Raw genomic sequence first — 67,029 nt, 5'->3', positions numbered from 1 at the left:
AGACAGACAGACAGACAGACAGACAGACAGACAGACAGACAGACAGACAGACAGACAGACAGACAGACAGACAGACAGACAGACAGACAGACAGAGAAATGTGATACTGCGTTGAGAGGAGTGTAGGTGTTAATATGGGTACAGTGGGTCCATCAGACAGCTGTGTAGCTGGAGTGGTGAGGGCTAGTGGTGTGAGACTAAGAAAGCATGAGGAGCTCACAGGGAGGGAGAGGTGGAAGCAGGGTGGTGGCCATGGCAGCAGGCCGAGTGTATGCAAATGCCGAGTGTATTCAATGCCGAGTGTATTCAATGCCGAGTGTATTCAATGCCGAGTGTATTCAATGCCGAGTGTATTCAATGCCGAGTGTATTCAAGTGTGAAAATGTGTGGACGTGTTTCCATGCGTGCACCTGTGAGCAAATCTGTGTGTGTGTATGTGTGTCTGTGTCTGTGTGTGTGTGTGTGTGTCTGTGTCTGTGTGTGTGTGTGTGTGTGTGTTCATGTGGGTCTGTGCGCTCCTAGCAGGTGCAGTGCGGTGAACTCACAGTGTAGCAGTGAAACAACATGCCATTGCCCTGTCTGGAAAGGTCATGACCTTTGTGATGGTCTGTCAGTAGAGTAGAGAGAGCAGGCCGGGCTGAAGGAAGCGCAGCGGACCAGGTACAGTCTGACACATAGAGAAAGAGAGTTCATTAACATGCAGACAGACACACAGGCCATTGTCAGAGAGAGTGGCCGTATAATTCCCCACTCTGTCCCCGATGCCTCGACCCATTATCTGATGAATGTTCAAAAGCAAACGACTGTGCCTTTATAATAGTGTATGATTGAACTCTTTTTCCGGGAAGCTCAGTATTACTAACGTTTAATTTAGAACCCTTATATCATCTAGTTCAATTAAATATATTGTGCATGGATAGCTCCCTTGGGGATAATTCTTTTCACTGAGTGCTAATTGTGCTCACTCAGAGAGGACGGGGGCTGTGTCCTCAGGACAGCAGGTTGGCTCTGTTCTCAAAGGCAGTGGAGGATTCTATTGAGTGAGTAAAGTAAAGGGTCTATGCTCCCTATAGAGGGCATACTACATGGACATAATCATGGGGTTAGTTGGGGCTGGATTGTCTGTATGTCTGTGTCTCTCTCTCGGGCTGTTTTAGTGTTTAATAGTGGCGTGTCAGACTGTGGTCTCACAGAACTACAGTATGGGGAACTGTCTGTCACATAGATTCGTTCCTGGGGGAAGAGGACATGTTTTTGTCCTTCTCTCTGTGTAACGGTCTGTCTAACTGTCCTGTGTGAAGGTCAAGCCAGTCAACACACATTTGTGGTCTTCATCTTGCTCTTTTCCTCATATACTATGTATGTAAAGTCGCACACAGTCCTTGAACTGAAGCTGAGTATTACCTTTAGTAAAATCCAGAATGTCTGCTGCTGTAATTAGCTATAATAGGTGGAATACGTGATGTAGTTACATGAAAGGATTCTCTACACGTTCATTTTATACACGGCTTCTGACACGTTCTATGCTTGGTCTCCTCTATGCAAAAGGACTTGTAAGAGAAAAATGGGTACAATTGTAAACCTTAACTATGGAACTCAGAGTGCTGACATAGAAAATATTCAGGTGGGTGTAACAGGCCTAGAATTACAGCAGCCCCTAGTCAGTATTCAGAGAGAAATGTGAGTCTGAGGCAAAGCTCAGTCACTGGTGAGAACTGCCTGGAGCTCTGTGGTCTTTACTGCTCACGTCTAATAAATGCTGCAAGTTATGGCTGAGGTGGCTGTTCCCCAGTAAAACTAGACCTAGTTTGCAGTGAGGAAAGAGGAAGAAATGTGTGTTCATGTGTTTTCAGGCAACGGGCACCCACACATAAACAGTATAGAAAAAGGTTTTACGCAGATTGTCAACAACTTTTTACCAATCAACTGGCGTAGTCGGCTATGCTCTTTGCCATATCCTCTTTACCCTTTGTCATGTACACTCTTAGATAAAAAGGTGCTATCTTGAAATTAAAAGGGTTATTCGGCTGTCCTCATTGGAGAACCCTTTGTATAATCATTTTTGTTTCCAGGCAGAACCCTTTTTGGTTCCAGGTAGACCCCTTTTTGGTTCCAGGTAGAACCCTTTCCTCAGAGGGTTCTACCTGGAACCCAAAAAGGGTTCTCATTTGGGGACAGCCAAAGAACTTCTTTTGAACCTTTTCTTCTAGGAGTGTATTGTGATTGCTTTTAGGTGTTGTTGGGATTGTTTTGGTTCCATCCAGCACTGAAGCTCACTGCCTCAAAGCTTTCTCTCTCTCTCTCTCTCTCTCTCTCGCTCTCGCTCTCGCTCTCGCTCTCGCTCTCGCTCTCGCTCTCTCTCTCTCTCTCTCTCTCTCTCTCCGTCCCTGAGATCTAATAGCCTGCTGAGGAAATACTCTCCGGTCGGTGAGGGTCAGCAGTTAGACACAGGTCACTGCCTCTGGATTTCAGTCATCAAGAAAAGGTGCCTGGTTCATCTCAAAGTTTCACAGAAATAATGCCTTTACTCCACCACATAACAGGTTTCCACTCTCTGTTGCAAAGACTCTCTAGCAATTCTGGGAAGTAAAGTCGATAGTCCTAAAAAAAAAATTCCTCTGAGAGGTTCCGAAGTTGCCAGAGATTAATTGACAGGGTAGGTTTCCTCACTGCATAAGCAGTACACTGTTTTACAGCAAGACACTTTCATTCTCAATGTTACCATACCAGTGGCTACTCTTCTTTTGCGCATCTGTATAAACTGCTGTAAATGCTGGCTTTTGCAACGCAACATCATTGGAGCCCATTTCACTGAGTGCGTTCAGTGAAGCATAAAATTGTATGGTTTAAAACACTTATCTACTGCACACTTGGCAAACATCCTACTTGGCATTCTACACATGACATGCCATCAGATATACAGGTTCAGGAAGCTACATGATTTTTCCACTTGAATTTTTAATGCATTTTCAAACCTGGGTGTTACTATCTAATGGGTGGCCTGTGATAGTTGGTGGTAAATTGAGCAGGACTAGTGAAATCACCTATCTGCTGTGCAAGTCATAAGATAAAAAGTTTAGCCTGTGCTGTGTGTGTAATGAGCCTGTCGTTATGGTCGCTAGTGGCGAGGCATCAGCCACCGAGCGGCCCGGACATCCCCGACATCCCCCCCATCTCCCGGATCACACTTCACACATCCATCATCCTCAGCAACTAATCTTCTCTCCAAAAACGACACTTCTATGGAGTCTCAGGGATCCGCTCCCGTGCGTTGACAAACCCGCAAGGAAATGACTTATTTATCATTCACGGCTGGGTGATTAGTGAGCACTCGCTGTCTCTCTTAGTCTTTAGATGGGGTCTCAGAATTCTCTTTTTTTATTTTATTTGTTTCTTCCTTGGAACACAAAACTGGGATGAGAAGCATGTTGCCTTGATAATTTCCCAGAGGTGAGGCCTGTTGAATACTACTGGGCTGTCTGGATATGTGGTAGAGGTACCCAAGAAGCCTGGGTATCACATGAAATTTCAACACATAATTCTCTAGAACTTTGGACAGAGGGATAGATCCCAGATAGACTCCAATAATATTTCTCTACCAGGAGGGTTATCAATTTTATAATTTACTTTGGAAGGAAAATGAAGATTGCAATCGGCTACTTTCAGTCTAACTGGGGGTTTTGCCTAAAAAAATCAAGACTAACAGCCTCATTAAATGCACTGAATCAATATGCAATTAAAAGACAAGGTATTGATAGTATACTAAAGATTGCTGAGAATTGGTCAACCAGGACATTAAAACACAAGTAAGAAGTCGATATATAATTAATAAGATCACAGACCAGAGTAAGCGATCCCTAACCCCCAGTGGCCACCCAACAGTCACAAACATTTCAAAAAACAAATGTTTTCCCCCCACATAATGTTAACATCATTTGTCAGATATTGGTTAGGTAGAGGATTTGGTCTCAACCCAAAACCTAACTTAATTCTAAAGGGGCTTGAAAGCCTTCCAAACTTGTGTCAGTTCTGATGCTCCTTTCTCCATGTCTGCTTATCACTGGCTCTGCCATCATCCTGTCAGTTTCACACCCACGTGGGGACAGATTGGAGGGGCTGGATGGGGATGGTCGCCATGTCTCAGCAGCACCAGAGTCATGAATACTCCATTCCTCAATCCAGCCTCCATTCCAACAGAAGCACACTCAGGGAAGGAAATAGGTTGACATTAGGGTGAAAAGATCTCAGTCTCAAGGGAATGGAAAGTACTGCACTCTCTCTTTTAATGGCTTTTGATATCCACACCGTTTGAAGACCCCAATCAGCCCAGTCCGCCGTGGCACGTGCAGAGACACTGCAGATGCATTAGCATGACAATAACAGCTATACGACTGAGACAAAACAACAGGGTCACATTTCTCATTTTCTATTGCCCCAAAACTGCAAAAGCTGGAGCCCATTTCCTAGAAAGGCCCCCTGAGACACTCCATAGTGGCCCTCTACGGCTTTCCATAAGAGCATCCACTACACTAAATCCTTTTCCTGCATCCCTCAGAACATAGCTAACATCTCAGATAGGCTAGTAGTGCTGTAACTCTGCTGTGAGTCTGCACAGACTGGCGGTAAAGACTGACGATTTGACCTGATCGTTCAAAAGACACAGTTCAGTTTACCTGGACTGTCTGTCAGGGACTGTTGCAATCATAAAAATGCATTACAGCAAATGAAGCTGAAAGAGAATGAAGAGGAAGAGGGGAAGAGGGTGATTCACTTCATCACAGTGTCTGTCTTGCAAGACAATCAATATGAATCTAACCAACCCAACGGCAATTTTGTCTTTGATAATTACGTTTCTGAATATATTAAATTGTGCTCAAGGTGGGGCATGACCGACATAATGATCATTTTGTTGATATGATCACGGGAGAGAGAGAGTAAAAAACAAGTGATGGAGATTATGCAGAGCTAGCTAGTCCATTAGCAGGTTCAAAGAGATGAGCAGAGCTGTGACCCCCGTATGGTGTGTAAATATGGTGATGCATACCCAGCTGTACATTAGAGGACGGGCAAGGAGGCGGAACAAAACAGAAGAAAGAGAGAGATCTGAGCTGCCTGTAAACTTTCATTTGTCAGTGGCTATTGACTCTGTCAGGCTGAGTGGGGAGGCATGGCTTTGAACCATCACGATAACAGCTGCATCAGGAGCTCCCACAGAAATACACAGACACATGGTAGCATCGGCCAGGAGTTACACTCAGGTCACTCAAGCCAGGTCAATGTTCTCTCTCCAAAGATAGATGCTATGTGTACATCTAAGAGCCGTGGTCTTCATGGAGCAGGTTATATTCAAATGGACCCCTGTTCTTTTCATCTCAGCTCTTCAGAAATACAGATACCACATTTCCCAATGCTTCATTTTTTTTTGCTAGCCTGTAAACCACACAGCTGAGAAACTACTGACAGGGAGATATGTCTGCTGTCTGAATCCTGTGGAAATGGGTGACATACTTAGGAGGGTTCAATAGGTAACACGTCATCCTCTGTGTTCCATGTGCCTGGGAGAATAGAGGCCTGGCACACATCTAGTGGCACGATGATCAGTCAATAGGGAGACATCTTCTAAATAATTGACTAGACTGAAGTTTTACTGTGACACTGCTGCTGTCATCTGATATGTAAAGAGGGTAAGAGAGAGAGAGCGTTCAGTCAGCCCACTAACACCCCTATCAGATCACAGCAAAATCACAGTCTACCTGTACAGATCAATACTCAATCATGAGGCATCAAAGTCAAATGAACTGCACAATATTAAGAAATGCTATAGATGGAAGGAAAGTAGTGTAGAAACCTACCAAAAAACAATTAGGCAACAACAAATTCAATCCCTTTAAGACAACGTCCTGGACAAAACATTTCACTGTAATAGTGAATGTGTAAACTTGGCAGTAGAAAGCCTTAACAGAATATTTGACCTTTCAGCTTCCCAATCAAATCTGAGAAAATGTATAACAATGACAAAAGGTTTGATGAAGAATGCAAAAACCTAAGAAAGAAATTGAGAAACCTATTCAACTAAAAACATAGAGAACCAGAAAACCTGAGTTTCGCCTTCACTATGGTGAATCACTAAAACAATACAGAAATACACTACGGAAAAAGATGGAACAGCACATCAGAAATCAGCTCAATGTAATTGAAGAATCCATAGAATCTAATAAATTCTGGAAAAATTGGAACACACTAAACAAACAACCATACGAAGAGTTATCTATCCAAAACAGAGATGTGTGGATAAACCACTTCTCCAATCTTTTTGGCTCTATAACAATGGCACTAGAAAAGGGCACTAGAAAAGTCTGCAGCACCTGGCCTCACCCTACTAGAATCTGAAGTCAATTGTTTACTGTTTGCTGATGATCTGGTGCTTCTGTCCCCAACCAAAGAGGGCCTACAGCAGCACCTAGATCTTCTGCACAGATTCTGTCAGACCTGGGCCCTGACAGTAAATCTCAGCAAGACAAAAATAATAGTGTTCCAAAAAGGGTCCAGTTGCCAGGACCACAAATACAAATTCCATCTAGATACCGTTGCCCTCGAGCACACAAAAAAACGATACATGCCTCAAATCAAATCAAAGTTTATTTGTCACGTGCACTGAATACAGTGAAATGCTTACTTACAGGCTCTAACCAATAGTGCAAAAAAGGTATTAGGTGAACAATAGGTAGGTAAAGAAATAAAACAACAGTAAAAAGACAGGCTTTATACAGTAGCGAGGCTATAAAAGTAGCGAGGCTACATACAGACACCGGTTAGTCAGGCTGATTGAGGTAGTATGTACATGTAGATATGGTTAAAGTGACTATGCATATATGATGAACAGAGAGTAGCAGTAGTGTAAAAGAGGGGTTGGCGGGTGGTGGGTGGGACACACTGTAGATAGCCCGGTTAGCCAATGTGCGGGAGCACTGGTTGGTCGGCCCAATTGAGGTAGTATGTACATGAATGTATAGTTAAAGTGACTATGCATATATAATAAACAGAGAGTAGCAGCAGCGTAAAAAGAGGGGTTGGGGGGGTTGTCCGGGTTGCCATTTGATTACCTGTTCAGGAGTCTTATGGCTTGGGGGTAAAAACTGTTGAGAAGCCTTTTTGTCCTAGACTTGGCACTCCGGTACCGCTTGCCATGCGGTAGTAGAGAGAACAGTCTATGACTGGGGTGGCTGGGGTCTTTGACAATTTTTAGGGCCTTCCTCAATTTTTAGGGCCTTCCACCGCCTGGTGTAGAGGTCATGGATGGCAGGCAGCTTAGCCCCAGTGATGTACTGGGCCGTACGCACTACCCTCTGTAGTGCCTTGCAGTCAGAGACCAGTCAGGATGCTCTCGATGTTGCAGCTGTAGAAACTTTTGAGGATCTCATGACCCATGCCAAATCTTTTTAGTTTCCTGAGGGGGAATAGGCTTTGTCGTGCCCTCTTCATGACTGTCTTGGTGTGTTTGGACCATTCTAGTTTGTTGGTGATGTGGACACCAAGGAACTTGAACCTCTCAACCTGCTCCACTACAGCCCCATCGATGAGAATGGGGGCGTGCTCGGTCCTCCTTTTCCTGTAGTCCACAATAATGTCCTTAGTCTTGGTTACGTTGAGGGATAGGTTGTTATTCTGGCACCACCCGGCCCGGTCTCTGACTTCCTCCCTATAGGCTGTCTCGTCGTTGTCGGTGATCAGGCCTACCACTGTCGTCTGCAAACTTAATGATGGTGTTGGAGTTGTGTTTAGGGTCTAGGGTTTCTGGGATAATGGTATTGATGTGAGCCATTACCAACCTTTCAAAGCACTTCATGGCTACGGACGTGAGTGCTACGGGTCTGTAGTCATTTAGGCAGGTTGCCTTAGTGTTCTTGGGCACAGGGACTATTGTGGTCTGCTTGAAACATGTTGGTATTACAGGCTCAATAAGGGACATGTTGAAAATGTCAGTGAAGACACCTGTCAGTTGGTCACTACATGCCCGGAGCACACGTCCTGGTAATCCGTCTGGCCCCGCAGCCTTGTGTATGTTGACCTGTTTAAAGGTCTTACTCACGTCGGCTACGGAGAGCGTGATCACACAGTCGTCCGGAACAGCTGATGCTCTCATGCATGCCTCAGTGTTGCTTGCCTCGAAGCGAGCGTAGAAGTGATTTAGCTCATCTGGTAGGCTCGTGTCACTGGGCAGCTCGCGGCTGTGCTTCCCTTTGTAGTCTGTAATAGTTTGCAAGCCCTGCCACATAAGACGAGCGTCGGAGCCGGTGTAATATGATTAAATCTTAGCCCTGTATTGACGCTTTGCCTGTTTGATGGTTCGTCACAGGGCATAGCAGGATTTCTTGTAAGCTTCCGGGTTAGAGTCCCGCACCTTGAAAGCTCTACCCTTTAGCTCAGTGCGAATGTTGCCTGTAATCCATGGCTTCTGGTTGGGGTATGTACGTACAGGGGTATGTACGTACAGTCACTTTGGGGACGACGTCCTCAATGCACTTATTGATAAAGCCAGTGACTGATGTGGTGTACTCCTCAATGCCATCGGAAGAATCCCGGAACATTGTGGGAAAGCTGCCATCAACGTCAATACTACGCGCCAACGTGCAATCATTGGACATTAAACTAGATGAGGTACGATCACGAATATCCTACCAACGGGACATCAAAAACTGTAATATCCTATGCTTCACGGAATTGTGGCTGAATGACGACATGCATATTCAGCTAGCGGGATACACGCTGCACCGGCAAGATAGAACAGCACACTCCGGTAAGATGAAGCGGGGCGGTCTGTGCATATTTGTAAACAACAGCTGGTGCACGAAATCTAAGGAAGTCTCTAGATTTTGCTCGCCTGAAGTGGAGTATATTGTGATAAATTGCAGGCCACACTACTTGCCTAGAGAGTTTTCAGCTATACTTTTCGTGGCTGTTTATTTACCACCACAGACAGATGCTGGCACTAAGACCGCATTCAGTCAGCTGTATAAGGAAATAAGCAAACAGGAAACCACTCACCCAGAGGCGGCGCTCCTAGTGACCGGAGACTTTAATGCAGGGCAACTTAAATTAGTTCTACCAAATTTCAATCAACATGTTAAATGTGCAACCAGAGGGAAAATAATTCTAGATCACCTGTACTCCACACACAGAGACGCGTACAAAGCTCTCCCTCGCCCTCCATTTGGTAAATCCGACCACAACTCTATCCTCTTGATTCCTGCTTACAAGCTAAATTTAAAGCAGGAAGCACCAGTGACTCGGTCTATAAAAAAGTGGTCAGATGAAGCAGTCGTCCGGAAAGCTCGGCCTGAACATCAGCGCCACAGGTAACTTCCACAAAGCTGTGAATGATCTGAGTGACAAGGCAAGAAGGATGCCATCAAAAGGAACATAACATTTGACATGACAATTATGATCTGGCAAAAAAAAACTTGAATCAGTTATAGAACCCATTGCCCTTTATGGTTGTGAGGTCCGCGGTCCGCTCACCAACCAAGAATTCTGCAAAAATATTCTCAGTGTACGACGTAAAACACCAAATAATGCATACAGAGCAAAATTAGGCCGATACCTGCTAATTATCAAAATCCAGAAAATAGATGTTAAATTCTACAACGACCTAAAAGGAAGCATTCCCAAACCTTCCATAACAAAGCCATCACCTACAGAGAAATAAACATGGAGAAGAGTCCCCTAAGCAAGCTGGTCCTGGGGCTCTGTTCACAAACACAAACAGACCCCACAGAGCCCCAGGACAGCAACACAAATAGACCCAACCAAATCATGAGAAAAATATATAATTACATGATACATTGGAAATAATTTTAAAAGAACTGAGCAAACTACAATGCTTTTAGACAGAGAATACACGGTGGCAGAATACCTGACCACTGTGACTGACACAAAATGAAGGAAAGCTTTGATGACGTACAGACCCAGTGAGCATAGCCTTGCTATTGAGAAAGGTTGCCGTAGACAGACGTGGCTCTCAAGAGAAGACAGGCTATGTGCACACTGCCCACAAAATGAGATGGAAACTGAGCTGCACTTCCTAACCTCCTGCCAAATGTATGACCATTTTAGATACACATATTTCCCTCAGATTACACAGACCCACAAAGAATTTCAAAACAAATCCAATTTTGATAAACTCCCATATCTATTGGGTGAAATACCACAGCATGCAATCACAGCAGCAAGATTTGTGACCTGTTGACACAAGAAAAGGGCAACCAGTGAAGAACAAACACCATTCTAAATACAACCCATCTGTACTTTAACTATTTGCACATTGCTACAACACTGTATATAAACATAATATGACATTTGAAATGTCTTTATTCTTTTGGTACTTGTGTGAGTGTAATATTTACTGTTCACTTTGTTTTGTTTAATTTGAACTTTTGGTTTATCGATTCCAATGGCATTGGCAATGTAAAACATGTGTTTCCCATGCCAATAAAGCCCCTTGAATTGAGAGAGAGAGAGAGAGAGAGAGAGAGAGAGAGAGAGAGAGAGAGAGAGAGAGAGAGAGAGGAGAGAGAGAGAGAGAGAGAGAGAGAGAGAGAGAGAGAGAGAGAGAGAGAGAGAGAGAGAGAGAGAGAGAGAGAGAGAGAGAGAGAGAGAGAGAGAGAGAGAGAGAGAGAGAGAGAGAGAGAGAGAGAGAGGAGAGAGAGAGAGAGAGAGAGAGAGGAAGAAGAGAGAGAGAGAGAGAGAGAGAGAGAGAGAGAACTGTTTGTTTGTTTGTTTTATCCAGCACCAACTACCAATGAGATTCAATTTTGATCATAAACAAAAACCAGAACTTAGAGTGATGCTATGGAGGATGAGCTGCCGCAGAGGAGAGTCAACACTGTACAACGTCACACAAGCAAATGGAGAGCCACCCCCCTAAGTAGACGTCACCCTGCGGATTCTACCTTAAAATAACACTGTTTTATGATCTGTACTCCTTTCATATGATAGGCCTATATGATTTTAGAGGTGTGTTGAGAAGCACCCTAATTCCCCTAAGAAAAAGTAGGCCATCCCAGCAGGTAGTCCTAGTGTTCTACTTAGGTCTATCATATGGGATTATCACTTCAAAAAGCAAACATCTGAAGCATTTTAGATTGCAGAGAGGCTCAGGAATAATATTTGACTGTGGGGAGATTTCTCACGCAAATCTTCAAGAGAGGAGCCGTATTGAAGATGGGAGACGATTTTGTCATTAGAACATTGTTGCCTCTGGATCATAATTGAACCTCACAGATAGTGTGAAAACATGATGAAATAACCATAATCAGAGCAGTATCTAAATATAGTCCCCCATTAACCAGCTGGCCTTCATAAATGTGAATAATCCATCAGGTCAAATGGGATAAAAGACTAACAGGGCTGAGAGGAACACTGAGAGACGGACTACGCGGGCTCTGCCATGAGTCATTGGGTCAGAACGGTCTGCATCTCAGATGGTCCACCTAAAATAATGCATTGGCACTGTGATGTGGCCCCATGAAAACAGAGTACACATTGAGAACAAAGAAAGACTGACTAACTAGTGGAATAACACTCAAGCTACAGACCAATTCAATTCGATACCATATTTCACATTAGGAACATAAGGACTTTCACAAGAAGGAGGTCAAGCCAAGCAACACCTGTTTTCATTGTATATAGAACCATCTGAGATGACTCCATATAAAACTATATATGAATATACTCTTATCTCATTCCTCATACCTATGTACAGTGGGCCCAGGCAGAGAACAACACATGAATCACGAGTAGTAATCTATCCCTGTCCGCCCTCACGGAACAGGAAACATTAATACTGCATTTCATCTCACCTGCTAGGTGGCTCTATGGAACTAGTGACCACAGGTGACAGCCACTGTGATGTTGAATGAACTGCTGAAGCCACCTGCCTCTGCCCTTGGCTTGTGATGGTCTGTGTTTCTCTGGTCTCCACGGTGATTGACAGGAATGGGATAGCAAACAAAGCAATGCAATCAAACCGCGAAAGCGGACGTGGGGGACCTATCCGCCTGCAGCGGGATCAAATAAGAGACATGAACTGCACTAGAGCAGAGCTGCATTGCAATATTGATGCTTTACTGGGGAAACAGTGGACAAAGAGAATTTTTAAATTTATTTTACCTTTATTTAACTAGGCAAGTCAGTTAAGAACAAATTCTTATTTTCAATGATGGCCTAGGAACAGTGGGTTAACTATCTTGTTCAGGGGCAGAACAACAGATCTTTACCTTGTCAGCTCGGGGATTCAATCTAGCAACCTTTCGGTTACTAGTCCAACGCTCTAACCACTAGGCTACCTGCCACCCGTATGACACTCTTACCTCTCTATGTATGCTGTGCTAGGTTGGAAGTTGGAACCACAGGTTTATATCATGTTTATATTCATAGCCTCAGTCGCCTGACTTGACTAATGAGGCAGAGTTTGTACAGAGAATATGGAGAATATGGAGAATATTGACAGCTGGAGAATATAGACTGTCCATACGCTGCCTTCTTCTCCATGACTGATGTTTAGAGTGGGGCGCTAGCTATGCAGACGTCATGGGTTCAAATCCCACTGGGGCCACAAACACATAGTACACATGTAAGTACTCACTGCACAGTAAGTTACTTTGGATAAAAGCATCTGCTAAGCAGCTTACATTACTGTATTACATAATTAAAGCTGGTTACAGATCTCAGCTGACTGAGACTGGTCAAGACCTCATGGCCTCTGGGTAGGCTTAGCAGTTGTAGATATTGGTGGCCAGTGCCATACTTGACCCAGTACTCATTTCTTGTTTGTATGAATGCAGTCAGACCAGTGGAGGGTAGAGTGAGATTTTGCATAACTGTTTGAATTATTGATGTTTCTCAAAGAGCTCAGTTTGCTAAATGAGAGTATGTTGTTGCATGACTTGAAACTGAAATGCCAGCGACAATACCCACGGTACTGTAGGTAGGAAAACAGTCTGATATTCAGTGTGTGTGTGTGTGTGTGTGTGTGCGGGTGTGTGTGCCTGCATGCCTGTGTGTTCTCGTAGCAGGAGAGATAAAGCCTATCAACATAAAGCAGGCTCTGTACTGTAATCTCCCTCTCCCTCTGACTTCTCCAAACACTTACTATACCTTCACATCTGTGTGAACACGGGCTTCACAGAGGAGCTTAAGAACAAAAGCATAAACTGTGTGTCAGAATGGCTCTGCCTGGAATGAATCAATACCTCAAGACCATTGATTTTCATTTTTATCCATCTAAATGCAAACCCATTCATAACACGTTTCAAGTGTTACAGGGAACCTATGAGTAATTCAAATGTACTGTGGTAGAAATTATAGGGCAATCAAAAACATGTTTTTAAAGATTTATAGGGGGTCTCTGAAAATATCTCTGAAATACTCAAATATACTCTATGAAAKTGTGAATCATATTAATGATCTAATTTTCATAAACTAGCCCACTATATTATGATGGGTCGGCGGCCGGGGGCCCAGAGGTCAGGGGCAACGGGAAGTTGTCCTACATGCTGTTCAGTCATCTGGTCCTGTGTGTAAAGCTAGAAGGCTGCATTTAGACAGGCAGCCCAATTCTGATATTTTTTTCACTAATTTGCCAAATTTGACCAATCAGATCAGCTCTGAAAAATATCTGATGTCAAAAGACAAATTAGTAGAATAAAGATCAGAATTGGGCTGCTTGTCTAAACGCAGTTGAAGTAGCCTAGCCCTAGATAGTTGTTTTTTTCATTATAGATTTATGCTGCATTCGGAAAGAAGTGGGAGGTGGGAATTTACCAGTTGTGAAGTCGTAAGTGCTTCGCGTGCTTTGAACTCATTGGGAAACGCCAATTGGCTAATGGCCAACCAGCTGCATAAACCAGAAAACTAAAAGTACAGCTATCATGCTTGTAAATAAATGAGCGTTAACATATATTTTTTAATATATTGCCTTTTATAAATAATGTTTTGTTTTTGCATTTAACTGCCAAAAATGTTTATTATCGCGGTAATTTCCTTAATAGGTAATTAAGGTCAGTATATGGGAGAAGTGGGAGCTCATGCCACGTTCATGTGCTTGTCCGAACTAGAAAAACTCAGTTTATGACTTGCTGACTGGTTGAACACGGCACGTGTATAACTACAACCAGTAAACAAGTTGAACATTCCGACTAGTACTTAAACGCGGCATCAGGATTATAGAGGAGTTTCCAACTAGTAATTACCAGTTGAAGGGCCGTTCAAGTGGATCTTTCCCAGTCGTATGTGGTAAATTCCCACATGGGTACACGAACGCAGCATGAGTCTACCATTTCTAATCAATGTCATTGAACACAGCTGTTGCTGTGAACGCACTACATGGCAGCTGTAAATGTCATTGAATATCAGTGAAGTTGAAACACAGCGCTCTCTGTTCTTTTGAGGGTTATTGTTCCTTGTGGCTTCTAGAATAACGCAGGTAAGCTACTGTCAATGATTTATATATACACATATTTGGCTGTAGTAGGCTACTGACAGTGCAAAGTTTGCTACTAGTGTTTGCTGCCATAGACTTGACGTACCATAGTAAACGTAAATCCGGGACACTCAAATTTATTATGTTACATTTTGTTATGGTTCCATAAGACAAGCTTACTTAATGCAATTGTAAGGAGGGTGTGTGGGAATGTCTAGCAACCCAAAGGTTGCGTGTTCGAATCTCATCAGACAACGTTAACATTTTAGCTAATTGGCAACTTTGCAACTGCTATTTAGATACTTTGCAACTACTTAGCATGTTAACTAACCTTAAATCTAACTCAGCCTAGTTAACATTAGTTAGCCACCTAGCTAATGTTAAGCCCTACAAATTGGAATTTGTGACATCACACATGTTGCAAATGCATAACATTGTACGAAATAGATGGACATCCACAATTTTAATACATACCAAATGAAATATATCATACTAAATGGATGGAGACAGATTTACTATATATCGTTATGTTTACCCCTGAGTCCAGGTCAGTGATTAGCCTATGGGTTTCCATCAACTTTGTTAATGGGCGGGTACAGCGTATTTTATGTTCTGAAGAAGGATACATATCCTATAGATCTGTTTTAGGTGGCCCTAACCTGAAAAACAAGGCCAGAAGAGACCATTATTACTGCAAAACCTGTTGTCTCAATGCCTTACAACTTGAGGTCCAAATTGCCTGTGAAAGTGACCAACCCTACCAATCAGGAGAAATGTGCAATTCCAAATGTAAAGGTATGACTGATGCTTTGATATTTATGGTTAGGCTAATAGTGAACTGTCATTGGTTTTACTGGGGTACAAGAATGTTGTAATTTGTCATGTGGCAGTCTCATCTTGAGTCAATCAACCATTCTTATTTGGCTACTGTGAAGGCACACTGGGATATTTCTATCCCTTGTGTATGGCCTTAGATTCTCAAGAGCTAGGATATTTCCTTTTGTTCAGTAGACATTTCACTTAATTTATGCCCATTGGGTATTGAAGGATATTATGAATGCCTCGTCTTCCACATCTTAACCCAAAATATACATTGCTATTTTAATATTTGTAAATATACTTAATAACAAACCAAGTGATGGGCTACTGTTGGACTGAAACTCACAAATGTGCTTTTAAATGTTGAATTGAGGTCCAGACCAAGTCAGAGGAGAATGTTTCCTTACCAGGAAAACCTGTCACCTCATATGGCCTGAGGTCCAGGGTGCCTTTGGGAAATGTAGCAAGCAAACTGAACAATGCCAAAGGGATTAAAACAAATGTAAATATTTTTTCAATTAATACATTTTAATTACGTTGTGGTTCAGTTTTTGGTGCAATGTTTGAATAATTATCTGCGGTTTATTTTCCTGAGAAACAGGCGGCTGTTCACATCAAACCAGCTCAACATAAGCAGAGCGCCACTGAAAGAGTCCATGTTATTTCAAAGGAGAACACTGGGGCTGGCAACTGTGATCTGGTCAGACAGGTGAGATTTTAAGGAGAAGGTTGAAGCCGGGCTTGGCTGTAGTCAGATATGCATCACTACTCTATGTAAATGTRTCATGTTAATCCAATATGCTAAAATCTGAGTTGTCATCTCTTCATGGATGTTGTGCACTTGTTGTCTGTAGTTCAGCTTCACAGAGAATTCCATCCACTTCTCTATATCTTGTTGTTCATTAGGCCAAGCCCATTCCAGCTGCCCCTGAGGAGCCTCCGAGCCAAGAGGCCACTCGGGACGAGGGGCTCAATGTGCCACAGGCCTTCTCGCATGACCTGCTCAACATCCCAGATGTGGACTCTGCAGACTTTGGCGACGCCTCGCTGTGCAGTGACTATGTGAAGGACATTTACGCTCATCTAAGGAACCTGGAGGTTTTGGACTAATTTCAACTATCTCTCGTTTGTTCTGAGCCTAAATCAATTTCATGTGATTTTATTTGGGTTGTCAGAGGCAACACCGGTTTCCCTTTTTCACTACATTAACCATTATTAGTCAAGCTCCTGTGTCTTGCCACAGACCCCTCTCTTAATGTGTGGCAGGTTGCCATGGCTATAAAACCATGTTATCTGGAGGGTTGTGATGTGACTGGGAGCATGCGGAGTATTCTAGTTGACTGGCTGGTACAGGTCCAGAAGCAGTTCAGACTGCACCAGGAGACCCTCTACATGACTGTTGGGATCATCGACCGCTTTCTCCAGGTATGGCTTGTTTTTCCTCTGATGGTCGGATACATTTGTTTGACTTTATGTATTCATTTTTTTATCCATTGTTTTCTCTTTTGCTCAGGACTATCCCGTGCCAAAGAAGTCTCTGCAACTGGTTGGTGTCACTGCGATGCTCATCGCTTCCAAGTACGAGGAAATCGCTCCTCCTGTGGTGAAGGACTTTGCCCATACAGCAGACTTCATCTACTCCTGTGCTGAGATACGCTTGATGGAAATTACCATTCTGAAAGCCTTGAACTATGAACTGGGACGACCACCACCAGTTCACTTTCTAAGGAGAGCCGCCAAGGTTGGGAAGGTGAGTTTTTGAATTTGAAAATCTAATACACATTGTTTAGCTCTCCTGAAGCGAACTCACCCAATTTGCTTCATGCTGTGCATTCCTACTTCCTGTGCTGACAACCTTTTTGTTTATTCCTTAATTGTACTTGCTGACCAGCTATTTAAGTGACCATTGGTTCAGAGCCACATGGAAACAAATGATATTTCATGCCAGTACATTTATCTTCCAGCTTCAGCCTGTTGGTTATGGGCTGGCTAAATACCTGCTGGAGCTGACCCTTCTGGACTATGCCTCAGTTCACTATCCACCATCCCTGACCGCTGCAGCAGCTCTTGCTTTATCATCCAGGATCCTTCATGATTCTGCTGGTTATGAATGGGTCAGTTATGAGCAATGACTATTTTGACTTATGTGAAGTGTATGAAACTAGACACTTCTAACCCATAATCATTAGATTTCTTTGGGTTAGGATTCCTGATAAAGGTACAGTTACGGAGTGATATGTGTCAACTTCAACACTGTTCTGTTGTCACTGAATTGATACTTAACGTTTGCTCCATAGACCCCAGCCCTACAGCACTACACAGGCTACACAGAGGTCTCTCTGCTACCTGTGATGCAATGCATTGCCAAGATGCTGGCGCGCCTGAGTGATGGCAGCATGAAACAGTTGGTGAGCCCAGCCTTTAGATGACTTCTAGCCCAGCGATGTACTGTAGGGCCACACGGCAATGTTTAACTGAAACCCTTTTTTTCTCCTCCAGTCAATTAAGCAGAAGTATGAAAACGTCAAGCTACTCAGGGTCAGCTGTCTRCCAGAGCTGGCATCTACCAGGGCGTACGCCTACATTAACAAACTGGCCAACTCTCACTGTTGACACGCTTGATTTACCCCGTGTTTTTAGCACTTTATAAACCATTTTTAAATAAATCTTTAGTTTTCAATGGCTTGTCTTGATTTTAAAAAGCAAGATTCATGTATGTGATGTTGTCATGGTAAGCACCACATTGGCATCCACAGCAGACCCATGCATGGGGGGTGTTTAACTAAAAATGAGTCATCAAAGTGAAATGGATGGGATAAAAGGAATTACTCCACCCGCCTTCAAAGTGTATGGAAAGATTTCAGCAAATGGGAAAATACAAAAATCTATCTTCAGTGCATGGCGCTGCTGCCTCTCCCAGGGGCCTTTTCAGGGTTAAACTCCTAGCTGCACATTGTGGTCCTTGCCTGGGGGTGTGGAGTTATTAAATATTGCTTCATAAAAAAAACACTGCTTCTGCTAATGTGGGCTGTTGCTGTGATGGGTCGCCATCTAAAGGAAATGAGACCTGTCTGCTCTCTGATTGTAAAGTCAATTAGTTTACCACATGATCTCAAGGTCCCTCTGATAGGGGAGCAGACCTTGAAGAGACTTAGCTTTCTTCTCTCTGCCTGTTTGTGGTGATGCAGTTCCATTCATTCCATTGTCCTCCAAGTAATGCTGAATTGCCCCTATACTTCAGTCTGCTCCTCAATTCCTCCACCTTGGTTGGAAAGTGAGGTAGTGGCAGTGATCCTTTAGCGATGCAGTTCCAGACGAGTACACACAATGCAATTTCCAAACAGTGTGATAGTTTAGGAGTTTCAGTTTTCATTAAATACTGGTTCTTACAGATTATATTAATTACAGAATTTCCCCTCTGTTTGGGAGCATAGGGCAATGCTCTAGTCTAGATAAACTTTGCTGTAGGGGATGGATTTGTGGCGAGACTGTAGTGCTTGCACTAACCTCTTTCTCCTCACTGGTAATTTGAAATGCAATCAGATCAGGCTTCAATGGCCATCTGGAGATGAAGGCAGTCTAGATGAAAGCAGTTTGCATGAGTAGAGCATTTTACCCTTCAGTCCAACTGTACTGTACTTGAACAATCCTTGGTCTTGCATGCACATGGGCACTTGATCCAATGGGGATGAAGAGGGACAAGGAATTCCCATGGTACTGAAGGCAGCCTCCCTGTACTTCACATGATTCTCATCCACATTAATCATTGAAGGAACATTTTTGGCCTTGTGGTTGTAGTCTACAGTTTGTCATTGTATTGCACTTCATTTGTACACTAGTTGGCACTGTATGATGGGTCACTGTCACTTTTCACACGTCTAGGCACACAGGTGACCAGGAAGTAGGAATGCACTGGTATGGAGTTCTTGGTATGCTCACTGTTTGCACCTTGGAACAATTATATGCTACAGTAATCAGGTCTGCCTGTATGGATTTTTCTTCTCTGCTTTTAAATGGGCAAAACACCCAACCAAGATCTACCACTAAATAGCAGTTTTGCACGCGTTTTTAAACATTTGTAATCCCACATGTTAGTGGCTCGGGCTTTTGGCTAAGTTATCCACTACAACAGCTGCAGCATATTAAGAAACAAACAAGGACAATGTCACGACCTCACAAGTAAAACCAAGCATTTAGTAGGCTAAATTAACATCAGTCCGGTAGGTGGCAGTGAATGTTCTCAGGTACGAGGACAGGGAAACGTATCCCYCGCTTGCAAAAGCGCTCTCCCATGTTGCGTCGCGGAGAGGACTCGCCACAGCCAAGAGCGCTCTGCTGTCAGAGCGAAGTGTCAGAGTTGCGGGAGCTCAGAAAGTGCATGTGTCTGTTCTCTTGGTCAGCGCAGTATCCACCGACAGAGTAGGAGCTGTAGAAGTATTTCAGAAGCCAGTCGAGGTGACCTATAGAAATACAACGCTCAGGAAAAGAGTAGGAGGTTATTGTTAGGAAAGGTGCAACGAAATATTTAAATAGACTTGTGAGCAATGCACTGGCAGCATGGCCAGATGGTTCAGGGAACACCTAGGATTCAAAACTACCAAAGCACCACCTCCGGCACCCCCGAAACCGGACTACAGACATTGTCACGCCGCTGTGACTGGTACGCCTGGCTACCAACATCCAAGCCCCGCACAGCCGGACATTCTTGCTGCTTACAAACTACAAAAGGAACTGGACTTCGAAGATCCGTACACGGGAGGAAATATTTCGTTTGGAACGGGTCTGGGCTGTGGGGGGTCGCCGGACATAAAGTATGTGTCACCAAAGCACCGGCTTATAAAGGTGGAAACAATCGAGAAAGGCAACTCTGCTCCGGGCAGCGGTATCGTTGCCCAAGCTGTTGCTGTTGGGAACGTTAAATCTCCCACGTCACCGCCTCCTGAAAATGAGAATAAAGAAAAGGTACGTTTTTTTACATTTTTTTTGCCTTTAGCCTACCTCTCCAATATCCAACACCAGTAAAATTGTAGCCTATGTTCCATCATAGCATACACAACTTTGAACAAGTCTAAATTACAATCTATCCACTTAGGTTCAATTTAAAGAGATGGTTCAATAGTTATGTGATGTGGGCATTTACATGCTCACTATTCAAACGCGTTGGTTACCATTGAAAGTGGTGGATCAGATCATGTTCCGTCATGTGAGGACTTACTCAAACAGGGAATGGGTAATTGAAACCGGCAGGACTACACTGAACAAAAATATAAGTGCGACATGCAACAATGAAAGATTTTACTGAGTTCATTAATTTGTCCCTAATCTATGGATTTCACATGACTGGGAATACAGATATATTTTTTAAAACAGGGGCATGGATCAGAAAACCAGTAAGTATCTGGTGTGACCACCATTTGCAGCGCAACACATTTCCTTCCAGTTGATCAGGCTGTTGATTGTTGTCCCACTCTTCAATGGCTGTGTGAAGTAGCTGGATATTGGCGGGAACTGGAACACAAACACTGTCATACACGTCAATCCAGAACATCCCAAACGTGCTCAATGGGTGACATGTATGAGTATTTTCCACTTCCAGGAAATGTGTACAGCTCTTTGTGACATGGGGTTGTGCATCATGCTGAAACATGAGGTGATGGTGGGTGGATGAATGGCACAACAATGGGCCTCAGGATCTCCTCATGGTATCTCGGTGCATTCAAATTGCCATTGATAAAATGCAAATGTGTTCGTTGTCCGTCGCTTATGCCTGCCCATACCATAACCCCAGCGACCACCATAGGGCATTCTGTTCACAACGTTGACATTAGCAAACCGCTCACCCACATGATGCGGTGTTCAGTTGTGAGACTGGTTGGACATACCAGATTCTCTAAAATAACGTTGGATGCGGCTTATGGTAAAGAAAGGAACATTTAAATTCTCTGGCAACCGCTCTGGTGGACATTGCTGCAGTCAGAATGCCAATTACACGCTCCCTCAACTTGAGACATCTGTGGCATTGGGTTGTGTGACAAAACTACACATTTTAGAGTGCCCTTCTATTGTCCACCGCACAAGTCGCACCTGTGTAATGATCATGCCGTTTAATCAGGTTCTTGACAAGTCACACCTGTCAGGGGGATGGATTGTCTTGGCAAAGGAGAAGTACTCACTAAGGGATATAAGGTACATTTGTGTACAAAATCTGTTTTGTTCGTATTCAGAATTTTTGGGATCCTTTATTTCAGCTCATGAAACATGGGACCAACACTTTTAGATGTATTTTTGTTCTGTGTAGTTCTTTCAGGTGTTTATCAATGGCTGGGTCAGTTTGACAGACAGCAGCTGCACAATACATGAACATCTTTACTGAGCATTTGATTACATTGGATGAAGAAGTGTAGTAGCCTGCATGTAGGTAGGTGAAAGGAAGATGCATGCTGTCTTCAAGTATGAAGTTTATTACAATATTTTAAACTCTAACCTTTCTGTGAAGGGATCGTTCTGGATGTTGGCAAAGAAGCCCTTAATCATCATCTTCCCCAGTCAGATGAACACGTGGATCCCATTTTTATTTTACTAGGCAAGTCAATTAAGAACACATTCTTATTTACAATGTCTCTGCTTCCAGTATGAAAAAACATTCCAATGGCATAAAATCCCTTTAACTAAACATTCCAGTGCCATTAAAATGGGTGTACAAATTGGCTATAACCATTTATTTTATTTACCCTAAACAAAAGAGCCTACATCAAGTACACTGAACAAAAATATGAACGAAACATTCAACAATTTCAAAGATTTTACTGAGTTACAGTTCGTGTAAGGAAATCCGTAAATTGAAATAAATTAATTTTCAGCTTCCAGGAAGTGTGTACAGATCAGATGTACATGTTCCATCATGTGGGGACTTATTCAAACAGGGAATGGATCGTTGAAACCGGCAGAAGTACACAGTGTATATTTCACTGTTCTCTCTCACCTTTGAACTGGGCCTGTGTGAAGGTGCCCAAGTGCACGTTTTCAAATAATCCAGACCAGGTTCATTCAACTCTGCTCACCAAGCAAAATCTACACTTTTACAACTCTGTCATCTCTACCCTAGTCTACTCTTGTCCCTGTCATCAACAGAAATAATGTGTGGACCAGAGACAGATGGGAAGAATTCTTATGCAGTCAGTCAGTGTACACCACGTGCCTTGAAGCCTACTGCTTTTTAGGAACACACTGGTTAATTGGAAGCAACCTGAGACATTCAATGCCAGTGAGGTTAAGTAAGAGTGTGATTCTGTTTATGAATGTACATGCCTCTCCCTCCAGCGCAGGCAGGGGAGGAGGACCCAGGAAAAGCACAAGTTTGTGTGTGAGAGAAAAAGTGCAGAAGTATTTCTCAACATTGCCAACACCCATGCTGCATAACTCAGTCTGCTACTCACTGTTCTGAAGCACTAACTAATCACCTGTTGCCAGGTGTTTGTTTACTCAAGCTTACTAAGTCAGACAATATCATAGTAGTTTAGTTAGAGCACAGCCAAAACCTTATGCAAGTATGCAAAGTAGTGCTGCACATTTACAATTCTGTTATGAAATTCCTTAGTCCCTTAAACAGGTTACTTCCTCTCTCCACACTTCCTGTTGTAAGGTGTGGTCTGTTCAGTGTTTATGGTGCCTGCCTGCTGTTCCATAGGAGCTTTTTTGTTTCAGTTCAACTAGTGGTCATAAAATTTCCCAGTAAGCAGTGTCGTACAGCAAAGGAACATGGCAATTGGCAAGCTTGAAAAACCTCAATATAATAATTGTACAGTGATTTGTGTACTTACAAATGGTCTCTTAATTTCTGAAAGTAGTTTCTCGTATGCAGTTGTCATCACATTCAACAATGCAGGGTTTTTTGTATTTTATGATAAATAATGTTCCAGAGCTGACCAAATTAAAATAACAGGAAACTGAAGACTGTTTCCTCACAGCAGCTGACTGCTGTTGGCTAATTAAATGGATTACCGCTGTCTCCTGTTAATTGGGCTTATTTTGATCTTGGTAGTCAATTAGGGATGGAATTCTCAAGCAGGAAAATACTGTTGCTTCTGTCTCCCCCCTTTTTGTACTGGGCACATGTTGGAGGAGCTGGCAGCCAGGCAGATTGTTCTGTAACATGGTTTAAAAATGTTGCACTGTCAAACATGAACATGATGATATGCTGAAATTGTATCACATCCATGTGAGTTAGAGGTATTCTGATTCAGAAGACTGGATTGTTGTTTAGTACTGTGGTGAAATGTGAGGGGGGGGCTAAGTAATAAAGAGAGCAGACAGTCCCCATGAGAGTTTATTCACTAGGCAACACAGGCTTTCAACCTTACACATGCTGGCTTTTCCGACAGACAGGCCAAGGTAATGTTGTCATGTACTGTTCCAGAAGGATCTATTGTCTAGACCCTGACGTTGGTGTAGTGAGAGTGAGAGACCCCAAGTGTGATGGTTATGAAACGACATGTGGAATAGCCTATTCCTTTTCCAGTAGAACTACCTGTAGAAGCAACTAGGCTTATCAGGTATTACGCTGTATGTAATACACAAGTTTTTTGAAGACGGTCAACATAATTTTGTGTCAGTTTTGATGGTGAGTATTTTCTATAATAATAGCACCAACCTCTGCCCTTGTCAAATTGCAGCTGATGATATGACTGTTCTTCATCTTTTGGTAACGGAATTACAAAGCAAAGCGTCACTGTTACCAGACTTTAACTGCACTGTTCTTCAAGTAAATGTGTTTTTGTAAAATGTTCTGTTAATTGTTCAAAGTAGTCATAGAGTTGTATGGTTTGTGTAACTTTGCAACCAAAGGTTTTTGTTTGATATACATTTCAAAGTGAAAAATTGGAGTCTCCGCATCACTCTGTTAGCGTGGAATTGCCCCCTACAAACAACCCAGATGTGTAAAATCCTTGCTGCACCCTTACTGTGAGAACATATGATTTTCAGCTGGTAAAATGGTAAACGGTATGCGTTCTCTGTTCAGATACAGAGGGGTGGTGTAGACAGGCCTTGAGTGTCAGGCAGTTCATCTTATGATAATGCTGCATTTCCAAACAGCCTTGTTCTGACATGAGCTGTTATTTATTAAGATATTTCACAGTTTGTAACGTAGTGGCATATCAAGGCATGTATTATTCTTAGTTTAGGCCTACAACATATCACAGAATGCTAGGATTCTGATCTTAATTACATTTCTTCCACTGAACATGATCTATTGTAGACCTCACAATCACTTTATGGACACTATACAGGAACTTAAAAGGCTATTCAATTGTACTGGCTGGAGTGAAGTGTTGAATGCTGACTATAGGAGGAGCGAGAGCTAGGAAGAGAGGACCACACCACTATCTTGTTACAGACCCAGCACCATTGATGTTTTAATTACTTGACTAGTGGATGCTAATTATATAACTGCTTATCTAATGCTTGTGCTGCCAATAGCAGAGTCTATACCGTCTAGTGTTTTGTCTAATCTCAACCCTCCAAAGTTTTTTCATTCAGTTCAAATTGTGTGTATGTGTGGGGGGGGGGGTGAAAGCCTTAGTTCATCAATGTATGGTGATTACATGAGACTTAGGCCTGCCCCATTATGTCCATTCCGATGCGCTCTACTATGGACTTTCTTTTATGATGATGAGCACGTAGGAGCCAGCCACAGGTAAGAGCACCAGCGTGATTGTTTATTTTTTTACGTGTTTTCCTGTTTTATAACGACAAGACCTTCATGGTAGAGGGAGATGATCTGTTATTATCCAGCTAATTAAATGCTCTCATCATCGCTCTTCCCCCTGGCATGGTCTGCTCTACTCGACTCTGCACTAACTTACTTCTCAAGGACACATGAAAGTGATGCCAGGCACAGCTTATGAAATGTGTAAACAAAAATAATAGTGCATAACAGTCTCCCTTGTAAAATCATGTTGCTAAATATATTGCTGTGTGGCTTTATGAATTCATAAACTGTCCTAGACACCAGGGTTGCTCTGGCCTTGAGACCCTATGCAGCAGTGTTTTAGCCACGTTATAGTTCCCACCATGGCCCACTGAAGCTGTTGAGTGAATGGGGCCTCTGAGTCCATAAGCCAGTTTCCGTACACTATGTGTAGATTCATGCAGTATAGGATCATAAACACAATAAAGGCAGCTGTCCCACAGCCAGCTGAGACATTTGATTTGACAGATTTATTGCGTGGTTATTTCCTTTTACTTCCATGTACTTTTCAACAGCCTTTGACTCAGCGGTTCATAAAGTCAAGTGATGCATTAGTGGCCAGGGAGACCATGGCTTATTTGTTTTGTCGTTTACATTTTTTATTCCTGTCCTTGAGACCTATTCCTGTCTCAATTGCCAATCTCGGTTGTTCATCTCAAAATCCAATTTTTACTCATTCTTTCATTTCTATGCTTTGTCTTGCCCTGCATACGCATGGCGTTTCTCTACATGTATATTTGAGCGTGTTGGAATGATGACTGCTACAAGTGGGCATCAGCTGCCTGAGCCTCCCCAATGCTCCCCAGCCCAGATCACATCTCAGCTGCCTGAGCCTCCCCAATGCTCCCCAGCCCAGATCACATCTCAGCTGCCTGAACCTCCCCAACGCTCCCCAGCCCAGATCACATCTCAGCTGCCTGAACCTCCAACTCCCCCAGCCCAGATCACATCTCAGCTGCCTGAGCCTCCCCAACGCTCCCCAGCCCAGATCACATCTCAGCTTCCTGAACCTCCCAACGCTCCCCAGCCCAGATCACATCTCAGCTTCCTGAACCTCCCAACGCTCCCCAGCCCAGATCACATCTCAGCTGCCTGAACCTCCCCAACTCTCCCCAGCCCAGATCAAATCTCAGCTCCTGAACCTCCCCAACTCTCCCCAGCCCAGATCACATCTCAGCTGCCTGAACCTCCCCAACGCTCCCAGCCCAGATCACATCTCAGCTGCCTAAACCTCCCCAACGCTCCCCAGCCCAGATCACATCTCAGCTGCCTGAACCTCACCAACTCTCCCCAGCCCAGATCACATCTCAGCTGCCTGAACCTCCCAACTCTCCCCAGCCCAGATCACATCTCAGCTTCCTGAACCTCCCCAACTCTCCCCAGCCCAGATCACATCTCAGCTGCTGACCTCCCCAACGCTCCCCAGCCCAGATCACATCTCAGCTGCCTGAACCTCCCCAACTCTCCCCAGATCACATCTCAGCTGCCTGAACCTCCCCAACTCTCCCCAGCCCAGATCACATCTCAGATAATGGAATCGGAGCAGGCGCTGTGAGCCAATCAGGTGTTCTTTAGCCGAGTCCTTGAAGGGACAGTTGTGTGTAATTAGCTTACGAGTAGCGTCTCAACAGCGCGTGGGGGTTTGAACCAACGCTCTTTAATTTCCCATGGAATAAACATGCTGCGGCTTTACCGCGCATCCCTTTGTCTTTCGCTATCTGTTCTAATCTGGTTTGATGGTCTGATTGAATTTGTGTGTTTTCCCTCCAGCAGCTGTGTGTGTATGTGGGTAAATCAAGGCTGTTTGACTGGCCTGTAGATTAGCAGTGCTTGGTGTTCTGAACTTTCCTCATCTTCATTCCCTCACTATCTCAAAGCCTTGCTTTAAAGCCTTGACTCTGGCATTCCTCTCTTCAGGGAATGCTGTTAGCTCTTTGTTCTGTTTTATACTCTGCTCCTCTCTGTCCTTGTAGTGATAGGAGAAATGTCAGACGTAAACACTATCTGGGCATCTGACCTCCTGGACGGGTACCAGAATCCATCATGTGATGCGTGGGTGTCTCTAGACGTATGAGCAGTCTCATACCTGTTTTACTATCAGATGGAAGCTGACAGGTTCTGATAGCTGGCTTTAGCTGAATGTCAGAGCATTACAGGAAGTGCACTTCTCCTCCCACTCCCACCTCCACACAAACACACGCCTGTTTACTTACACTGTATCGCCAAGGAAGAAGTCTGAAAGGAATTGCTTTCTAAGTGTCAAACCTGAAAGGGGTTGTATTGCTGCTTAATTGTCTTCTCTGTGAAAGTAATTTCCAGATGTAATACCCATGTGAGGTTAAATGTTCTCTTTTATTCTTAAAGGGATATTTCTGGTACACATGGAATATGGTCCAGTCAAACAGACTAGAGGGCACATAGTACAGTAGAAGTTAAAACATGCCGACCCTTTACTTTTAACGCTCGACAGAGTTTTAAGAACACAAATAACTATAAAAAAAATTAAAAAGTATGAGTTCATGATGACCAGAGAGCCTAGATAGCGATACGATGTGGACTTGAAAGCTAGTTAGGTCCGTAGTGGGGGACAACATTTAGATTTTTCATTAAAGATGATCAATAATTCACGTCGTCCGTGGGGCGACGCACAATTGGCCTAGCGTCGTCCGGGTTAGGGAGGGTTTGGCCGGTAGGGATATCCTTGTCTCATCGCGCTCCAGCGACTCCTGTGGCGGGCCGGGCGCAGTGCGCGCTAACCAAGGGGGCCAGGTGCACGGTGTTTCCTCCGACACATTGGTGCGGCTGGCTTCCGGGTTGGAGGCGCGCTGTGTTAAGAAGCAGTGCGGCTTGGTTGGGTTGTGCTTCGGAGGACGCATGGCTTTCGACCTTCGTCTCTCCCGAGCCCGTACGGGAGTTGTAGCAATGAGACAAGATAGTAATTACTAGCGATTGGATACCACGACAATTGGGGAGAAAAGGGGGTAAAAAAATAAAAATAAATAAAAAGATTATCAATAAAACATTTATTGTTATGTTTACTGGGTATGTTTCACAAGAAAATGAATACTTTCCACATTATGATAATAGATTTTTTTTAAACGAGTTGTTGGTTGCTATGGATACGCTGCCCCATAATTACAGCTGAGCCTGGTCTAAGATGATTGCTTTGGCGCAGCATCTCCTTGTAGTCCAGTTAGAGGACTGTTGGGTAGTTATCCATCATGTTATTGTTTTCTGAAGTGTCCAAAAGGGCCATCCATTTGTTGAACTCTTCAAGGTATCCCAGCTGCCTTGGCAACTGCCACTATTGTATTCCAGCAACAGATCATGCATTTCCAGGTGGACTAGGCAGCCATGTTTTTTTTCTCTCCGAACAACAATACCCTTCTGTGGTGTTTTATGGGTGTATCATATTCTGTCCTTAACAGTTGCACAGGGAATCAGTTAGTTAGGATATGCTTTCTAAATTCCTATGACCCAGGCAGGAATCCTGGAAGAGTTCTTTAAGAGGAAGGAACCTAGAGCTCTGCTGGTGCTGGGCCAACACAGCTAACTTTAATTACACCCCGCCTCAACCCACCAGGATGATGTCATTCCGCATGGGAAGATGACTACACGACAGGATCACATGGAGGAATCACATGAGGACAAACTCAGTTGTGAAATGTTGATCTGGTTAGGAAAGAGATTATGCATTGATACTGATGTGGACTGTTTGTAGAGGTTTATACAACTTTATAACGACATGAATTGACTGTTTTTGAAAGCTGAATGATGCATAGCATACCTAATTCTCAAAATACTGAGTAGCATATGGTGTATGACTAGAGGTTTACAATGGGTTAAGAGGAGTCTTCACCTGCTTTTAGCGGTTAGAGCGTTGGGCCAGCAACCAAGAAGTCGCTGGTTCGAATAGCCAAGCTCACAAGGTAAAAAATCTGTCGACGTTCCCTTGAGCCAGGAACTTAACCCTCATTTGTTCCAGTACTTCTATGGCTAACCCTGTAAAACAACACATTTCACTGCACCTATCTGTTGTAAGTCACAATAAAACATCTTGTTGAGATGGGATGACATGTTAACCAATTTAATACAATGGCAAAGTTTTAATGATTTTTTAAATTTTTTATTTAACTAGGAAAGTCAGTTAAGAACAAATTCTTATTTACAATGACGGCCTGCCGGGGAATAGTGGGTTAACTGCCTTGTTCAGGGGCAGAGCAAAATATTTAACAACATTTTGGTTACTGGCCCAACGCTCTAACCACTAGGCTCCCTGCATTAAGACATTCCCCTTCTCTTGTTTTCCTAAAGAGGGTTACTGTAGCTGTTCCACTGTGTATTTCTCTAGGTTTTCAGCTGTATAACCTGCATGGTTCATGTGAACCCAACAGGTCACATAATGCCTGGCCCTGTATGCAGGCAGTTATTGGCCACTGTAGTCAGGAGAGTTGTCTGTGGACACATGGCACTGTTTTGTTTAATGACGCAGTGTAGTAGAGCCTGTAAGGGAAGCCCTGGTTGGTGAGCACAACGTCAGACACTGATTTTAAAGGAACCAAATTGAGCCCTGAGGTTTCATTCCATCTAGGGCACGTACAGAAAGCCTGTGTGAAGCACTGATATCTTTAACTGCCCCACTGGTGGCTAACAGTAGGACGGCCCTTAACCTCAACTCTGAGTACACCAAACACTGCTGATCTTCCCATGTAGTTGGCCATATTTGACCTATGCTGGGTTTTCTGTGTGTAGAGCATAGACATTATCCCATGGTGTTTTAGATGTAGTGTAGAGGGAAGTTAAGCTGCACTGTTTCTCTATTTACTATCCGGGAGGTAGAGTGGAGCACTTTAAGGTCTGTGCCCTTCACAGTGGAGCTGACCTATGAACTGTGCTCACAGACAGGTGCTGAGGCTGGAGTGTGTGTGTGTATCTGCCAGTGGGGTCTAGCCAAACCTCTCATTATAGACTGGATGGGCACTGATGTCTCTCCTGGGCTTCGTAGGACACAGATCTTGTTAGGGGTATGGTTAGAGAGTTTGCCCTGCTGTTTTCCCATCCGTAATATCCTATAGTTACTACTGTTTGACATGTAACATTGTTTTATTACTCTGTCTCTAGGTGTAGGCCTAATCTAGTTCAGCCACCATATAAATTGCTTGGTGCAGTGATTGGACCAAAGGTAAAGCAACCAGGCCACTGACTGTCTGCTTTTGTTTGGTGGAAAATAAGGAACAAGAGGGTTGCTCCAGGATTAAGGAAGTGCTCCCTTCCTGACGGGAAGTGTTTACAACTTGGTGACATTCCCTTTTGACTGGGGCTGGGCAAGTCTCCGCTAGCTCGCCACTCTCAAACAGTCTGGGAATGTTGACTCTGCTCTCGCATCTGTGCTATGTCGTGCATGACAGCTACAATATAACCAGGCAGGGTTAATATTTCCTCATGTTGCAGCTTGAGAAAACTGTACTGGCAAGGGGTTTGTGATTGTGACATTGTACTGTCAATACAAAGCTGTGGTGTCGTGTTCTGTTAGGGACCTCCTAGTCAGGTCAGGCTGCTGTGAAGTCCGTGTAAAGACTCCTTCCCTCTCTCCCCTCTCTCCTGCTATGGGAGGTGGAAAGCCCCGTCAGGGTGACAGACTCCACCCTGCCTGCCTGCAAGTTCTATTGACCGTCTCCGAGCTGTTGGGTTTGACGTGCCGCGTTCTCTGTACACGCTCACCACACAAAGGCTATCTGAGGCCACGTCGCTTCCGACCGCAATCAAGTCATCCTCGTCACATCAAACTTCCCTGCTTTGTTTATGTACAGCTGGCTCCTGGGCCTGCCTCGTTTTGTTTTCCCTACTGTCTATAAGTCACACACCCAAATCAAAAGGTCATGCCCACTGGATTCACATTGTTGTTTTTATGTCAAGCGTTACTTTTTGTAGTTATGTCATTTTTCTCCTGTCCTTCCCTAGCATAGCAAACCACAATTTACCAAAGGCTGTTTCTTGCAAACAAAACTACTGTAAGTGTGTGTGTGTGTGCCTCAGCCTTTTATGCCTCTAGTGGACCAACAACGGGCCCATTCCTCCACACAACTTAACCACTACTCCCTCTTCCTTAAATTCAAAGAGTCATAAATCTATTTCAGAGGGAAAGAGAGCAGAGAAAGGAAATTGGATTTTGTCAAGCGTATCCTCAAGTGTTAATCTTGAATATCTGTTGAATATGAAGAGTGCCTGAATGTGGGCCAGCCACCCTCCAGCCGATGTCCTCCGTGTGCTATAAGGGCTCTCTGGGGAGAAGGTGAGACTTAGTCACACTTGAATGCACAGAGAACTGAAAGAGTTTAAAAGAGACATTCTTTCATAGAAAGGGATGATCGGCTAAAAAAGGGAATAAAATAGGGGATCGTACAGAAAAGGTAGAGTACAGCAGGTATTCCTGTGAGACTAGGAGGATGGTGAAGCATTGCGCTTGGGTTTCTGGCCTGACGTTAGGTGATATTACATTCGAAGTAGAGAAGCACCTGTTCAGGCCCAGTAAGCTCAAATGAAATGAAACTGGGTCATTTATTTATTATTATTATTATTTTTAAGACTCAGCCTCAAGTGAGTAGCCTGCTGTCCAAAGTGCTTGCCTGTTCATGCCGCGTTCCTCTTGGCTCGGCGTTACGCAATATGTTTTGTGTCACTCGGGTTTCTAGAACCTTGGAATGAGAATAGAAAGTGCTTTTTAAAAAAACTAATAGAGAAGAAGTTTGTGCAGCAGCTCCCTGGTAACATTTTGAGGACCCACATGCCATTTGTCAGAGAAACGACTTGCGACCTTGACTCTCACTTCAGGGATAAAGAGAAAAAACATAAAGCTGATACTGTGGCAGACTGTCAGTGTAACATTCTTTTGTCGCTAACTTTCAACTGCATTGGTAAAACATCCTCACAAATGTAGAATGCATTGTTCATAGCAGGAAAATCCAGTTTTTTCTGAAGGGATCATCAGCGTGACATGCCATGAAAGTACAGATCTTCAGTATAATTATATTATCATGAGCGCATCATCCCTCCGCTGATGATCAATATGATTTACAGTGTGACTGTAGTGTGGCTGTCCTTCCTGTGTGTGGGAAAACATGACTCCTGTGAGGTCTGAATAGCCCTGCCTGCTGCGTAACCTATATCCCACTCACAAGTGTAGGAGGGGAACACTGCACACAGCGGTGTGATGTACCTCTTCTTATCTCAAGGAGAAGTATCAAGTGCTGTTCTCTTTTCTCCCATTTTTATAATGCAGCTCTGATGTTTTTCTCGCTGTGACACTGACCCGTGTTGCAGGGTATCCGTGTCACTGTCGTTGCGTCTGGAAGTGTTCCCATGCAAAGTATATGATCAATGACGCACTAAACCACTTCTCCATGTGCCAAAAGAGCGGGCTTTTCCCGGCTGGCGTGTGAAAAGCCACCCCACATGTGCAGCAGCCCAGAGATCTACAGAAGCCTGCTTTATGTGGTCTGAATCTTTAACGAGACCTAATAAATAGATGAACATGAAAAAGTGTGAGCTGTGCTTTGAACAACACAGATGTCTGACTGGGGGAAAGACGGAGAGACACGCGAGAATGATGGCTGAACACATTGGAGTGCAAAGAAGGGAGATGCTGGAACGGATCCCCACGCCACAGGGAGCGTGCTGGTTGAAGTAGCATGTGCTGCACTCTTTCCTAAATCCTCTCTCCCTTTACAGCAAGTCATCTATGACTGGGGAAATGCATGTTTGGGCGATGTTGCGGAGAATTGAGGTCTAAATATGTTTTCTTTTGTACCCAGTGTCACCACATGTACTAATTATCTATAATCTGAACAGCAGAATAGGTTCTTGAACGCTTTGTGTGCTTTTCTCTAAATTGTTTCTCTACAGGTCTTCTCTAGCCATTAATATTTGTCTCTTTTTTCAGTCTTTCCTAATCAAGCAACATGCTTTAACCTCGGAACATTCGGTTTGAGAGTGCTTTAATAAGGCTAAAAGCAAAGCTGACAAATTAATTCAGTTGCAAGAAGACAAACATGATTTCGCTTTACTTATGAGAAGTACTCTCCTCCACTTAGCGTTGCTCGACTGTAGCTTCTATTGCTTGTGGCTGATTGAAAACAATGGGTGCTCATGGAAAAAATCCATTTGATTAGCTAGCAGCTATCTTCCCTGGCTCTTAAGTAGGCATTCAGGGCTGGCGTTGCCACGTCCTTGTTGAGGCCGATAGAGCCACATGCTGATTCTCAGGTCAACAACCTTGGTCTATTAGGAGATGTCGTAATAAAGTTTCATTAACGTCTAGATTGTGGGAAAGCTCCATCTATACAGTCTTTTCACTCGTCTGAGAGGAATATAGCCCCCAGGTGGAATCATGCTTCTCAATCGGGTTCCATTGAGTCCTAACCAGATTTCCTCTCCCATCTGTGAATCATACAAGTATCTTATTGATAGTGGCTGTATTGTGTCAACAACAGAGGTTGCAATTGGTTCTGCTTTAGTAAATTGCCTTGTGGCAATGTTTGATGCCAAGCTGTTAGCTTCAGATGACTGGAACTGAGCTGAGTGCATGTATCCTGTATTTCTAGTTGAAGATAAGTTGGAGCAGTCAGCATTCAGCAATAGGCAGTGTGATGTTATCTGTTGTTAAATTTCCCTTTTTAAATTAATATTTGTCTAAACAGGAGTGTAAACATATGCTGGAGCGTAAACAGTTCTGCAGTTCTGATATCATTTTTTCAAACTTAAGAACAAAAGAGTTATGGCAGCAAAAAAGAGCCCTTTGAAACGCCCTAATTCAATCGAGCAGCTAAGCCCTGAGTTGTATTAGGTTATCAGTGGCTCAAATCCCCTGTGGCGTGGAGACATAAATCACAAATGCCAGTCCCTTTTCTCCCCCTCCTCCTACTCCCTCCTTCTCTAGCATGTCGACTCTTGTGTGGTCTGGTAGGGGGGGGGGGGGGGGGGGGGGAGGCTTCAGCCCCCAGTAGCTCTGACATCCCTCATCCTTTCTGGACCAGCTGTGACATTTGTCACATTTCCGTGTAACGTCGCCACATTACATGACTTCACCGGTCATTCAGGTGGCTACTCAGATGGCTGGCAGCGGCGCTGGCTGTCATATTAGACACGCACGCACACACATGACTATCTGATGCTTCCAAAGGTAGTTTACTTTGTTATTATTTGTTTTTTAGTGTTTATAGTGAGGAGTTGGATTTTGCTTATGAAATGTCAATGACGAATGGCATAGTTAACTCGATAGAGTTTGGATGTGGGGGGAAGCTATACAGCAGCATACTGCCAAAACCCTATCATCCTATCAATGACCACAAACTAAGACTTTAATGTTCTCCCTTTTATGGCCCCAGATGCTCTATATGATAATTGCCTGTTAGATCCACTTGGTCTGCATGTGATGGTGTGGGAGAAAGAATATTGGTCTATTTTCCTAGTTCTGACGTCCTACAATCTAAACCAGATGCCCTCAATCTCACACAAATGATCAAGGAACCTACCAGGTGCAACCCCAAATCCATAAACATGGGCACCCTCATAGATATCATCCTGACCAACCTACCCTCTAAATACACCTCTGCTGTCTTCAACCAAGATCTCAGCGATCGCTGCCTCATTGCCTGCGTCCGTTATGGGTCCGCGGTCAAACGACCACCCCTCATCACTGTCAAACACTTCTGCAAGCAGGCCTTTCTAATCGACCTGGCCCGGTTATCCTGGAAGGATATTGACCTCATCCTGTCAGTAGAGGATGCCTGGTTGTTCTTTAAAGTGCTTTCCTCACCATCTTAAATAAGCATGCCCCTTTCAAATACGCACAGTCAGTTAGGAAAGCAAACGCTAGCTTTTTCAAACAAATTTGCATCCTGCAGCACTAATTCCCAAAGGTTTTGGGACATTGTAAAGTCCATGGAGAATAAGATTACCTCCTACCAGCTGCCCACTGCACTGAGACATGGAAACACTGTCACCACTGATAAATCCACGATAATCGAGAATTTCAATAAGCATTTCTCTACGGCTGGCCATGCTTTGCACCTGGTTACCCCAAACCCGGCCAACAGCTCTCTATCCCCACAGCAACTGGCCCAGGCTTCTCCTTCACCCAAATCCAGACAGCTGATGTTTTGAAAGAGCTGCAAAATCTGGATCACTACAAATCAGCTGGGCTAGATAATCTGTACCCTCTCTTCATAAAATTATCGGCCGCCATTGTTGCAACCCCTATTACTAGTTTGTTCAACCTCTCTTTCGTATCGTCTGAGATTCCTAAAGATTGGAAAGCGGCCGCGGTCATCCCCCTCTTCAAAGGGGGAGACACTCTAGACCCAGACTGTTACAGACCTATATTCATCCTGCCCTGCCTTTCTAAAGTCTTCGAAAGCCAAGTGAACAAACAGATCACCGACCGTTTCAAATCCCACCGTACCTTCTCCGCTATAAAATCTGGTTCTCGAGCTGGTCATGGGTGCACCTCAGCCATGCTCAAGGTCCTAAATGATATCATAACCGTCATCGATAAAAGACCGTACTGTGCAGCCGTCTTCAGCGACCTGGCCAAGACTTTAGACTCTGTCAATCACCGTATTCTTATCAGCAGACTCAACAGCCTTGGTTTCTCTAATGACTGCCTCGCCTGGTTCACTAACTACTTCTCAGATAGAGTTCAGTGTGTCAAATCGGAGGGCCTGTTGTACGGACCTCTGGCAGTCTCTATGGGGGTGCCACAGGGTTCAATTCTCGGGCCGACTCTTTTCTCTGTATATATCAATGATGTTGCTCTTGCTGCGGGAGATTATTTTATCCACCTCTACGCAGACGACACCATTCTGTACACATCTGGCCCTTCTTTGGACACTGTGTTAACAAACCTCCAAACGAGCTTCAACGCCATACAACACTCCTTCCATGGCCTCCAACTGCTCTTAAATGCTAGTAAAACGAAATGCATGCTCTTCAACCGATTGCTGACCGCACCCGCCCACCCGACTAGCATCACTACTCTGGATGGTTCTGACTTAGAATATGTGTACAACTTTAAATACCTGGGTGTCTGGCTAGACTGTAAACTCTCCTTCTAGACTCACATTAAGCATCTCCAATCCAAAGTTAAATCTAGAATCGGCTTCCTATTTCGCAAGAAAGCCTCCTTCACTCATGCTGCCAAACATACCCTCGTAAAACTGACTATCCTACCGATCCTTGACTTCGGCGATGTCATTTACAAAATAGCCTCCAACACTCTACTCGGCAAATTGGATGCAGTCTATCACAGTGCCATCCGTTTTGTCACCAAAGCCCCATATACTACCCACCACTGCGACCTGTATGCTCTCGTTGGATGGTCCTCGCTACATAATAGTCGCCAAATCAACTGGCTCAATGTCATCTATAAGTCTTTGCTAGGTAAAGCTCCACCTTATCTCAGCTCAATGGTCACCATAGCAACACCCACCCGTAGCACGCGCTCCAGCAGGTATATTTCACTGATCATCCCCAAAGTCAACGCCTACTTTGGCCGCCTGTCCTTCCAGTTCTCTGCTGCCAATGACTGGAACGAATTTCAAAAATCCCTGAAGTTGGAGACTTCTCCCTCACTAACTTTAAGCGTCAGCTGTCAGAGCAGCTTACCGATCGCTGCAGCTGTACACAGCCCATCTGTAAATAGCCCATCCAACTACCTACCTCATCCCTATATTTGTTTTTGTTTTTCTGCTCTATTGCACACCAGTATTTCTACTTGCACATCCTCATCTGCGCATATCTCACTCCAGTGTAAATTGCTAAATTGTAATTACTTCGCCACTATTGGCATATTTATTGCCTTACCTCCTTACTTCATTTGCACACACTGTATACAGATTGTTCTATTGTGTTATTGACTGTACTTTTTTTTCTTCTTCCCATGTGTAACTCTGTGTTGTTTTTGTCGCACTGCTTTGCTTTATCTTGGCCAGGTCGCAGTTGTATATGAGAACTTGTTCTCAACTGGCCTACCTGGTTAAATAAATAAATAATGGAGGACTGCAGCCCAATTGAATTGTAATCTCAGAAGCTCTCTCTCTGCTAACTGTGTGGAATGCCAAGTGGCAGGTGCCTGTTACACTCTCTCTCCTAAGATAATGCTCTCACTAGGCTCACACTGATTCGAAATAGATTTCATTCCTTGAGAGCTGCAATGTATTTTAAGCAGTGTGGGGCTATTTCTCCTACTATGACTGACTGGCTATCTAAGCAGCTGCAGGTGTAAGACCTGGTGAACCTGGTAGCTCAGCACGACACCAGGCTGGGAGTCATTAAGTATGTTCTGTCTGTGCTGCTGCAGTGTAGTGATATGCCCTGACTGCTTCCAGGGGGGGCGAGATGTCATAAGTCTACAAGGTTGCTTTGTTAGGTTACTCACAGCTTACATCTCTGCTTAGAAAAGCTCACATACAGTATAGAACTCTATATAGAAGCACTGCAGTATTGCACTCACTGTGTGTGAATTTGACTTTCATGTGGTGGCTTGGCTGTGGTCCTGACATACCCTGACATGCCAGCAGACAGATGGTGGGTCCCCAGGCAAGCAGGCCGCCAGGGAGGGTTGGAGGCGGGCGGGCTGGCAGAGAGGCAGGCAGGGAAACTGGTAGGCAGGGAGGCCCCGGGAAGCAGGCAGGCAGGCAGAGCCTCGTCTCTGATGGTCCCCTCTCTCCATGTTCCCTTACTCCTCCAGCTGGGTAGCATTAGTGCAGTGTGGCGGGACCATTACAGAGAAGGGGTAACTCCCAAAAACACTCAGACTAATTGAACCCCTCCTCCCAAATACTTTTTAGATGTGGCCCAAGGCAGGGAAAGTCAACACCCAAGTAGTGTGGTAACTGCCAACTTTTACTTTCATTTGCACTGAGTTGTTTGCTTGTTTCCCCTAAATACATTTTTACTGAATAATGGATATGGGACTGTAAGATTGATGTGGAGAAATATCAAATGGAATGTAGTGTGCCCATTCCATTGCTTCTTTTCTATGTTTTCTTTAAGGCTGTTTCTTGGCATCTTAGGCAGAGAAATCGCTGTCGACACAAATTAAAATCTCTGGGGGAAAAATAGTTCTAAAATATGAAAATCTGGTGGGGTAGCTAGTACTAAGGGATAAGGAGAGGTGGTGGGAGGCAGGACGCTGCCATCCAGAACCAGCCTCAGTATCAACCTCAGCTTCAGGCTCCAGAGGACAAGCAGAATGGCTCTCCTCTCTCCCTCAGCAGCAGCAACATTACCACGTGCTAAAAAGAGCTTTCATCGGCTCACTGAAAAATGATTTGAGCGAATAAGACCAGTCACAGGGCTAAATATACAGTATGTCTGGCTTGATTGCAATGTTCTTTTCCACTTCGTTTAATACATAAATCTTTTTTGGTCCCTGCTGTTTGATGACAGGACCACACAATCCAATATAATGTTTGTGGGCACGGCGGCCATCCGTCGTTAAGCTAGCTACAGCTTTGTGGCAGTACACTAACAAGGGAAAGGTGTAGAATGAGGACGTAGAGTAGAACTGTCCTACTGACAGGTATCGTGCCCTCTGAGGAGGGCACTGACATGAGTCGTTGAATATCTACTTTCATATACACTAAGATATAGTAAGTATGGGGTTGAAGGCATGCCAGTCATAAGGCATAGTTTACTTTAATTACTAAACCAGGCTTTCTCTGCTGGGTTTACCACGTGGACAAACAGACGGCTCCTGGCATACACTGCTGCCTGCCCTACAGAGGCAGCTTAATGCACTGAGGTTCTCTCTCTTGCTCTCTCCCACATGGAATGTGTTCATTCAGACTGGGCTGGCTGTAAGTACACTCTCCCCTGTTTTGGTCAGGATTACTTAGTATCTGGTTTGGGCTGTGCTACTGTATTCATATGGACACAGACCGAAGGTGGTATATAGTGTGAAGTGGATAAAGATACTCCATGTGACGGAAACATYCCATTTGTAACCGTTGAATACTTCAGTGTCAGGGACAGGAACATCTGTAACCTGACTGGCTGAATTTAATTAAAGTTGTGCGGGAGATGTATTATATTTGTGGTAGAAAAACAAGCCAAAAGAGTGTTTGCATTGGATGCATTTCCTCTTTTAATATCACAGAAGAAAATCAGAGGAGGAACCCATAATTACGCTGTGGCAAACTAGTCCTACTTATGTTATGTCCCGAAAACGGATGGAAAAGCAGGAGGCAGGCCATCGGTGTAGACCACACTTTAGCCAGTATGACGCACATTTAAGGGTCTTTTTTTAAACCTGTCTAGTGACTAATCTACTGATTTGTGTAGGTGATCTGTTGGAGCATATGCCGCCTTCCTCCTATAAATCATCCGCTCCTCTTACCCTACGCAGCGTTGCATCATCCAAGGTGAACTTTTCACTCTTTAATGCGTTGCACTTTGAAAGGTTTCAGTTTTGTATATCGTATCTTGTTCAGTAAAATCAAAACTGGATCAGAAGGGGAAGGACGGTGCTTTCCCAGGTGTTGTCAAAACCTGGAGTTGGGGAAATGCTTTAGATATGGATCGTACTYTACTGGATTCCTCAATTCCCCTTAAAGTCCCCACCTGGGAGGCTTGGCAGGTGTGTTCCCCTGCGGGCTGTATTTCTGAGAAGGGTGTGGAGGAAGGGCTGTGGTTGTGTTTAAGGACAGTTGGTTTTTTGGCGGTACAGCCATGGCATGCATTAGTCTAGTTCACCCCAGGATTGCCCAGCTCTGTCCACTAGATGACTGAAGAGCTTATTTAGAATGAAAACCAACCCCTTCCTGCTAATGTATGACTCATGGGGTGTAGTGCCAATCGACTCCTTTCCTGTGTGTGCGTGTGTGTGCTTGACTGCGTGTGTGTGTGCTTGACTGCATGTGTGTGATTGTCTGTGCAAATGTGTCTGTGTGTGCTTGCAAATGTACAGTATGCTTGTCTGCACATTTTGTGTGTGTGTGTGTGTGTGTGTGTGTTGACTTAGTCAGGGTAGGTCCCCCCCCCCCCCCCTCCTCCAGTCCGTCTGTCTGCCCGCTGGGTGAACGGATTGGCACCACTATTGATTCTGAAGAGTCCCAACTGAAGATAGCCAATGTATGTTCACCTCCTGGTACTGGTAGTAGTCAGTCCAACACCTCTCTGGTCCAAACCCCTTTGGTCTGCCTCTCTCTTTGGAGTCCCTGTCCAACATGGCAGAAGGAAGAGACTTGAAATATTTACTTTGTTCTGGAAGAGAATTCTGTATGTGAAGGGGAACAGTTTTCTTGGGCCTCAGGAAATTGCCCTGGCCAGAGATGCTGAACTGTGTGTGGACAGTCATTTTGATACCCTAAAGTTGGCTGTATTTCTGGGGCTCAGGACAGGATGTCCACTTAATTGCCAGCTTCTGCAAGAAATTTAGTAAAGAGAGCAGGACTGCAATTAGCCATGGCTCGCTGCCAAATCCCTGTACATCTGCAGAATTGTTTCTCTTTAAGACAGTTTACCAATTGTGGGCTGTCCTCTTTTTCTCCCCGCTCTTTGAAAAGCCGGCACTGTCAGAGTGCCACGGTATAATTAGATGTAGAAGGGAGCACTAAGTCTAAAGAGGAGATGGTGGAACTGAGACACACGGCGGAAGAGACTGTTTATTTATGTCTCTCTCTCTTCAATCTCTTGTCTGGGTGTTGTGACGTGTGGGAGATCACATGTTCCTGCAGAGCCCAGACGGGTACTATCACTAATACGGTCACCTCCACTCCTCTCCTAAGGTTCCAGTTACATTGCAGAGGCAGGAGACGAGGAGAAAATGTAACTCCCTGGGCTCCGGAATGTGTTGTGGTTTTAAACAGAGCAGTTAAAGATATTCTAATCTTTTCTCACTACTCTCATCCCCACCTTCCACACTCCCTCCCTCTCTTTTCTCTCCAGCTCATTATCCTGGATGACTATGCAGACCCGTTTGATGCGGAGCAGGAAGGGGGGACCCAGGCACACAAGAGAAGGTGACCCAGGCCAGCACAGAGAACAGATGGCTACATGGAGCCCTATGAGGCCCAGAAGATGATGGCAGGTAGATAAGTATCTGTTCTCCCCTGGGCTCTTCAAACCTCGGCACATTACATTTGACATTTTAGTCATAGCAGACGCTCTTGTCCAGAGTGAGTAGTGAGTGCATACAATTTCGTCAGTTACAGTTGCCACCTTCATTCGTCTTTCCAGACGTTTGGGAGATGGGACTCGTGTATCCCGATCAGCCGTTGGGGACTTGTGGCTTTGAATTGGAGCACCCTGACGGGTGCCGTCAGCCAGAGCCAGCCTGAGCCCGAGGGCAGAGGCGTCAACTCTGAGGTAACATGCTAGGCAGAGCAGAGCAAAGTTAAAAAAAAATCTAAGCAGTGCAATGCTACCCGCTACTCTTACTACTCACGCTAACTGACATTCTGTTTGGGTTTAGTGTGGCGTTTTTAATGACTGCTACAGACCGATTTGTTGGTCAACTGTCTGGTATCTTGATTAGACTTCCATTAACCTCAGCCTCTCTGTGGAATTACATGTTTACATGTCTAGTAATCGCATCTTAGCCTTCATCATGTTGCATATGGAAGCTGCTTCTTTGTTGACAATTATTGCATGTCATTGACCATATGTCACTTGACCTTATGTTTGTGGCTTGCCACTAATTAATTGGTCAGATGGCAAGATGGCATGCTACATGAAGATGCGGTAGACCACAACATTATTTTGTGGAGAGCTGGGTATCAGAAATACAATTGAAAGCAGTTGTTTTGCTCTTAAATAGACAGAATACATTTCTACTAGCAGGTAGGTAATGTGAAAACAACTCACACAGTAAATACATCTTCAGGAAGACAGGCCTTTAGATGTAATTTTTTTTTGAGCTAGTCATGTTCGGTGACACGTCTGCTCTGAAAGAAGAATGGATTTGAGACAACAATAGCTCTGCTAACGCTAGGATTCAGCAAAAACCTACTCACCACAACTTTGTCAAAAATGAACATGATTATGCAGTGTGCGAAGACAGAACAAATCAACAAAGAATGAAGAAAAAAGCACAGAATTCCAAGATATTTAAAGGAGAATCTTGCGGTTAGCATATTCCTCACTGAACATTCTGGAGCTTTGGACCAGTCACAAGTGGTCTGTTCCATTAGGGATGTCAAGGCTCAGAAGACAGGCGTTTTTATAGAGATTAGAAAGTCCTGACCTCTCATGTTGCGTTCCATCTTCCTCCCGTCCCTCACCCGCCCTCTCTCCCCAGTGTAATGGCAGAACCACTTACTGTGGCCATCCCTCCTCTCTTCTGCTCCATACCTTGACGACAAGCTAGGACTTAATGCCCTCCTGACAACCTCTCGTCTTCATCAGTTTTCACTGGTTTGACCTTCAACCCTGACCTTTTTCTCACTGCTGAATAGTAAGTGTGACCAGTAAGGTGTGACAAATGTGACCAAGAGACTTCTGGTTTATGGTCTTTCCTACCCATGTGGATGAAGCTTAGAGGGCCGTAATGAAACCGGGTCATAACCCTGCCAGGCTTCTTCTATAAAGCTTTTTTTTGTTGCATTTGAATTGGAAACCTTTTTTTTCCAATCAACAATTGTTGATAGGAATGTGGATGTGAGCAATCAGAGTAATCAAGCAATCACATTGTAAGACATAACAACACCGCACGAATGAACTTTAAAATCCGTAGATATCTGTATGAATGTCTGGTGTGTAACTCATGTCTGTGTACGTCGTCAGATCTGCATCAGATTGGAGATCCTTTTAACATGCATTTACTAGTCCAACATTTACATTTTCTCACTCATCAGAAAAATATCCTCCAGATTAATAAAGCTCCCTGTCTGTAAGGGTCATACAGTTTTCTGATGGCCATGTCTATTTCTGCTGTGTTCAGAGACTCATATTCCTTGTGGTTTATTCGGTGTTTGCCAGTTCTAGTTTTGCTGTTGTTTTGACTGAGCTGTCAGGGAGCATTTGAAATGGTGCTGTTCTGTGGATTTATTCAGCCCACTTCTGCCATCCTGTTGATAACTACAGTAAACTAGCAGAGCACTGAGGACGGATTCACTCTGATTGTTTCATCAAGCAAGTGTCAAATAGTAACACTTTGATTTACACACACACACAGGATTACACTGGATGGTTGAAATGGCTGTATTGGCCCCATTCTTTGTATTCTGTCTATGGACAGTGTAATTACTATATTCCCCCTGATTTACCAATGTCCTGCCAAGGCTCTGGCACTGGCAGTGTAGCATATTGTCAGGCTAGCGTCCTACAATTCTGTGGCGGGAGAGGAAGATGGAGAGGGAGATGAGCCACTGCCCAGATCTCTGCAGTATGGCAGTTGGAGGGATTTACTGAGTGAGGCCTGGTCAGAAATTCTCCCCTTCTCTCTCTCTCCTCTCTCTCCTCTCTCTCTCTCTCTCTCTCTCTCTCTCTCTCTCTCTTCTCTCTCTCTCTCTTCCTGGTCCAGGCTGAAATAGGTTTTCCCCGGCAGTGTTACCCTCTGCAATTGTTAACATCAGAGCCTGACTTTCTCTCTGTCGTCTCAGTCCACTGCTACTGGACCTCACTGATGTGCATCGACTGGCTGTAATACTCAAATCAACAACTTCTCTAGCTCTCCTATTTATGGTTTCCGACAGAGCACGTTTTTAATTCACACCGACCACATTTATATAGACTGTTGAAGAGCATTGGGCTTAAGCTACATAAAAGCGACTGTAATGTTTAAACCTTCAGAGGCTGTGTAATCGTAGTTTCATATAAAATGTGTATCTAATTAATTAGAGGCACTGGATCATTGATAAATCAGACTGGTTTCTAATAATATTGGTTTATTGCCCCCCCCCCCCCTCCTCTCTCTGCTGTCGACTCCAGCTCATGCAGTCTCGGGTTTCTCCATAGATTGAATTTGTTTGTACCACTCAAACCCGGAGTCTCTTCACGCACCAGACTCACAGCCACACAGACTCACAGGAACAAACTTTTGAAGAAAAGTTTAGCTGAGATACATCTCAGAGTTATATAGTTTATTAATTCTACTTGAAAATGACAGTTTTGACACACAATTACTACAAATGGAGAAAGAGAACATAAATGACAGTTTTTTTTTTTTTACCGTAACTGAAATCCACAGAGCATGTTTAAGCACAATTAATTAGCAATATTCATTTGTGTAACTAAGCACTAGCACTGATGTCTTTGTTAATGACATCCTGTTCGAGAGTAGTTGACTTGAGTTTAACTTTAGTTGGGTTTGAAGTTTTAGTTAGGTCTAGGCCGATTTCTCACAGGACCAGAAATGCACTTCGCTGCATGGTGCATCATGCTAGCTTTTTTCTACAGAAGAAGGACGTGACCATTGCTCAGCGCAGTCCTCGTCCCGTCCTAGATGACTATTAGGCTGTCGACTTGCCCAGTGGTAAGCGCTGTGCCATCCACCCAATTCCAGACCCCCTCTTAATCTCTGTCTGTCAGACCAATCCAGACTTCCCAGAATCCGTTTACAAATACCTGTTCCTCTTTGCCGTTTATGATCACTAGGTCTGCTCCTCTCCTCAGAAAGTCCTGTCTGCTCTCCTCCCAGTTTCTCTTCTCAGTAGAGATGTAGTACAAACTGGATTTAAAACGCCTCCATCCCAGGCTTGTTCAGCTCCAGTACAGGGAGCTCTGTCTGAAGACCATCTCTCTCAACCTGTAACTGGTCTTTTACGTTGGTCATGTTGATGTAGCTAGTCTCTGAAGAGTCTGTGTAGAGGAGACGCAGGGTGATATTGAGAGTAGCTTGTAGGATACACATCAACCCAAGACACAAAGCAGCCAGTCTGTACAGTCGTCTTCTCCCTGGGGTTGTAGATACCTCTTGGTTGTTTTCTGCAGTTCTGGTCTTCATGTGTACATCCATTCTCATCCATTCAGAACGGTTTTTGTATGCCTCATTGAGTTCACCATCAGATTCATCATTTCCTGCACTGACAAACTCTGCCATCTCCAACTATGCCTGTTAGTCTTCTTCGCTTTGAGATACTAGTGTGTGTATGTTATGGCGTGTTTGCCCAACACTAGACCATTCTGAATGTTCTTTTTCGATTCCTTCTTATAACCACGAGGACAGGAAACTGTCGCACCAGGAAGACCATTGAGCATGAGCGTGTAGTGGTTTGAATGTTTCCATGCCACCTCTGATGCTAGCTTGTGCCCTGGTTTCTGTGCTCAGTGTGTCTGCAGAAACGTACTTCGATAACTCTAAACCCTTTACATTGTATTGCTAACTTAACTCTGCTTTCATTTCAACTTTGTCTTCTATATTTTAAATGGCTATACTTCTGCTGCAGGTTAAGTAGTTTTAACCTCTATTGTCTTCAACAGACGGCGGGACAAAATGTTTTGTTCATTTAATGGCCTCGTGAGTTGTTGATTGTTTAGCATTTAGGAATCAGATTGATAATTGCGTAGCACTAAACACTGAGCAAAGACATTTGTTGTTTGCCTCAAGTGATTGTTTGTTATAACCCCTGTAGGAGGGAGTGTACATTATTACAGTCCTTGTTTTCGTAGATTGTCTTTAGTTTGTGATTTCATGGGTTTTGGGTTAAATGGTTATGACTAATTCTGAAGTGGGCTAATAAGAAATAGCTGTTTGCTGGATTTGTAATGCCATAATCCTTTTGTTTGACTTGTGCGACACACACACACAGTGTGAAATGTATGATGTGTGGCCTAGGATAAAGAGTAGGTTATTACACAGGCATTTTCCTAACGGTTACGCTGACAGAGGTGTGTGTGTGTGTTTGTGTAAGGTGTAATCCAGCCCTCTCCCTGGAGTCTCCCCATCTGATTTATGAACCTGCTGGAGGTGCTTGTCATGACTTACTAACCTGTAAAGTCTGATCCATAATCCTCTCTGTTTTTACTGGCTTGGCTTACAGCAGGGCCTGCGGAAGTCTGCAGAGATACTGTGTATCACATGTGTGTGCTTGTGCYTGTGCTCGTGTGTGTGTGTGTGTGTGTGTGTGAGTGTATGGGCAAGCCATGCAGCAGACCCCACAGTCCCACGCATGTGCGCGCACACACACACACACACACACACACACACACACACACACACACACACACACACACACACACACACACACACACACACACACACGTTCTAAGCTATCAGCTGGGCCATTCTTCACGTGCACCACCACCAGCTAATTACAGATGGGGCTGCCGGAAGACGGAATAATCATATTTTGCGGATTCTCTTTTCCTSTCCTTCCCTCTCTCCTTTCCTCTCTGTTATATTGTTGTATTTGTTGAGACTTGCAGTCAGGGCCATGCAGACAGAGGGCTGTGTGTATACTGCAGGGCTGTACTCTTCAGGCCATTTCTCAACGACTCCAGTAATAGACGTGACACTCCCTGAGTGTGTGGGCACACACACACACACACACTCACACACACACTCTCACACACAGGGGCCCATCCTTCCCAGCCCAATCCGGCAGCCATATGAGATTTTTCCCACAGTGTGTGGGAGGCGTTGTGCAAACAACCGGCATGACTGGGCTGTGATGAGCAAACACAGGCAGCCGTGTCCAGTACCCACCACCACCCTGAACCCTGGGCTGCTACAGGGCCAAGCCACATCACCTCAGGTGAGGGGAAAACAAGCCCCTGGGCTTAAGGACCATGACAGAACTGTTCCCGCAGGTGTGGAATAGTTTGAGTCTCCGTGAATTTACGACACACTGTGACAACCAAAGCAGCCACACTGTACAGTGTGTCTTTCCGGATCATTTCATCCTCACTTCCCAGTCATACCCACCTAGTTATCTAGTGGACATCAACCCATGAGTACAGCAGAAACCTTGGCTTTTTCCACCATCCTAGCTGACTCATGGGAGAGGAACCGCAGTACCTGCTTTCACCTACTGCTCATAAAGCTCCAACTGGAACATGCTCAAATCACTCACTCAGTGCTGCTGGGAAAAGTTTCCTAATGCTGGCACTAGAGCATCCCATGCCAACCAGATGTGTTGTGGTTCCTACTGTGGGATATTAATCCAATTACTCACCACACACACACACTATGGCGTGGCTCACTACTACCCACTCAGCTCTATGGAGGAGGCTGTTTTACAGCCAGAGATATTGCTGGCATGGCGATATGTCAGACTGGGATACCTGCACATTGCTGGGTGTTTCCCCACAGTACATCCCTACCTGTGGCTTTATTTACTGGGCCTCTTACAGGGGAGAGAAAGGAAGAGCGCTATGCAGAGTGGTTTCCAATAACTTTTTCATATGGGGGGAAYCTGACTCAGGGTTATGAGAGCCAGGCTAGTACATGTGTCGGCACATTTCTTGGCCGGTAAGCTGGTTTTGCTCCGAGCTGAAACTTGAGGTATATCGTGGACATGTACAGACAGTGCTAAACTCTTGAAAGGGGGATTTTCTCAGCTTTGCACTATGATGTGTTCTGATTGTATGGAAATGGGGATTTGAGCTTATCCTTGTTTTCTGATTTCATGGTGTTTATTTTGACATGATCCTCTCCTCCAGAGTTTGACATTGCTGTCTTTTTATGGGTGTCATGCAAAATGTTGAGAGCTTGTCAGGATAATTGTCTTGCCGGTACAGAGGCCCTGGTACAAAGTACACAGCTGTCACCAATACAAGGCTTTCTTTCTTCCTGGTTTCAGACTAGACCTGTAGTGTAGAAAGGGTTAATGCTGCTGTGTCTGTGTAGTCCACCGTTCTGTGGCCTTGGTGCTGAGGGGTAATTTAGTAAGGCCAGGGAACAGGAAGCGTGGGAGGCGGGGGGTGGGGGGCAGAGCGGCGTCCAGGCAGAAGGACTGACGACTTATTGATGAGAAGAGAGGTCTCGCGCTGGCAGGCAAGCCGTTAACCCCCCAGCCCCATCCACTTACTTACTGTCGCTGACTCAATGTGCTGTTCTATGATTTTATACACGGCCGTCCACTCATTTAATATCCACCATGGCATTTACGTTGAATCCTGATACCATAGTTGMAGAGATTAAATTATAGTGGTAGTCTCTTGGTAATGAAGGGTGTAGGTTTCCGTCAGGTTCTGTGGATTAGATCCTGATTCATTTTTATACATAAGCAACTTGAGCCAATGATCAATCCTTCAACAGCGACATCTTGGATTACCACAAGCTCCACGTTTCCTAGAGTGGATCTGTTGGTTTGGACTAGGGCTGTGACTGTCATTACATTTTGTCAGCCGGTGATTGTCAAGAAAATAACTGCTGGTCTCATGGTAATTTATCGTTAATTAACATAAACACGTTTAGCATCTTCTGGCTTCCARGCATAGCGTCCAAGCCACTAATGCAGACCTTTGGAACATGTTTAGTTTAAGAAGTCTAATAAAGCCATGTAATATAGCCTACACCATCACAATAAATCCATTATTTATTTTAGACRGGTCTAAAGAAACATGATATGAAGAAAATGTAGTCTATTTGAGAAGAACAGAATAGTATACTCTGAGTTGTCCTTATTTTAGGCCCTGATCTGGCTATGCCATATGGCTGTGGGCTACACTAGTTAATTTAGCAGATAAGATTTTGCTTAGAATTCTGTGGCATTATTTTATAGTATGAAGAATACAATTGGACAAAGCTGAATCAAAATAGAAAGAATATTTTCTCCAAACGATTTATGAGGGAGTGCGCACGTGCGGCTATTCTATGTTGAGCGGTTAACAAGGAAACAGTTGTGATACAAACGTTGGGCTATATATTTTGATTTTTAATACTTTCTAAGGCTGCATGATGAGACTTTAATAATGATTTGAAAAAAGTAACATAAGGCATGAGCTCTGCTTTGTTTAATGTGCAGGCTGCACACCCTTCATCAGTCTCTCATTCATAATTTGACCAACAATTGATAATGCCTTGAATTTCCCGGCGGCATCCCCCTTGTGTGGCTGTAATGCCCCCTAAAAGAATCCATGCCTTCTGCGGCCAGTGGCCATTGTGCCCTTGGGCTGAATATAATTATTATAATTCCCTTATTCCGGCTGCTAATAGCCTTGCTCCGAAGCACCTCTTACTCACATGGCTCTCTCAGATATCCATTCTTATTCACCAATGCCTGTCACGTGATCGGGTCCTTCTCACCAGCGTCTCAGCTCTGAAGTAGGCTCCAAGTGAAGACAGACACATCGGGGACCAACTGCGCGCGTCCTTGTTATTGAATTCATATTGATGATGTTAGGAGAACTAGGTCTAACGAACAGCAAAGTACAAGCCTATGTCAATCTACTATCCCCCATCATAATATAAAAATGTATCTATTCTATTGGTCAACTTGTCCTTCTGTGTGAGATTAATTATTCCAAACATAGTCTGGGACAGTTGTGGGAAGCGATAGAGCCCAAATTAATACAACCACTCGCATCAAAAAACCTTTTAAAAGCTATTTTAAAAGCAACATTTGCATTGATGTTAGAGGGACAATAGAGTACTGAGTACCAGGCAGTGAGCAAGTTTGGTAGGCTACTAATGACCAGCAGCATCTGAGCTTGAAGAAACCTAGTTACCGTGACTAAATGGCCACCTGGATTTGACTGTGGTCATGACTCGTGACCGCTAGTGTGGTGGTAATACGGTCGCCGTATTAGTTTGGAGTACTGTGTCTGGATTCACTTACTGCTGGGGAGAGTTAAGCCACATGACTTCTGCAAGCCATGCTTTGCCACTCCTACCAGAGCCATGCCCCCTCACCAGCCTAGCACCATGTGGCCTCTCTCTACCACAGCCCCAAACCACAGAGGGCTGGTTACAGGCCCTACCTTCCCCATCCATCCTCTCCTCTCCTCCCCTTCAATCCCTGTCCATCGGGCGTAAAAGCAGCATCTCTCCCTGACTAGGTGCTGGTGACACTGTGAATTTACACTGGCCTGTTAGGACACACACACACTCACACACTGGGGCTGGCTGAGCTGTAATACCAGGATGCGAGTAGAGGAAGTGGTGGGTAGCCAACTGCCACAGTTAAATAAAGGTTACATAAAATAATTAACAAAATATATAAAAAAGGCCCCGCTGTGTTGGTGAGGCAGGCAGACTGTGTCAGGTGCCAGGGATGGATGGTTGGGTTGGCAGGCTGGGCGACCATCCGTCATGCCTGGGTGGGCAGAGACAGTGCTAGGTGGGACGGGCTGCAACTCCAGTGCAGGGTGATGGTATTTTAAGGCATTAATTTKTTCTCTAAAATGAATGGCTCCATTAATCCCTGCAGAGGAGAGGACGGCCACCGGCAGGATTTACACCCGCTATTTACTGTCTCCTCTCCTCTCTGTTAGCTCAACTGATCTGCCTGTCTGTCTGCCCTGCCTGCCTGTCTGCCTCACAGACAATGTGACTTTATTCAGTCATGCTTTAAAAGACCAAACAGTCTGAAAGAGAAGCTGCAGGTCATTTGATGTGTCAAGTATCAATTTCCCCATTCTGTCATACTGACGGGCCCACAGTCATCGCAGTCTGATAGTTTAACTTGATGGGGTGGTTTGATCAGATCTGGCAGGCTGAGCTGCTGAGTGAAGGAGCTGGTTTGTCTTGGTTGGTTTGAATGGAATGTTGTGTTTCTGCGGTGGTGGTGGTCGAGCTGCATATGCACACAGGAAATCAGGGCTGTTGGCATTCTGGTGTGAGAGCAAACTCTATTAGGTGTGACTGTGTTGGAGAGGGCTAGAGAGAGCTACAGCTGTTGAGCACCATGAGAGCGACAGACAGACGGAGGTAATGCAGAACCGTGCCCAGACATCTGAGAGAGTGCTGGGCTCTCTGCCAGCGTTATGGCAGAACTATACCATTACTGTAACGTTTACTGCAGCTCAGTCTGCAAMAGGCACTCTAAAAGCAAGACATAGGATCAATATCATCCCTGGATCCATTTAAGCCCAAGACGCTGCTTTTGACTATCATAACCCAAATTTGATCCCCTCACTTCACCCAGAATGCCCGTTGTTCCTTTGTGCTCTGGGGACCCCCAGTGTGTGTGATGGGCCTCAGTGGTGGAGAGTATCCAGAGTGAACTGTAGTGGAGAGGAGAAGAGTGGTCCTAAAGGAGTTGGCCTGCCTGCGTGTTTGCCTGCGTGCTTGCCTGCGTGCGTGCCTGTCTGTCTGTGCGTAATGCAGCAGAGACAGCAGTCTAACAGCAGGGCTGGATGAGGTGGGTCTGAGGGCCAAACACACTGATGAAGTTGTCATCATAACCCTGAATCACCTCTCTAACTCCTTATCCTCTCCCTCCCTCTCTCAATCCCTCTCTTTCTCTCTATCCTTCTCCTCTCCCTCTCTCTCCCCCAAATTCCTTTTTCTCTCTATTCTTCACTCTCCATCTCTCTCCCCCAATCCCTCTTTCTCTCTAACTCCTTTTCTCCCGCTCTCTCTTGCTCACTCTCTTCCTTTTCTCTCTCTCTCTATTTCTTTCCACCCCCACCCCATCTCGCTCTCTCCTCTCACAAACACACTCACTCTGTACAGGAGCCAGAGAGTGATAGGCTTGCTGTGATAGAATGACTTCTTTATACAAGTCTTGTTGTCTTGTAAAATAACCCTAGAGGCCTTTTCTCCCTCCCAGAGCAAATGTTTTCTTCTCTGACCTTCTCTCTCAAGGAAAACACAACTAGATTTAAACATTTACCCTTCTCTGCTCTCTATAGGCATCTCTACAATGAGCAATAACGCATATACACACACACACACACACACACACACACACACACACACACACACACACACACACACACACACACACACACACACACACACACACACACACACACACACACACACACACAGTAACGGTTGTGACTTGAGGTTATTGTTTGCAGGGGTCCAGGTAGGTTGTGCCTAGAGAAAATATTGATTTCTCCTTTTGTTTGGAAGGGAATGAGTCCCGTCTGGTCCGTCAAGTCTACACCAATACAAAGGACTCATGTAAAAGTCAGGATGGACATACACTTTTCATAAACCCTTAAAACATTGGAAATAACTTCAAAACAAATGTGTTATTTTGCGTGGGTTGTATTGCCAACATAAATGATCACACACATAATATAACAAACAATAAGCTCTGGTTCCGCAAGAAAAGTCCCGTACCTTGGGCCTAAAAGAGTCCAGCCCGGTAAAGGAGTTCAGGGAACTGACCTTAGTCACGCAATGTTTGTCGGTTCATAAAAGTGTAGCGTAAACCCAGTCTCAATCATACAATCAAAATATCAAACTCTTTTACCACACAACCAGAAAGAGTATCAAATCTCAGTAGTCTTCAACTACAACTGACCACATAAATAATCACGGTATACATCACACTAAAACAAATGAATTACCATATGCAAAATAGTTGTAGTCAATCAGTCAGTCAGACAATCCAATCTGCCAACAGATCTGTGTAGTCCAAAGGAAGCAATGAGTGGATCCGATCCTGGTTAAATTTGCGACAAGGCTACAAAGCACACTTTTTTAAATACAACAAAACAAACGGACTAAAGAAGCTTCGGAACTGAGGGTTGAACACATCCTCATTCACGTCTCCATCACAACCCCACTTTTGTGCAGCTGATGCTGGCTATTTAATAGGGAATTAAAGGGGAAGCGCCCTATTGGAAGGAGACGCACTGAGACAGTTCAGACAAATTCAGGGCCGTCACAACATACACACACATATGTAACAGTCTATTGCTGACAGTACCACTCATTGAACATAAATGACACGCACACATTATATGAATATGTGCGTGTCTCATTGGTCTCATATCTCTGTTCTCCTGAAGTGACTATGCTTAGCATTCTGCTAGCTAATGAATCAGCTCACTACTACTGTACTACTGCCTACTGTATGAGTACAGAGGAGATCACAACTCTACTGGAGGTGTATATTTCAATGACTAGGTGCAGATGGGCAATAGGCAGTGACTCATAGCATCATGCACAGTGTGTGTATTAGTAATTCATGGCCTTTGTCCCCTCATTGCGTTTTCCATCAGAAATAATTAAACGGTGGAAAGTTTGACTGACTTCTGAAGGCTTAATGAAAACTCAGTTGAGTGTATCCCCACTGTTAGTGTGTGGATGCCGTGGGGTTTGGTTCAGTCTCTCTCTCTCTACCAGTCTTCTCCATCTCTCTGTGTCCTGATTCCGCTGTGTTTTTATCTTTGGAGGACACATTCTTTTTAGTTTTTCCAGCTTTTCTGCTACATATACACACATGTTACATATACAGTTGAAGTCGGACGTTTACATAAACCTTAGCCAAATACATTTAAACTCAGTTTTTCACAATTCCTGACATTTAATCCTAGTACAAACTCTGTCTTAGGTTAGTTCGGATCACTACTTTATTTTAAGAATGTGAAATGTCAGAATAATAGAGTGATTTATTTCAGCTTTTATTTATTTCATCACATTCCCAGTGGGTCAGAAGTTTACATACACTCAATTAGTATTTGGTAGCATTGCCTTTAAATTGTTTAAGCTTCCCACACAAGCTTCCCACAATAAGTTGGGTGAATMTTTGGCCCATTCCTCCTGACATAGCTGGTGTAACTGAGTCAGGTTTGTAGGCCTCCTTGCTCGAACACGGTTTTTCAGTTCTGCCCACAAATTTTCTATAGGATTGAGGTCTTGGCTTTCTGATGGCCACTCCAATATCTTGACTTTGTTGTCCTTAAGCCATTTTGCCACAACTTTGGAAGTATGCTTGGGGTCATTGTTCTTTTGGAAGACCCATTTGCAACCAAGCTTTAACTTCCTGACTGATATATTGAGATGTTGCTTCAATATATCCACATCATTTTCCTTCCTCATGATGTTCACTATTTTGTGAAGTGCACCAGTCCCTCCTGCAGCAAAGCACCCCCATAACATGATGCTGCCACCACTGTGCTTCACGGTTGGGATGGTGTTCTTCGGCTTGCAAGCCTCCCCCTTTTTCCTCCAAACATAACTATGGTCATTATGGCCTACAGTTCTATTTTTGTTTAATCAAACCAGAGGACATTTCTCCAAAAAGTACGTACTATTGTTTGTATGGCTGAACGTTGTACCTTCAGGGGTTTGGAAATTGCTCCCAAGGATGAACCAGACTTGTGGAGGTCTACAATTCTTTTCCTGAGGTCTTGGCTGATTTCTTTTGATTTTCCAATGAGGTCAAGTAAAGAGGCACTGAGTTTGAAAGTAGGCCTTGAAATACATCCACAGGTACACCTCGAATTGACTCAAATTATGTCAATTAGCCTATCAGAAGCTTCGAAAGCCATGACATAATTTTCTGGAATTTTCCAAGCTGTTTAAAGGCACAGTCAACTTAGTGTATGTAAACTTCTGACCCACTGGAATTGTGATTAAGTGAAATAATCTGTCTGTAAACAATTGTGGAAAAATGTGTAGATGTAATAACCGACTTCCCAAAACGATAGTTTGTTAACAAGAAATTTGTGGAGTGGTTGAAGAATGAGTTTTAATGACTCCAAACTAAGTGTATGTAAACTTCCGACTTCAACTGTATATCGTCCATGTAAAAAACCTGTCTGATCAGAATAAACAATATCTGGTAAAGTCTTTTTTATTTATGCTATGCATTTCGCATCACAACATTGAAGTGTAAGAGGCCTCTAGTTTTTTAAATGGACTGGATCTTTATACTTATGACATGGGTCCTGTTTCAGTAGTAATGAAATCAGACCTTGTTGAGTACCTGAAAGTCTATAATTTTTATAGGAGTAATTAAAACTTGCTAAAAATTGATCTTTGAGTACATCTAAAAAGMTCTGATATAACTCTACTGGTATACCTTCAACCACTGGTGTTTTTCCAGACTGAAAACATTTAATTGCCTCAAGATGTTCCTCCTCCGTAAGTTGGCCTTCACACAGGAAATTGTAGTGCATTTTCCACAATTTTCCATCCAATTCGCTTTATTTTTGTAATAATTACACTTGATCGTTCTTGAATAAGTTCCTCCAATCCTTTTTATTTTTGCTCTAACCTATTTTGTGCCTCTAGTAGAGGTTGACCGATTAATCAAAATGGCCGAATAATTAGGGACGATTTCAAGTTTTCATAAATCGGTAATCGGCATTTTTGGACACCGACCATGGCCGATTACATTGCACTCCACAAGGAGACTGCGTGGCAGGCTGACTACCTGTTATGCGAGGGCAGCAAGGAGCCAAGGTAAGGTGCTAGCTAGCATTAAACTTATCTTATAAAAAAAACAATCAATCTTAACATAATCACTAGTTAACTAGTGCACTGTCGTTGCACCAATGTGTACCTAACCATAAACATCAACGCCTTTCTTAAAATCAACACACAAGTATATATTTTTAAACCTGCATATTTGGTTAATATTGCCTGCTAATATGAATTTCTTTTAACTAGAGAAATTGTGTCACTTCTCTTGCGTTCTGTGCAACAGAGTCAGGGTATATGCAGCAGTTTGGGCCGCCTGACTCGTTGCGAACTGTGTGAAGACAATTTCTTCTTAACAAAGACAGTCAACTTTGCCAAACGGGGGGATAATATAACAAAAGCGCATTTGCGAAAAAAGTACAATCGTTGTACAAATGTACCTAACCATAAACAGCAATGCCTTTCTTAAAATCAGTACACAAAAGTATATATTTTTAAACCTGCATATTTAGTTAAAAGAAATTCATGTTAGCAGGCAATATTAAACTAGGGAAATTGTGTCACTTCTCTTGCGTTCATTGCACGCAGAGTCAGGGTATATGCAACAGTTTGGGCCGCCTGGCTCGTTGCGAACTAATTTGCCAGACTTTTACGTAATTATGACATACCATTGAATGTTGTGCAATGTAACAGCAATATTTAGACTTATGGATGCCACCCGTTAGATAAAATACAGAACAGTTCCGTATTTCACTGAAAGAATAAATGTTTTGTTTTCGAAATGATAGTTTCCGGATTTGACCATATTAATCACCTAAGGCTCGTATTTCTGTGTGTTATTATATTATAATTAAGTCTATGATATGATAGAGCAGTCTGACTGAGCGTTGGTAGGCAGCAGCAGGCTCGTAAGCATTCATTCAAACAGCCCTTTACTGCATTTGCCAGCAGCTCTTTACAATGCTTCAAGCATTGCGCTGTTTATGACTTCAAGCCTATCAACTCCCGAGATTAGGCTGGCAATACTAAAGTACCTATTAAAACATCCAATAGTCAAAGGTATATGAAATACAAATGGTATAGAGAGAAATAGTCCTATAATAACTACAACCTAAAACTTCTTACCTGGGAATATTGAAGACTCATTTTAAAAGGAACCACCAGCTTTCATATGTTCTCATGTTCTGTGCAAGGAACTTAAACGTTAGCCTTCTTACATGGCACATATTGCACTTTTACTTTCTTCTCCAACACTTTGTTTTTGCATTATTTAAACCAAATTGAACCAAATTGAACCAAAATAATGTTTCATTATTTATTTGAGACTATATTGATTTTATTGATGTATTATATTAAGTTAAAATAAAAGTGTTCATTGTTCATTCAGTATTGTTGTAATTGTCATTATTACAAATATATATATAAAAATCGGCCGATTAATCGGTATCGGGGTTTTTTGGTCCTCCAATAATCGGTATCAGCGTTGAAAAATCATAATCGGTCGACCTCTAGTACAGTTTCCATTACCACCTACCTGCACTGTTATTTCCTCATTCATATCAAATCTAATTGTATTTGTCACATGCGCCGAATACAACAGGACCTTAACAGTGAAATGCTGACTTACAAGCCCTTAACCAACAATAAAAATAKGTTTTAAGTAAAAAATAGATAAGTAAAAAATTGCAAATAAAAGTAACAAATAATTAAACAGCAGCAGTAAAATAACAAGCGAGGCTATATACAGGGGGTACCGGTACAGAGTCAATGTGCGGGGGCACCGGTTAGTCGAGGTAATTGAGGTTTATTAGTCTTATCTCTTTTGACCTAAATTGCTTTTGTTTTAAATGGTGGGTATTGTATTGAATGTCCTCTAAACGTACATTTAAACCTGTCCCATACAACAAGGGGATCTGCTGTACCTATGAATTATTTTATCTTAGTTAAGAACAAATTGTCATCCAGTAAGCTTTGATTAAATTTCCAATATCCCCGTCCACGTGAAAATTCTATATAAGTTATTTGGAGGAAAATGAGATGGTGGTCTGATCACATTCTGTCTCCTATTAATACTTTTTAAACTTTTGATGCCAGCAAGAATGAGACTAGGAAGTAGTCATTCTGCCGTGTTTTCCGAACATCTTATCAATCAATAGCTGTTGAGTTAGCCTGCATGCCGGGCGGTGCGGCGTGGTGAGGCGCAGGCTGCCCGGGCCTGGCTGGTGGGGCTGATCTGTAATTGCTTTCTGCATAGCGACTGTTAATTGTACGTGGTGTGACGGAGCGGGTCATTAGGGGACAGGAGCAGAGGGAGGGAGAGAGGGGACCAACACTCTGTCACCACTAGACCAGAACAGGGAGGGGGGAGGAGGGAGGGGGAAAAACTGCAATAACAGAGGAGAGTGGTTATCAAGCCATGCAAACATTGTATTTGCCCGTACTGTGCGCCGGTGTGTGTTTCTTTTACATTGCTAGTATTGAGAGAAAGAGACACATGAAGGTTGGAGAGCGAGACACAGCCATGGGGAGCAGCATAAGTTATTAATGCCTCTATTAATGTAAGGATCTCCTGCTGGTTGGAATCTAATAAACTGCATATGATTTGACTGTCCAAGAGATTGGTTGTCTGGATAAGGGAGGGAGGAGAGACTCCCAGGTCACGTGGTTCCAGTCCCCTCTCTGGGTAATTGACTCATGCACAGTATTGACTTTCTGGTTAAAGTGATTAAGGATGCCTGGCCCAGACTGGAGCCCAGTGTCAGCCTCCTGGAGGTGGGCTGTGGACCTCACAGAGCGACCTGCCCTGGATGAACCTGTTCTAGGCCACAGCCAACACTGGCCACACATCGGTCAAACAAGGGAAATGTCACTGGCCATATTGTTTCTGTTGGGAGGGAGCAGGTCATGAGTAGTTGTCTGTCGGTCTGTGTCCATCTCCTGCTGTTCTCATCTGATAGTGACGAGGATGGCTGGTGACTAGACTGTCATGGTAGACAGGGATGGCTGTAGCCTTGCTTCTCCCTCCCTGAGTTGGGTGGATGGAGAGAGTCTGGGGGTTAGTGACTGAGTGAAGGCTCCTAGGGGGAAATCAGCTCTCTGTCTTTTGGATCCTCTGCTCTCCCTGTACCCCCACCCCAGGGGGCTCGCGTCAGACCCAGACCACCGTGGTGCTGGGGAGCCTTCCAGACTCAGGTAGATAATACCTTCTGACAGGCCTTCTAAAAACAGAGACTGTATTGATTTTTGAGAGAGAGAGAGAGAGAGAGAGAGAGAACACAGACATGATAAACAAACAATACTGTCTACCACCCTCCTGTAGATGTGAGAACTCCACATTGGTTGAGAACATGGTTCAGTTTGATGTCATCGTGTGTGTTTGGCCGTGTGAAATCAGAGAGGCACAGTATCTATTGGGTGAGTCATCGAGTGAAGGGACATGGGACCTCGCCACTTAAACTGGCAGCTGAGCGAGCAGGACTGCGCGCACAAACACACACACACACACACACACACACACAATGAATAGTTGGACGAACATGAGGCCATTCTGCTCTGCATTAACGTTGGAGGGTAGTTGCGTTGAGCAGCACTGTCAGACTGGATTATATGTGGCCGTGTGCGAAGGGGAGCAGACAGTAGCCGTCTTGGCAAGCACAAAAAACTCTGGGGAATAGATAGGAACACAAGTGAAGGCTGGACGTTAAATATCACAGCAGCTGAACTGGGGACATCTCCACTATGTGCTCTCAGTGATGTCAGAGAAGTCTCACGCCTATGACTGACTGCTTTACGATGGAGTGGCCACTGTTAGCAGGAGCCAACAGACAGACAGGCAGTGGATAGACTACTGACTGGTAAGGGGGTACAGTAGGACTTTAAGCTTGTGTGCATTAATATACTGTATGTGTTTCTGCATGTGTTGGCAGTCTGTTTTTGTTTTCATATTCAAATGATATGTAGGCATTGTGCTAGCAGTGTGTTGCGGTATGCTGCCACGCATGTATGTGTTGCCAGCCTTTCCCTTGGCTCTGTGAGATGTCGGCCATTGCTACAGTACAGAGTACTATCTGGTTCTCCTATAGTATGGGTGCCTGGTAAAGATAAAGAACTTTCTGTTCATAAGAAGTGTAATAAATAGGTAATCATTAAGTCATTAATGATTGACTCACTTGTTTACTCAATGCAGTGCCACTTTATCCTTTAATGATCCAGTCTTCTGTATATCACTGGTAGTGATAGCAGCTCATACACTGACTCTGCTTGACTAGTCTTTTTATTACAGTTTGAAGTGAAGGTTAATTTAAAAAACATTTTCTATTCAACGATTCTATTCTAAACATTATTTTGGGGGGGGATTCAAAGTGGTTTGAGTCACTAGAGAGTAAAACATTTAGTTAAATAGACAATTATAAAAGTGAATGCTAATGTCCAGAGGTCCACACATTCTTAAGCCATGTCTGCTYTTACGGAGTCTAGTTGATAGGTAATCGACTAGCTGGACTGTTCCCCAGACTCTGCGCGTAGGGATTTGTACAAGGCTTAACAAGGCTATTGAACTTGACATTGGTGTCTGTCTTTATTCCTTAATCCGACATATCATACTGAAACATCTGCCTGTCAGCTGCACCTGCACTCTGTGCCGAGAGGCACCCCTCCTTAGCTACCCCACGTAGGGCCACAGATGTCTGGGCTGCAGCAGTCAGTGTGCACCCAGCCTCCCAGGTCCCCCAGTACTCCATCAGCAGGCCCACATGTCACTACTGTCACCTGGCTTTGCAACACCACCAACACCATCAACACCTCCCAGGGGCTCGCAGCTCACCTGCAGGCTGCCAGGGCTGCAGCCAGGGTCGTGTTCATTAGAACTGTAGAAAACCATTTTGCAATGGAAAATAAAAATGTTCAGGTATTCCCTCACTAGGAACATTCCCTCGCTGGGGTCGCCCCAGGGAGTCGGACTGTGTGGTCCGATCGGGAGTTAGAATTCAGGATGGCCACTGCCAGAGCCCCAGCCTGGCTGGAGCGTATGGTCACTGTGGTGATCTGAAGTGAATGAGTTACCTCCTGAATGGAGCCCCCATAAAGAAGCCTTTGTTGGTCATGTGTGCTGTAAGGATGGAGCAGTAGCTCTCCTCTGGTACCCCAGCCTGGTCACTCAGTGGGCAGAGTAGAGGCAGCATGGAGGGGAGCTGGAGCCAACAGCTGGCCTGTTCAGAACAGACTGTCCGCCTGCATGAAGCCCTCTTCTCCCATCATCCACCACCGCCCCTCACACAGAGACATGGAGACTTGGCCTAGAGTCCCCTTCCCTTCTCTCCGCCTGCTTGTCCCCAGGTTGCTCCCCAGCTTGGGAAGAGAGACAGGAGGAGTGGGAGAGGGAAGACACAGACACAGTCAACCAAGTCCTCACACTGGATAAGATGACAGAACATTCCTTCAAGTTTATCTGAGTTTATGAATGTGTCTGTTATTGCGTATTGCACTTCTCAGAAGTTGTGGACACTTATCAGAGGAAACTTGAAGAGGGTGACATAATCAGGGGGGCAGCTGAGAGGCTGAGGACAATCTGTCAGCATCTGGTGTGGTTTATAGAGGAGGGAGGGTGGTAGTTAAAGCTCCCTTTTAAAAGCGCTAGTGAAACGGGAGGGAGAGCTAATGTGATTAGTGTGTTCAGACTGGGGAAGAGATTGAAGTTTGGCTGGGCCTCCGCTCCTCTTTCATATGCTTTTGCAAGTACGATTACAGCATCTGGCCAAGAACCGGCTCACTTTCGGCAGCTGGGCGGGTGGGTGGGTACATGGTTTACGTGCGTAGATCTATGCGAGTGCATGTTCGTGGGTGGAGTTTGTTTTTTGGGCCAGCAGACTCTTTTAATTTCATTACACCCAGAGAGGAAGTCCGTCTTGTGTAGTGTATATCCTCTTGGGGAGCCAGAATAGCTTACCAAGCAAGAGGGGCCGAGGCTCTCTTTTTGACTCTAGCTAGCAACGACATTTGAACTTCTGTATCCAGTGTTCAATTCCTGTTTACAAATACTAGCTAGCTAGCTGGCTACATGTCAGTCTGGTGTTCTATTCTTTAAGACGCTACTTTTTTGCAACAGAAGCAGAAGCAAACATGTCTCTTTATGAATTGCAATTGCTGGAGTTTGAACAGCAATGCTTGAACTGCTCTTACCACTCAGAAGGAGAATTTAAAAAGCTGAGAAAATGGCAAGTTCATCCACTGAACACTACAAGAGTGGGACAATGGAGAATACACGTGTCTTGTCCAACGTATGTGAAGCATTGACGAGGACAGACATTTTCAATACTTTCGGATGTCTGTTGCCAGATTTGACGACTTGCTTCAATGGCTTGCCCCTCACATCTCGCTCGAGAGAACTCACAGCTCGCCTCTAACTGCTGCAGGAAGGCTGTCTGTGACCCTTCGGTTTTTGGCGAGTGGCAGACACCGCAAAGTATCGCTGTAAGTTAGAAGCTAGGAATCTTGACAGTTTGTGCCATCGTCACGGAAGTATGCCACGCTATCTGTCATGTCATGAAGGAGGATGTTGTTGCTTATTCTTCCGTGGCAAAATTGGCTTCACCATGATCGACATGGGCTCATAGTCGTGAGCAAGTTTGGCTCCCAACTCATTGTAGTCCAGCTGCTGCTACCAAGGCCAGAGTGCTTGCTGGGGACCCATATTTGGGGTGAGACAGGGCTCTGTGGTGAGGACTCACTGGAGAGTGGACAGAGCACTGATCGATGGTCCTGTGAAAGTACATCATCATGTCACTGACAAACAGGAGACATTGATCAGCAGGACTAGACACTGTCCATGGTACCATGATGTCATAGACAGCCTTTGCTGGATACAGCTGCTGTTTTTAACTCCTGCTGTTTCTCTAACACTGAACCCAAACCGTCTGCGCGCGTGCGCCATCATGCGCACATTTATTTTGTCCCCCTACACCAAACGCGATTACGACACGCAGGTTAAAATATCAAAACAAACTCTGAACCAATGACATTAATTTGGGGACAGGTCGAAAAGCATTTAGCTAGTTAGCTTGCACTTGCTAGATAATTTGTCCTATTTAGCTAGCTTGCTGTTGCTAGCTAATTTGTCCTGGGATATAAACATTGAGTTGTTATTTTACTTGAAATGCACAAGGTCCTCTACTTCGACAATTAATCCACACATAAAACGGTCAACCGAATCGTTGAGTTGAGTTTATTTTATTTTTACAGGGACAGTGCACATTTAATCAACGTTTCAGTAAAAGTGCCGGTTTTAGCCAGCCGGCTAATTTTCAACCGCAGTCCATGGGCAGGTTATTAAAAACAATTACAATATAAACAATCATTGAGCAGTGAGCACACGCAAAGTAACATAGGACAAGCAAGACATAGCATAGAGACAGAGCAACATAGAACAAGCAAGATGTAGCATACAGACAGAGCAACATAGAACAAAAAGCAGTAAGACAGAATTCATAAAAGCAACAAAGTGTTTCCACACCTCACAAGCTACAGACAACAGACAACATGGAAAACGGCAATACACAGCTAGGGATTATGTTCACAAATCTGATTGACCTTTAGCCATGTCTTCATGCATTTTGTGAAAGTGTGATATGTGGTGCAGTTATGTGTGTCTGATGGCAGTGTATTCCAGACATGGGAAGCTCTCACAGAGAAAGCGGATTTACTAAAGGTGCTTTTCCTTAAGGGAACTATACAGTCACKTCTCATGGCAGACCTTGTGGATCTGCTGCCATATGTTTGGGTTTTCTGTTTAACAAAAATACTGAGTGGAGGGGAAGCCAGGCCATTTAGGATCTTGAATACAAGACATGCGTCGGTGTATTGCACAAGATTTTCCCAACTCAGGAGCTCATGCTTTCTGAGGATGTAACAGTGATGATGGCTATTGGGCTTCCTATCAAGCACTTTGAGAGCCTGTTTGTAGACAGACTGCATAGGTTTTAATGTTGTACAGCAAGCTTGGGCCCAACTAGTCAAGCAGTATGTTAAGTGAGGAGCATCATAGATTTGAAGTACAGTTTTGCTACCTCTGTGGTCAAACAATTTTGTATAAATCGGAAATTAGCTAGGTTGAATTTGGTTATCTGAATTACCTTTTTCACATGCTTTTTAAAAGAGAGGTTGGAATCAAGTATGATGCCAAGGTACTTAAAATCAGATACCACCTGGAGCTTCTCCCCTGACACATAGACATCTGGCTCAGTAGCATCTGTTGCCCTCTTTGTGAAGAACATGCAAACAGTTTTTTTCACATTGAGATGCAAACACGAGTCACTGAGGCACTTTGTAACCTGGACCATTACAGTAGTGAGTTCTTGTGCAGCTTGTTGTTTGCTCTCTGCATGCACATATATCACTGTATCATCTGCATACATTTGAACTTCAGACCCAGTACAGACAGAAGGCAGATCATMAATGTACAGGCTGAACAGGAGGGGCCCCAGTATTGACCCTTGGGGAACGCCCACATCATAGCTAAGAGTGGGCGACAGCTCATTGCTCACTCTGACACACTGAGTTCTGCCTTGAAGGTATGATTTCATCCATCTCAAGGCATCGGGGGAAAAGTTGAACTTGGACAATTTTGAAATGAGAATCTCATGGTTTCTAGTCATCTCTCCTCCTTCCAGGCTTTTTCATCTTTGAACTTATATGGTGATTGGCATCTACACTTTCATAGTATTACCACGACAACCGACAAAACAGTTTGTCTTTCAATCACCCACGTGGGTATAACCAATGAGGAGATGGCACGTGGGTACCTGCTTCTATAAACCAATGAGGAGATGGGAGAGGCAGGACTTGCAGCGCGATTTGCGTCAAAAATAGGAATGACTTCTATTTTAGCCCTTGGCATCGTAGACGCTCGTTGGCACGCGCGGGCAGTGTGGGTGCAATAATTGAATAACATGGATTTTAAAATTTATTTTGCAACGCTCGCGCACGCGATGTGTTCGGTCTGGTCAGCATGTAAGTCATCCACCCGCTGCATAATGTCAGTGTCCAAAGAATCCTCAGCAATCTTCCTCTTCCAGCCATTGGACCTGGGTTTGGGAGATGGTGGTGGATGGAGTTGCAGGGCAGAGAGCATGGGTGAGCCTGGACGGTGTGTTGGGTTTTGGTAAGACAGGCCAGGCATTGAGCCACCTGTAGATGAGCCTTCAGGGCTCAGATCTGTCTCTAGGCTGTCCAAACCCCACCCAACACCTACAAGCAGATGGCGAATACATTGCAATACATTTTGAAATATCTCCATGGGCTCCTTTTGAGTTAAAGTGCTTACTCAAAATAACTGATTTCATAAACATCTCCATCTAATTAGCACATACAGCATCTGACTGCTGGCTTGCTTCTGAAGTTAAGCAGAGTTGGTCCTGGTCAGTCCCTGGATGAGAGACCAGATGCTGCTGGAAGTGGTGTTGGAGGGCCAGTAGGAGGCACCCTTTCCTCTGGCCCCCCAAAATATCCCAATTCTCCGGGGCAGTGATTGGGGACTGCCCTGTGTAGGGTGCCGTCTTTTAGATGGGACGTTAAACGGGTGTCCTGACTCTCTGTGGTCACTAAGGATCCCATGGCACTTATCGTAAGAGTAGGTGTGTTAACCCCGGTCTCCTGGCTAAATTCCCAATCTGGCCCTCATACCATGGCCACCTAATTATCCCCAACTTACAATTGGCTCATTCATCCCCCCTCCTCTCCCCTGTAACTATTCCCCAGGTCGTTGCTGTAAATGAAAATGTGTTTTCAGTCAACTTACCTGGTAAAATCTGGGTTAAATCTKTATATWTTTTTTTAAACACACACCACAGTGTCTGTTTTCAGATGTTTGAACTAACCCTGCTAATCATGATAACAACACATGAACTGAATATGTCCCACTCACAACTTCTCCCATCCAGAAAAGAGCAAATTTCACATGTTCTAACTACACCTTAGGTCTCCAGCCTTATACAGCTTGAGGCTGAAATGCTGGAGACAAGAGTGGTGGTTTGTTACAGTGTGGAGCATCAGCATTCACGTCCCACCTGAGAGTCCAATTACAGTACTCTGCAATGTTTTTGCATGTTCCTTAGATTGGTAAGGGACTATAACCTAGACATGTCTGCACTACAAATACGGGCAACCGTCTTTGTTGAACGCCAAAATAGATGTACATATATCGATATGAAAAACAAAGTTCTCAGTTACCGCAATGATAAAACTGAAAAAAGTAACTGCCCCAACCTAAAATGTCTAAGAAGGGAGTCACGCCTGAACCTTCCAAGAACAGTAGTGCCATGGAACTGAGACATAGACATGTCACTGTGGGGTTGGCTGCAGTACAGTGGCTGTCTAATCCCTCCACACATACACACCAGACACACAACACTTTGTCTCTGCATAATCCCTACCTCCATGAAGAAATATTCCCCCTGAACGACCCACACGGACTGGATCTCTAGTCTAGCGGAGAGCGAGCAGGAGTGGCTGTTGCCGGAGAGAACAAACTTCTAAGTATTCTGTGTGTTTCAACTAATAGGTGAGGGTGTTCCAGTACTGCAGATGGGGTGGTGGAGGAGTGTAACGTTCTGTTAAGGACCTCTCCATTGCCTAGACATGTAGTAATGATAAAAATACTTGCTGTGTTCTCCTGCAACTCCAAGCTACAGGATTTTGAGACGTGCATAAGTCATTTTCTGCTAATCCTTAGTATACAAGTCCTATCTTTGAAATGCTTTAAGCGAAGTTATGGAGTAGAATTTGTGCAGAACTGTGAATGAGATTTCACACCCGTATCCACTACTCATCCAATCCCCTTCCCACCCAAACCCTCCCAAAGTCCTCCCCCCACAGAGCTGCTATCAGCCCTATCCTGACGTGGCTGTAACCCTCCTAGCCAATCCCCAGCGTGCTTACTCACACTGAACAGCACAATGGTGTTAATGTCCTGGCCAATGGTGTTTATGTTCTTTATTATTTTAATAATTTAACAGGCTCTCTGAGGAGCACTGCTAACATGGGCTGAGAGCTCAGTGTCATGCTAATGACTCTTGCAGTAGTAGACCAGCACACACTCTTGATCACACACACACACTACTCAGACCAGGAAATAACCCACTTGGGGCAATCAGACAGCTTACTGTGGTTTGGGCCTGGCTTGTAGTCTATAGAATGGGTTATTTATGAGGAGGAGCTGTGAAGCCCCGAGTGGATCAGACCCGGGGGCCCTTCAGCGGACCCCTCGGGTTCTGCAAGCCTGACTGACATTCGCTCTCCAGACCCCATCTCAACATGGATCAATGCACCACCGTGGCTTTGTGAGCTGCTGAATCTACTCTGGTATGTTAGGGACAGGACTGGAGATGAGGTAGGACAATGTACATTAAAGGAGTCTAACAGGATAAGCAAACAGGGCCAATGAAGCGAAGCGCGTGTGTTGCAATGCTGTTTTTCGTTCACAATAGGGACGGCTCTCTGTAAAACACTGTCATTCGAAGCAGTTTTTTTTCTACCTGGAAATTGAGACCCGACGCATCATTCTTGCGAAGACTGAGGGGCAGTATTGAGTGAGTTTTGAAACAGAAGTACCGCCCCTTTGTCTACATGACATATTTTTCTGGTATCCTTGTGGTATAAAACACAGAAGAGATGGATTTTCTGCTACACTGGTGAGACCTTAACAACCCTTCGAGGAGGTTGTATTCGGAAAACACGCAAAAGACAACATCTGGAGGGAGACATCACAAACATTTGACACAAAAC

At 44.2% G+C, this 67,029-nt stretch overlaps 2 protein-coding genes across 3 annotated transcripts; both read left to right on the top strand.

The window, feature by feature from the left end:
• The first annotated feature begins 14,144 nt into the window (after positions 1-14,144).
• On the top strand, positions 14,145-17,978 carry LOC111969305 (G2/mitotic-specific cyclin-B1). Of its 2 annotated transcripts, none has more exons than XM_023995342.2 (10): positions 14,145-14,482; positions 15,128-15,274; positions 15,672-15,800; positions 15,900-16,007; positions 16,205-16,396; positions 16,565-16,723; positions 16,812-17,048; positions 17,263-17,412; positions 17,596-17,706; positions 17,798-17,978. In XM_023995342.2, the coding sequence occupies exons 2-10, from the start codon at positions 15,191-15,193 to the stop codon at positions 17,909-17,911; spliced, it is 1,284 nt and encodes a 427-aa protein (XP_023851110.1). In that variant the 5' UTR covers positions 14,145-14,482; positions 15,128-15,190; the 3' UTR covers positions 17,912-17,978. The 2 variants fall into 2 exon arrangements, with proteins under 2 accessions (XP_023851110.1, XP_023851111.1); XM_023995343.2 differs by having other exon boundaries at positions 15,117-15,274.
• A 1,631-nt stretch (positions 17,979-19,609) lies between these two features.
• LOC111969100 (SH2 domain-containing adapter protein D) lies at positions 19,610-41,127 on the top strand. Its single transcript, XM_070445389.1, has 2 exons — positions 19,610-20,260; positions 40,992-41,127. The coding sequence occupies exons 1-2, from the start codon at positions 19,856-19,858 to the stop codon at positions 41,067-41,069; spliced, it is 483 nt and encodes a 160-aa protein (XP_070301490.1). The 5' UTR covers positions 19,610-19,855; the 3' UTR covers positions 41,070-41,127.
• Positions 41,128-67,029: the final 25,902 nt, after the last annotated feature.

The sequence above is a fragment of the Salvelinus sp. IW2-2015 genome, linkage group LG10 (assembly GCF_002910315.2).
Source record: "Salvelinus sp. IW2-2015 linkage group LG10, ASM291031v2, whole genome shotgun sequence".
NCBI classification, from domain to species: Eukaryota; Metazoa; Chordata; class Actinopteri; order Salmoniformes; family Salmonidae; genus Salvelinus; species Salvelinus sp. IW2-2015.
This window is presented reverse-complemented; position numbering and strand designations above follow the sequence as displayed.

What these genes read in the sequence shown, in the direction of transcription:
- LOC111969100 (XM_070445389.1), top strand. Translation starts at nt 19,856, where the DNA reads ATGGCCAGATGGTTCAGGGAACACCTAGGATTCAAAACTACCAAAGCA. An exon ending in AAAATGAGAATAAAGAAAAG is followed by an intron (nt 20,261 to 40,991) that starts GTACGTTTTTTT and finishes TTTTCTCTCCAG; the next exon opens with CTCATTATCCTGGATGACTA.